This window comes from Rhea americana, unplaced genomic scaffold, assembly GCF_003343005.1.
Source record: "Rhea americana isolate MKP2758 unplaced genomic scaffold, rheAme1 scaffold_177, whole genome shotgun sequence".
NCBI classification, from domain to species: Eukaryota; Metazoa; Chordata; class Aves; order Rheiformes; family Rheidae; genus Rhea; species Rhea americana.
Window position 1 is genome coordinate 74933 of NW_028185894.1, and position 55893 is coordinate 130825.

The 55893-nt window shown below is 42.2% G+C and overlaps 3 protein-coding genes across 5 annotated transcripts in view; 1 reads left to right on the top strand and 2 right to left on the bottom strand.

Moving 5' to 3' along the window:
• Nucleotides 1–3309: 3309 nt before the first annotated feature.
• Nucleotides 3310–13584, top strand: LOC146597796 (uncharacterized). The gene is made up of 4 exons (XM_085301473.1): nt 3310–3485; nt 8418–8777; nt 11857–12115; nt 13521–13584. Exons 1-4 carry the CDS (start codon nt 3419–3421, stop codon nt 13582–13584), a joined length of 750 nt encoding a protein of 249 aa, XP_085157599.1. The 5' UTR covers nt 3310–3418.
• A 750-nt stretch (nt 13585–14334) lies between these two features.
• On the bottom strand, nt 14335–41933 carry LOC146597797 (phospholipase A2-like). Its single transcript, XM_085301474.1, has 6 exons — nt 41778–41933; nt 40185–40278; nt 26768–26890; nt 23627–23792; nt 17325–17431; nt 14335–14560 (listed from the first exon to the last, which is right to left on the bottom strand). Exons 1-6 carry the CDS (start codon nt 41931–41933, stop codon nt 14397–14399), a joined length of 810 nt encoding a protein of 269 aa, XP_085157600.1. The 3' UTR covers nt 14335–14396.
• A 6277-nt stretch (nt 41934–48210) lies between these two features.
• Nucleotides 48211–55893, bottom strand: part of CLDND1 (claudin domain containing 1) — an 11912-nt gene continuing 4229 nt past the window's right edge. For 2 of the 3 annotated variants that reach the window (XM_085301427.1, XM_085301428.1), the window contains exons 3-6: nt 51445–51746; nt 50120–50227; nt 49629–49766; nt 48211–49532 (exon numbers count right to left, since the gene is read on the bottom strand). In XM_085301427.1, the coding sequence (XP_085157553.1) occupies nt 49312–49532; nt 49629–49766; nt 50120–50227; nt 51445–51733 (756 nt within the window). In that variant the 5' untranslated portion in view covers nt 51734–51746 and the 3' untranslated portion in view covers nt 48211–49311. The remainder of the gene's footprint in view (nt 49533–49628; nt 49767–50119; nt 50228–51444; nt 51747–55893) is intronic. The other variant, XM_085301429.1, reaches the window with a different exon arrangement.

Consider the following 55893-nt stretch of genomic DNA (forward strand, 5'->3'; position numbering starts at 1 on the left):
AGGGGGCAGCGGCTCGCCGGCCCCCAGGGCAAGGCTGCAGGCGCTGGCGTGGGCAGAGGGGGCCGCGGCGGGCGCCACAGGCGGGGCAGGGCGCGTCGCGTCGCGGCGGCCTCGGCCCAGGAGACCGCTGTGAGCGAGGCTTTGCGAAAGGCCTGGGGGAAAGGCGGCGGAGTCGGTGGGGAAAAGCAGAAAGCGCCGGAGCTGAGGGAGACCTTGGGAAGCGCAGCGGGAAAAACCGCCTGGCTGCCGGGAAGCCAAGAGGGGGCCGTGCGACCCCTCTCCCTGCCCGCAGCGGGCTCGCGGGGGGAACCGTCCCCGAGAAGAGGCAGGGCTGCTTTCCTGGGAGCAGAGCGAGCGGTTCCCCAGAGCAGCRCCCACAACCCGAGGCGCTCTTTCATCTTCCAGTCTTCCTTCCCACAATCCTGTTTACATAAAGGAGAATCAATAAAAATAATTAAAACTCGGCTTCGGACGTGCTGTTCGCGGTGGTTCAGTGACGCAAGAGGAATCGATCCCGGGCTTTTTTTAACGAGTCTCTTAAGGAGCCAGTTCTTTTGAGTAAGAACTCCTCAGCAAACACGGGGGGAGAGGGSAGAGAAGATACAAGACTCCTTTTTAATGTCAGGATATTATGTAATCCGTCAAGCTGGCARTGAGGTTCGGGGTTGAGCGGAAAACACATTTTAAACGCTACTCCGGAGGACCACCTAGAGGACAAGCAGGGGAAAACCCGCCTGCAAGTGTAGACGCGTGAGGGGTGCCAAGCCYGAGCGACGTTTTCAAAATACTCCCTTGCTGAGGAAAGCTACTTTCCGAGGACCTCCTGAAGGTCAAACGCCCCATTTCCATCCGCGTGGTGCGCGTGCATTCCCGAGGCCTGTGCGACGGGGCCAGGAGCTCGGGCTTTCCTGCTCAGCCCCGGCCATGAATTGCGTGCATCTACGTGTCCCCAGTGTGCCTGGCATTTCCCAGAGGGTATGAAGTAACCAAGCCTGTGCCAGAGAGTGAACGAAMACGGAGGAATCATCACCGGCTCCAGAGCTGCCTCCAGAAAGGAGACAGCAGGGAGCGGGCTGAGGCCCACCCTGCTGCCCAGGGTGTCTTCAGATGCAAGCAAGGAAGGGAATAAAATAAACATATGGTGTGGGGAGAGAGTGAATTATTTTTAAAATGCCATTCCACTGGATTCTCTATTAACCCATGCATATATATGTGTGTGTGTGTATATATAATGCTATTTGTCTGCTGAGACAGCGAAGACAAGATTTCAGCCATCTGCATTTCAGGGAGCTTGTCTCAAGAAACCCAGGCTCTCATTTGTAAAGCTGCTGAGCAGCTCCAAATGGTTTCTGTCAAAGGTGTGAGCACCCCAGATTTTGAACWCTGGGCTTCAAGTTTGACACAACCAAATAGTGTGACCTTCAAATTAGTGGACCCAGCTGAAACTGTGCTGGCCTGCACCTTTGTGCCCTTGAGTMATATTATAGGAAATGAAAGAGCGCTGTGATATGAAAATAAAATTTCTGTCTTGCTCACTAGCTGGTTAGTAGGCAAAGGGCAGGGATATCGGGGCTGTGGAGGGAAGGTACAACAGGGAGGGAAGCCTTGGTGGTGTGGCAGGTGAGGCGAAGCAGAGGACATAGCAGCTCGCTGGGAGCATCACTTCTTTTAGCTTAGAAAATGTAGTGCCTGGAGCCAAATGTGGGGCAACAGAGAGCCAAGGAAGTGTGGTCCTTCCATGTTGACTTTGCTGATATGCAGTCATGGCCGGTGACTAAACCATCCTCATTTTGCTTGATCTGTCGAATGCCTTTGACTTTATTAATTATTCAGYCTTCAAAATCTTGATTGTTCTTGAGTCCTTTAACTTGTTTCTTTCATAGATCTCTTCAATATTTCCATCAGAAGAGCCTCATGATCCACCTTCAACTTTTTGCTGAAGTGCTAYGTTCCTCTCCTCTTTGTACCAATTTCCTTGTTCATACATACTTTGTTTCTGAATGATCCCTTCCTGGTAATCCCAGGTGTTCTCAACCTTTCAATCCATTTAAAACAGGGAAGAAATACTTGCTTTTTAGGTTCTTTAGCTGCCCTCCCCTCTTGCCTGCCCTACTTTCTCTGATACAGATGTCACCATATCAAAGCCAGAGCAATTGGCCAGAGATAGTCACTCAGAGAATGTGTTGTGCCTCTTGATGTCACCTGGTCAGCAGATTTTTGGAAGCCAGATGTGGAATTTCCTGAAGTGGTCCACACTGAGCATTATGGAGCATCCACACATGAAGATGCAAATCACCAACTGAAGAAACTGAATATTCAAGAAAGCCATACARCAATAGCGTTATGACAGTTTTCCTCATGGTGGGGTGGGGGTTTTTGGTCCTTTTTACTTCTAATTACAAGAAAAGTAATAATATGCATGCCTCTCCTAACAGAAATGTGCTGTGTTTGTGTTTCAATGGATGTGGAATGGTGTCTTTACTGGATACTAAAGTACATTTTGATTTACCTGAAGGGGCCTGTAAGAGAAGCAACATCATTAGATAAAGCCAGCAGGCTTCAAGAAAGGTTTACCATAATCTCTACTCCCATATCTGAGGGAAGAGATGTCAGCCAGCTAGCCGAAAAGGGCCATGCTTGGTGCAGCTAGCTGTAACGCTGCAGGCAGGACTGAATGTTAGAGCAGAGGGTTTTGGCTGCTGAGGAATGTTGTGTCTGTACCTTTGTGTGAACCCTTGCTTTCATCACTAGAGCATACAAGTTAGTTTTGCATGTAGGTCATCTATTTTAGCTGTTTTGCCCTTCACCCGGGTGGTATAGACAACCTTTACTTACGCTAAAGTTTAAGTAATCGATTTTTGGTTATTAAGGCTTTGTTCTTTGCTGAGAAAAAAAAATCTTTGGGGATGTTTTTAGCTACATACACAGGGTGAATATAGCCACAAAGAGTCTGAATTCCTATAGCTTCCTATATGGTCAGTAAGAATAACAGGAGCCCAGCTGCTCGGAAAATCAAGCCAATGCTCTCTGTCTTTTCTCTTTCTCTAGGGAGGAGTTAGCAGAAGAGCGGTCTTCTCCTGAATAGCTGAATGATCTGTACTCAGCCCAAAGTTCTGGTTTATATAAGGCCAAAGCAAGAAAGAACATATTATCTTCTCTCTGCTCTTAGAGTATTTTCAGCATCTTCTCTGAGAGAGATTAGAACAGCCCCTGGGAAGTCATTGTTGTAAGTTAAAATGTGGCTGTCATCCAGGCAGCAAGCAGAGCACTGTGAACTCAAAGCTGTGGTAACTTTAGTAAGTGTGACATTCACTGGGCACAATGTGAGCTCCTGTTGCAACAACACACACATACTTTTTTTGCCCATACTACTGAAGAGAGAGGGGGAAAGACAGTTGAGATCATATACTTGAGCACTATGAACCAGTACGTTGGAAAGCTCTGTAGGGCTGCAATGTCTTCACTCTTCTTCTTCTTACTGCTGGGTAAGTACCAAAAACCCTTCTTTAATTTTAAGAAATGTAGCTTATTTCTAGAGCTTAGATTGAAGGGTTCTTTTCTGTTTTTCAAAAAGCCATTTACCCYTGAGGGCTTCCTCAGGATGCAGGAAAACTATATCCAGTGCCGTACACTGCATTAAAACATTGTTTTGTTTRTAGATATGTTCCTGTATAGCTAACATAAATGTTTGTATGAATTGGATCCCTAGGGTGAAATTTGTATTTTCAGAAAGAGTACATTTTCAAGAAAGGCTGTGTGTGATCATTAGTAGAAGCTTCATTTCTATTTTGGTTTTCTGATGTATTCTCAACCAGTTATTCTCATAAGGTAGTTATTCATATACATTTGTGAAAGCTAATCTCATCTCAGGGCAAAAGTCATATARATAAAGATGAATTATGTGCAGCCATTGATCACTCAATCATAGACACTTGGGAACTGGATAGAGGTTGTAAATCACCCTCAGTGCACAAGTTGAGTGTGAAGTTGAGTGGCTGTAAAGCCATCCAAAAGATGGTCATTCCAGCATGAGAGGATTTTTTGTGGGATAGAAATTGAGTCCTATTTACCATCAACCTCTCTTCCATCTACCAAGCATGAACAAAGGAGAGGAGACACAACTAGAAAGATCAAACTTTGCACTGGCCCGTAGCTACCACCTTGGCTCTCCAATGCAATTGGCAGCTGGCAAAAGAAGCTTGCAGGCTCTGCTTGTCCARACCATACAGCAAGTTAGCACTTCCAGGACTGGGAGAGAGTACACATATATTTTATTCTTTCATTGTTGTCATCTCTACCTCCTCTAGCCTGCCTTGTGTATTTCTCAGTCACAGCCAATGATATGGCCTTATACAGGAAAGTATCAACCTGCAGATTATTTAAAGGATTGGCTGATGAGTTGGCAAATGCCCAGTTAGTACCATCAAACCTGGAGCACATTGTTACATTACAGGGAGTCCCAGAGAGCTTTCCCCCCCGTCATGGCTGAGAACTGGCCTGAAATACCAACTTTATATGACAATGACCAATTAGATCATCTACTTATTTTTCCAGGTCAAGATAAGATCATCMCTGCTGTGTTTCTCATTATTCTTTTTAGCCAAATTTTAAGTACTTTCACCAAAAAATCTCACCTTCCTTCCTACKGGGGAACTGAGCCCTAATACCCATATGACAAGGGACCTGCACATCACTCTACTAATGAAGCAATAGACATAAAAAGGGCTTTGAAGCAGAGTCAACAAGGTATTTGGCATGGTATACTCCCGGATGCCAATATGATAAGGGCATTGTGTGTTTAAATATCAGTGAAGTAGTATGTTCCAGTTTTGCAACCTTAAAAAAAAAAAAAAATCAAAAAAAGAAAAGTAGAGGCTGTGTTGTGAAACCACCAAACAGAACCGGCGCTAAAACTTTTTGATTTTTTAGTTAACTGTAAGTTACATGATATATAATGAATCAAAGATGTGAGATAACACAGATGACCAGTTATTCTATCGTAGGAGGTACAAATAAAACTCACGTTGAACGGAGACAACATCAGAGCACATTGTTTCTGCACTGYTATGTTCTCTATGCCAAAAAAAGTGACTGTGTAAAATGATACACATTCTCCACACTGTAGTGGAGAAGTAGTAAAGAAATGAGAATTAAATAGATTTTCTTTGGTYTTTCCCTGAAAACAAGCTAGCAATATACTCACTGCTCTGACTGAATATACCAGTGCTCTGGCTGAAGCAGCAGTATCCASTGAAGCTAATGCTTGATGAACAGGGATTTTAACAGAGTATTCATTACAAAACCTGCTCAAATACATGCTAACAAATCACCAAATATGTCATATCAGAATATTTGATGCACAGACTGTTGGTTGATCGAACTACCTTCAACTTTGTCAAATACATCAACTACTCTTTGTAATTTGTCAAAGTACCTTGTCAAATTACTTCAACTTTTATGACTCAGTAGTCATACATTATGTTATAATGTAATCTAACTGGAAAGGCAAAATCTCAACCTCAGTTTCCCCTGAGCAGCTCCAGTGAGCCCATCAGTAAGATTATGTGTGAACTCGGGAATATTACATCTGATGTCAGGACTACTCACTTTAGGGGATTGCCTCCAGTACAACACAGTAGTATTTGGGTCCCTAATTCTCAGGTATCCAATACCCACGGATCAGGGTTCCAGTTACAAGGCCAAAATACCGACACTGAGGCAGTAAGATGGTGCAATCTCTTTTCCCCTCATGTGTTTAGAATGAACTTGGGGTGTTCCTGTGCTCCCCTGAACCCAGGGAATATGATTGAACTTGGATTTTGCATGAGGTACATCAGATAGGAGACTKCCTGTGACTGTTTCTTCCCTTTTCAACCACTTAGAGATCTGATGGGGCAGAGCTTCCTGAGACTGCTCTTGGGCTGGTTSAAGAGCATCTGTTGCCTCTCAGTTTCACCATTCAGGAGCTCACATTCAGATGTCTGGGCTGAGAGAGGGTGCTGTGCAGTCCGGACAAGAAAACTCCAGAAATTTCTCATTGTGYAGTACTTCCCAGACCTTCTTTCTTGTGTTTTTAAACTGCTGGTCCAACACAGCTCCATCCCACAAGTATCTGTCAACTGCATGTTTCTGCTTTGTGCTCTCATGGGAGTACAGGGAGAAGTGTGGGGTAACCAGCTCACCTCCTTCTATTCTCGCCCACGTTCACACTGTGACCAACATCCCTGCCTGGCACTGGAAAGTCATTCCTGACAAAAGGGTGGTGCAAACAGTGACCATCTCCTGAAATAATTCTGTTCTGGAGATCTGTGAGGTTTCTGATGAAAAAAAGCTTTTTGTTGAGGATTGACAGGTTTGGGTTTGGTGGTGCTGCATGTGACTTCTGTGGACACTTCTTGTAAGCCATTTTGGGACAGCAGGCATGTTATATGCTATGCTGTTGCCCAGTTTTGTAGCCAGCTTCTGCTTCCTAAATTTTTGCACCCATGAGTTGTCCCTTGTCTGATATTTCAACTGTAAACTCTGTACACTTTTTATAAAGCATCTAGAACAGCCRAGGCCCTGCTGTCTGTCAGAAATTATCAGTGCTACTCCCATACAAGTCATAAATAATAGTAACTATGAATACAGCTGTGATTTCGTACAGACGCATGCCTAGAGGAGCCATTCAAGCAACCGTCAAATAGATCATCAAGAGTTTTGATTGTCCATTGCCTTGTCCATGCCATTCACCCATGAGCATACAGAGGCTATTGTGATTGTAAAGCAGTACCAGACCCAAACAATAGCATTTCACACCCTTTGAAAGGCCATAAAAGGCTCAATGGAAAATCAAGATCTCACTGTCGAACAGCCTGGAATCCTTGAGAAGGCACCAACTGGTGTGAAGGGAGGCTACTTTACTTAAAGAAAATGAAACAACAGAAGAAACTTTACCAAGAATTGGTTTTAAACTCTTTTTGGGTAATTGCTGTTGGTTTATTTTTAAGAGTTTGTTTTTCCCTCTTATTGTTCCAGCTGGGGATTTGAGAGAGCAAGTAATCTCATCTTCTGAGCCTGGGCTTGTTTCCAGAAATGAGATAAACTCATACCACCCTTAGCTTGAGGCTGTTTGATACTATGATTAGCCATTACATGGGAGAAGGCAGTTTTAAATCTCTGTATAAGCATGCTGTCTATATTTTTGTAACCAAGAGTAGCAGGATAATATGGTTTCTTCACAGAAAATAGATGTCATCCAGTGTACTGTTTGGAGGCCTATTAAAATGTAACAGTCGGGCAGTGTCTTCAGATGCATCTTCTGTATCCTACAGGATGTTAGTTGTCAAAATGGGGTTGGCTATTTCATATGCTGCAAGTTTTCAAAGTCTAAGCTATTGAAAAACAGTTTCAGAAAGTGGGCTGCCCAGGCAGAACAACTCAACTATCTTTCTGCAAGCCAAACAGAAAATCAAGTCACATCTTTGTACTTCTGAGCTTTATCTGTAAGGCAGATGTGTAATATATTTCAGCCAGTGCCTCTCACCCCTATCTCTCCTTGGCTCTGCTAGTCATGCCTTCTCCTCCCTTTTTCTCTCTCTGGTATCTCTCATACAGACATGTCAGCAGTGACTATGTTCAAATGTGTTGAAAGCCTAGTAACTCTCATCAATTTCGGCCTCTTTGAAAATCACATCCTCGCTTTAAATTGATTAAACATAATCTTTAGGAGTTCCTGTGTTATAAAATCTTTCTTTAGCCTTCACTGACAGAGAGCATTATAATTAGAGAAACTCACTTGCACCAATATTCTCAGTATCAACACAGAGCACTAAAGTGCCTTCTCCCAAGCCTGCTCATAGCATCTGCTGGGTGTTTAAACCTTGAAAAATATGATTTCTTTCCACAATTTCAAATTTTTCTACCATTGAACTGGAAGTCACATGCCAAAATTCCAAGGTCACGATATTTTTATTTGGATGCAGACRCTTGCATTAGGATGCACACATATTCACTGTACTTGTCAGAACAGAGCTGCTATAGTTTAGAGGTTCCTTCATTTTTTTGCTTTGGCTTGAAGACAGTTGAGATAGGAACATTAGGCCCAGAGGCTTGTTGGAGTGTGAAGAAAGAGGGCCAGGTCAGAGTTCATGGTGGAAATGTGGCTGAATATACTCTCCAAATTTCACCCAAATCCATTGGACAATGACGATAATCTGCCTCTASTAAGGCAATAGGTTCAGGGAATGGCCTATTAGTACACATGAACATAATCTAAGCAGAAATTAGGAAAAAAATCCATGTCATAGTAACAGTGACTACCAGCAAGTCCTAATTCCAAGAGTCATTCTTTGGTGTGGTTCTAGATCAGGAACAGCTGGACAGTTGTTCCGATCTATCAGGCTCAACCCTTTTCTTCTTTCTCTTTTCTGGTACAGATGTTGGTGTTAGTGGCAGAAGTGCAAGCACAGAGAGTGCAGCTGTAACCCAAACAACAGCACAGCCTCCATTAGCAACAAGACCGGAGCCATGGCACCTTTCCGTGGCTCAAACACCAGCCAAGGAAAAAGCAAAAGAGGGTGAAACTGTGGTCTTAAATTGCCACTTTAACAGCCCACAAAGCTCTTCTCTGTCTGAGTTGATGGTGAAGTGGTACAAAGAAGATGAAAAAGGGCAGATGGCCTTGCTAGAGAACAATGTGACCATCTTGCCAAACAACAACAGGATTTTCATGAGTGGAGACTTGTCCCAGGGCGATGCCTCTTTGGTGATCCTCAATGTGACAACCGGTGACCATGGTATTTATTTCTGCGCAGTTACGCTTCCAGATGGGAAGGTGGTAACAGGAAACGGTACAAAGCTCAGGATCAGGAGGGCTCTGGGTAATATTTAATGTTACTTTCTATTCTTTTCTCCTTCTTCCTCCTCCAAAGCTGGCATACACATTTGCAGAAAGAGGGAAGTTGCCCTGTTTGACCTCTAGTGGATATGGACTGGCAAAACTCTAAGGACAGTTTCACAGAGAGTAATTGCTCATTGCCACTTCTCATGCCTTTTATCTGGCTGGCTAATTTCAATTGGCTTGTCCCTATAATCGATCACACAGGTCTTATCGTAAGGAGGGACACTTATAACCAAAAAAAAGAAGGAATAATTTTATCATGAAAATCAAAGTCAGTGCCAAGAATGAAACAGTCAGACAAGTTTTCTTGTATTCTCAGCTCTGTTTGGCAGAAATCACACGAATGACATGTGTCATTCATATGATGCCCAGAAACAACTCCAAACTCCTCTTTTTGACATTATTTCTCTACAAACCAATAGTTTACATATTCATTCTTTAACTGTAGAGGACCTAAGTAATCCCACGACAAACATGAGGATCATATTTTATTGGTTTTGCTTAGCTTCATTCACATTAAGATGAAAGTATCATGAAATGTGCAACGCTGTTTTTTCTTAGCCTTCACATAGGCACCTGACCTGTTAAGTGATGAGGTAACTTGCGTTGCCTTTATCAGCTGGAAGTGTCAAACCAGCTCTCCTTTTCATTTAGGCTAAACATATTCCAATCCCAACAAATGAACACATCAGAGGGTTTGTTATCTTATCTAATTAACAATAAACAGTGCCTTCTGTGTTAAGAGTAAATCGTGCATATGCCATTTCCTCCTTATTTTCCCCCATATATCAAAGCTTCTAGCTCACTGAGCTAGGCCTTGGTCCTTTAGAGCCTGAGTTCCTCTCTCACTGATTTTTATAGGACTACTCAATTTAAGTGTAGCTCTGTAGAGGCAACAAAATCATGCCTCTGCAATGGCTTAGTCATGTATGTTATGAGACCTCCCATTGGCTTGGTCTCGTAGTCTCAGTAGCTCGTAGCACTTTTGCAAAGTCTGCTCCTTGGCCAGTGTAATTGTCTTTCTGCATTCCCAAGAAGGTGGAATACACAGCTTCTGCACTATGCTTGAATTAATGGACAAGAGAATGTGAGAAATATAGTTCATAAAGAATAATTATATATCACAAATCCAGGCTGTCCTAAAACATATCTAAATTAATAGGAGAAATTAGGTGACTCTGTTACTAGTCCATTACATGAAGCAAATGACATATTTTGAAGTAAAGCAAGTAAGTAACTGTTTTACAGCACCTACATTGCCTTCACTTTTTGGATGGAAGGAGCAGCCCCACAAATGGGTTTCAGCTACAGGATGCCTCCTTGTATGTGAGAGGGTGGAGCTGGTTGAGCTTTGCCCATTCTTGTTTGAAAAGCTGCAGCTTTACTCCTCCTTTGGTGCAGATACATACAATAAGATATTTCCTTGTGAAAAAGAAATTCTTTATTTTTGAAACTGTTCTATGTACTATCTCTCATTGAGCCAGGCAATATTTCTTTCTACTACCTATTCCACAACGTTATGGTTGTTCCTTCAAACAAACCTTTCCTGAACTTTGTGTTCCTTCTGTCTCTTTTCTACACAGTMGCAAATGTGGCAAGGCAGGTTCACTATGAAAGCCTTCAATGCAGTAAAACCTCTGGTAACTTGCCTCTACCACTTGTAGGTTCAGGAAGCAGAGAGTTGGTAGTCAGCAGAATGTGCCTTTCAGTGCTCCTTTTACTGAGGAGGAGCTACAGCTCTTTTACTGGTGAGCTGCTAGATGTCGTCAGTTCAACTAAGTAACACAAAGTAGCTACTCCTGTGAATGGGTGGCCAGATGATCAGAAATCTGAGACAAATAGTTGCTGTATGTACAAATTTTTTAGCCCTTGTGCAAAAGGTTTGACTTTCGGTTATGAACAATGACTGGTCATGGAGCTGCAAGTATTGGTGGGGCTGTGTTAAATACCTAAGTTAAACCATATGTTGTGAGACCTCCCATTGGCTTGGTCTCATAGTCTCAGTAGCTCATAGTACTTTCACAAAGTCTTCTCCCTGGCCAGTGTAATTGTCTGTAATTGTAGCAGGGAAAAAGAACAATTAGGTTAAAGCTGTGTTAAGACGACGTTCTGTATAGATCTTTCTCCTTTGCTCTTAGTCATTTTCTCTTAGTCATACCTGTGGAAGTTGAGGATAGGTGTCCTGGATTAAGGACGGATTAAACTAATTAAAATTCCCATAATCCTTCTCACAGGGTGTGCATCTCGGCTGCATCCAGCTGTGGAGAAAAGCCCATGCTCTGCTCTCCGGTTGTCATCCTAAGTCTGCTGAGGAATCTCTGAAGCACACATGGAGTCAGGATGGGCGCACATTTAGGGACTGGGGCTAAGCTTCATTCAACTGTGCTCATCCGACCCAAGGCTTTTCTTGACGCATCCTTTAGTCAGAAGGATGCTGACATGCTCTTTTCTGAAAGAAAAAAAGGGATCATCCCCTCTCTACCATGCAACAGTCTCAATGAGCAACAGATCAAAGAACTTCTGAGAGTTCTGCCCCAGTTCAGTGCTCTCTCCTTTGGAGATAGACAGGGAAACTGATAACTCTCTCAAAATGTGTCAAGTTTTTTTTTCCCCCATTTGAAAATAGAGCATGCACACACAAGCCCCATTACTTCAAGCAGCAGCATCTTTTGCCATTCCACAGCATCAAGCTGTTAGTGGAGTTTGCTGTAGAAAAGGGGCTGTCATATCCTTTCATCTCCATAAACTATAGCAGCTTCCTACATAAGAATGAAATAAATCAATAACTCTGTAATGCAATATACTCTCTCCCCTGTACAAGCCCATGATTTCATGTCAAACAAGACACCAGTATAATCAATATCATAACAAGTAGCTTCCTGTGCAGACGCTGCAGGAAACTATGTGCCATCTACATTGCATGTACTTCTCTGGAAGATGTCTTATGTTGCTCTCTCCCTTTCCTCCTTTCCCAGGCTTGTTTGGTATAGAAGAATCGATTGGAACAATCATTGCGGTTGTGGCTGCTGGTATCGGAGGCCTGGTGGTTCTAATTATTGTTTTAACCCCTCAGTTGAGGAGGTGTATCCTCTGCATGAAACAAGGCTCTCACCAAGGTAGGAGCACACAACTAAATCTAGAGTCACTTGCTAAAAAAGATAAACCCAATAACTTATTCCCCAAGATACCTTTTCAACTGAAGCAGAAATTAGCCATTTACTTACCTCTGGTCAGGTAAGGGATCTGGTTCAGGAGATAAGCAGTATGCATCAAACTTTAACAGGGATGGCTCTATAGTCCATCTTTTTTTTTTTTTTTTCCCCAGATAGCTCTTTGTTTATGTTACATGTAGTTTTGTGTGCAGACCTAAAGAGTCACCTATAAGTAAAATAATAGGATCTTCTTTAGCTGCTACCTTCAGCAAAGACTGATTCAATGAGACACACTTTCTTCTTTTAATGTCTTGGGTCATGTTGGGTTCTTTTAGATTTCTTGTGAAAGACCATTTTTCCTCACACCAACGAAATACTCATATCAGTATTCTTACAAACCTTGCATGCAAAAAAAGCTATGATGGCCTAAGCATATGTATGAGATGTGGTTTGTAAAGCCTAGAATATCTTTTATCAGATCAATTGATCTGGTCGGCTCATGTGAGCCCACACATGGGATATTTTCCCCACACATGAGCCAAAGAAATGACCTGAGGCTGATTGCCTGAAAGCTTGCTTGGTTTTTTCAACTCTGTCAGCTGGTCTAATAATAGTATACTGACACCAAAGGCCAGATTTTGAAATGAGCTTAGTTCCATTTTGTGCAGCCCAAGATGTGGTCTGCATTTCAGAAAGAGGTCAGCTGACTGCAAGATTTGTTAAATGGGGCTTTTTTGAAAGGCTCAATTCTATTTCAAAAAGGGGAGCCCTGCTATTTGGAGCTCTCCTTGTGACTCTCAAAATTTTACTCAACCTCCTGAAAAAAATCCCATCCTCGAAGTGACTAATTAGGAGCTGCACTTGGTATTCACTGGAGCGCTGCCGCCACCCAATGGCCGGCTTGGCTGGGGACATGGGCATGGCGAAGCAGCTCTGTTCCCGCTCGCCCTCGCTGAGCAAAGCACACATAAGTGCATGCTGATTTTTCCCACACAATACCGCTTTATACAAAACTTCTGAATGAACAGAGTTTGCTAACATCTTTAATTGCCAGAGAGCCTTGGAAGGGTTTATCGCTGTGTTGTACTAACTCTGTACCACTCTTTCTCTCCTTTCCTTCTTGCTCAGCATAGCTCAGTCTGCAGCATTACAGGAATTACTGGACGATGCAAAGACTAAACAGTTTATTACATGGAACAACCTGTCATGCTTTGTAAGCCAAAAGGGATCTCTAGATTTAATAAAAGCCTTCACCTCAGTACACATTATCTTTGGGATTTTTTTTTTTAAGTATGTTTCTTCTTCCTGCAGCTTGAACAACCACAGTAGCATATTCAACATCCTCCTATAGTAAGGACCAGAGCAGACTTCTGTAAAGGAATTTGCATTATCATTCACTAAAGCCTCACTTAGTTTGGTCATGTATCTCAGAATCCAGACTGTGATGAGATATCTTGGGTATTTCCCTTTACTTCTTATTTTAAAAGGTGGTATTCCAAGTTTGTCAGCTACCTTAAAAAGACACAGAAGTTTGGGTGTGTGACCTCTTGAGGCTGCCCCATTTCTAGCACCCACCCTAGGAAATCTCATGCTAATCACCCCAAATGCTTTGCTTTCATGGGTGCAGCTGTCATTCTTATCTGCTTGCACTTCTTGGTACAGAGGCTCTTGTCATGGTGACTTGCTCCAGCAGAGAAGGCCCGTTTGAACACTACCTCTGGGTGACAGAATGGGATTTTATTTTAATCTTTCAGATGAAAATACAATGTTTTAATATAAGCCTCAAATAATCTTTAAAAAAAGAAAAGATGACAGATTTCTGACATGAATAATGCTCTCCATGGCCCTAGTTTCCTGGCATGATAATAACTGATTCCCAGGCAGGCAGTGAAAGGGAACATGACAGTATTGGTACTGGATTGCAGTACCTCAGGGCCTGATGCATGTGGCAGGTGAAAAGTATATGTTCTTCTGCATCTAACAGTTTGTGTGTGCTTATTGGCAAGTCTCCTTACTCCTGCTGGCCTTACAACAGAAATAGCCCAGTGTAACTCTCTGCCCACCTTTAAACACTCCTCAGAAGCATTTTCAGTGTTCACTACTCCAGACCAAACCTTGTTTCACCATAGATCTACTGAGGGGTGTCACAGAAGTCCTTACCTTCTGCAAAGGCATCAATCAGAGCAGGACCTTATCCTTACTTCAGTAGATGAAGAACACATATATTTTACCCCATCTCTCCTCCCCATAAACACTGGGCTAATACAAATTCTCTCACACTACTGTTAGCTCTGGTAAAAGAGGAACAATTTTATTCCAATGTCTTGTAATTAAAAGGGTTAGGAGAAAAGATCCTAGAAAGACTATTCTGGTCCTCCATATCCAAAATGACAGGTGGGATGAGTCTGTCCACATAAAAAGTCTGGCCAGAAGATGAAGTGTGGATTGTAAGGGGCTGCTCCCCAGCACTTGGCTGCTTCTTGGTCACACAGACACACCATTTTTTCACATCGGTCTGTCAGGTTATCTGTAAAAGAAAATGTGAACAGAGAATGAGAGATTCTATATTGGACTCAAGGAAGAGATGGTTTTAAGAGTGAACAAGTAAAGCAATTATTAGAGAACACAGGCTCTGAGGAGAGGTAAAGGAGGCAAACTGTGTGAACAGGAAGAGAGAAGGACCAATATGTAATTTTGTGCATAGATCTGATCCTCCCTGTCATCTCTCTGTCCATGGGTCTAGTCTTAACTATGACCAAGAGCACAAGAAAGTAGCAGCTAATCATAAATCAGCAATGCTTATAAAATCTGCTCAGTATAGAGCACTGCCTGCTTCTAGAGCTGTGTGAGCAAGGGGTTCAGTGACCAAACCTAAAACAAGCAAACTATTTTAGCTTAGCTGGAGTCTTCCAGAAGTCAGCCAACTTCTGTTTTTACCCTACCTCTGCAAATCAGACCATTTTCAAACGAAGAATGCTGCTTTGAAAGGAAGAGTATCTCACAAGGACCGTTCTCAGGAGAGGATGTGACATCTGGAAATCTAAGGGCACAGAAGCACCAATGGGCATCCTTTAGTCATGCTCTACAAATTGCTCTTAGAAGAGTTAGACCTCTCTCTTTAAGGCAGAGGAGCCGAGGAACTTCTCAGTAGGTTCAGATACTTGAGTTTTATGAATGAATAAAACTACAGCAGTTGATTAAAATAACATATAAAGAACTATATATAGTTAGCTACTCTATAGTCATATATAGCTAACTATGTAACTACATGACTATGTAAGAAAAGGAACATCAAAACAACTAGCTTAGATGGCTACATTACAACTATCTGATTTTGGATTAATAAATCCCATCTCACCTATAGATGGCCTAAACACAGCCATTAGGCTGTACTTGTATATCTTGATATACCTTAATATATTTATATTTATTCAAATTTATTTCTATGCCTATCTGTATTTATATAGAAAAGATATATTTAAATCTTTAAAGGCACAGCACCTTGTTTATTTGAGGCTGCTACTACAAATTATCAAACATCTTTCAAACCCAGCACTAGGCATAATTTAAAATGTGACTTCATGCCATAGGCTTTGCTCCAAAACCAACTGCAGTGAGTAAGAATCTTTCCAGATTTCATTGGGCTTTGCTGGATCAGCCTTGTATCTGGTAAGTAAGAAGAATTTACATTTCTCAAACTTTTCTGAAAAGTAAACTAGTAAACTGTGTTCCAAGAGGCCAACCTGGATTCCACTGATGAGGAGCCAACACTAAGTCCATTTTTTTCTTAGCTGTCAGTCCTGCCTGATTTTCTCCTTGCCCTCTGCTCTTTAAGTTCTCCTTGTGCCATGCCAGCCACTGCCAATCTAACATGAATGCAATTGTAGAGTCTGGCTTGACAGTCTTTCCTGTTAGAGCAGAAAGATTTCTTTGACAAAGTTCCACAGCTTACAGCTTTTTCTGTATTCCTGATATTTATCGAATGGAATTGGTCTACATGTGGATGGCATATCTGGACTGAAAAATATGGTGTTGCCATTTTTTTTTCATTCCACAAACAAAACCACATAATAGTAACAAAAGATGGGGAGAAGAAGTCTCAAGTAAAATGAGTTTCTATTTCATTTCCCTGAAAACATCTGTGCTTATTCAGTGCCAGGTGATAGGCATTTTTTTTCTTCTTACATAGAATGGACAGTGCAAACAATTCTGCTTCTAATTTTTCTGGACATCATTCCTCTAGGCCCAGCAAACATTTTTTATAATTAAATTCTTCTTCATTTTTGTTTGAATGGGATCAGACATTGTACCTTCATGCCTCAGTAAAACCTGCTGTGTTCTGGCCTAGGGTAGATTTGCCTTCAGAGCATGTTTCTGTTGTTTCTCTGCATGAGGGATATGAGAAGAAATGAAGCCTGCTGAATACTTGCTGGAGAACAGTCAATAAATGCTCCTCAGGCATTGCCTGGACATCAGTTCAGCAACTAATGACATTTTGTTTAACTGATACTTGTTAGCCAGGTTGGAACAACTGCAGCTCAGTGCATTCTTACAGGACATATGCTGCACATGTCTTATGCACCCGATATGTCTGACATCTACAACTAGTATTGTTCCTTCATAGCAAAAAGAAAYCACTCCAGAGTATTCAGTTCTGCAAGCTTCAAAATTCCCAGTGGAACTCCAGAGGTTTAGGCAGGAGTCCCACATGAGGCAGAGCTGCAGGCAAGTACTCTATTTAACCTGTCTTATTAAAGATATGCATAATAGCATGATTCTTTTCTAGGAGTATATAACGGTAAGTAAAAGAGTGAACAGTCCATCTGGAGGGAGGGCTAAAATTATCACAGGAACATCACCCCTGTAGAAATTGTCACAGACTATTCCACAGTTGTAGGAAGGCATCAATGAGGAACAGGCACACTTAATGCACAGGCAGATTCTCCAGAGAGGCATTTGCATCTCTGAGAGGCTAAGACAGCTTGTGGGCTCCAAGGCCCTACCCATGCTATTTGGCTTGGGGAAGACACAGACTACCTGGGACTGACAGTGTTGGGGCTCCAGCCTTCCTCCCAGCTCCAGCTGGGGACCTTCAGTGCCAGCAAGTCTGGCGATCCAGGGAAGCAATGGAAAGAGAGCTCAGGGGAAAATGGAGGTTGCCTAAAGCAGTTTTAAAACCATCTCAGCATGCACAGATTTACCCCTGTGGCACACAAAGCTCTTATGTCAGCCTGTGAACCTGTGGAGGAGGGAATGAAATGAACTCAATGCAAGCAAAGTAATTTCCTTACCACACTGCACAACGTTCTGCTCACACACCCACTGGTAGCGTTGCACCTTGGGGTTGCAGCCTTCCTTCTCTGCCTTGTCGTAGCAGCAGTCATGCCTGTAACAGCACCTTTGAAAGACAAAAAGGTGGAATTTGGGCTCATGCATTCTGCACGCTTTTCTCAGGGGTGTTTCCACAAACTCTAGGAATGCCCTATTCACACACAGCTACTGGCATCTCTGTTTGCCCTGGCCTGTCAGTAACTTGTCTATTAACGAATTGAGTGTCCTGGCATCAGGACAAAAGCTCATAAAGTTTCAGAATTTATTAATACCATATTTGCTCATAAGAATATGTTTCTCCTCCCCAGGTTTTGCCCTCAGAAATGCAGCATGGCCATTACACAGGCCTAGCACAGAACACGGTAATCCTACTCACTGAAAGGGAGTAAAAGCTTTACTRCGAGGTGTGTGATCATGGCTCATTGGCTTAGCCTTAAACCCATCTCAAAATTTGAGGTCAGGATGGTTTTTGCCTTCCTCTGCAGTAAGAAGTAGGCTTAGCTCTTCTGCTTAGTCGGATATGTCAGAAGTAATTCAAGGCTCTTTGGCCCACCCAGGTTCTGGGGACTGGCTACAAACTCTTCAACCTCAAAAGTGGGATTTATATCAATTAACTTTAGATCCTTATATCTAAGCTATTGATTTAGATTCCCATTAAACATGTCTGGTGCACAGTTCATATCATCATAATGTAGAGGTCTAAAATAAGTAAAAAATAATGCATTCAAAAGTAGTAATTGCTTTCCATTGACAAAAGAGGGGGTTGCTGCAGGAGACTAGCTCAGCTCTTGATATCTGCATTACATACTGTTCAGTGAGATAATTCCTGCTATTGATTACTTTAGAATTTATAGGATAACTTGACCCCACATATTTTATTCTAGTAGTTTAGTGAATTAAAATACACTGAGAAAAAAATCAGCCTTTACAGAAGTTTTCTGTTGGATAACGAAGGTTGTTTCAACAAGAATAACAGCATCTTCCCTGCTAACAAAGAGAACAGGAATGACACTGTGCAATACCCTGTTGTTCTTGCTTGGTTTAATGTGAATTAACAGGCAATGAAGACAACAGGTTTGATTACTCCTGGAAATGATTTGAATTTCTTCCCCAAAATTTGAATTCCTTCAATTTCTTCCTCAAAGGCTGGAGCCAGGGGAGAATGATCTCTTGCTTTCCCAGAAACTGTTTCTGGAAGATCATAGGGACAATACAGAGGAATTATTCTACTAATTTTATGGAGTTTAGACAGGCTGACACTAGGGGGAAATGAAGAGCAGACAGCTTTTAGAGAACTTCTTGAATCCCCAAGAAGTTGTTGAATTGGCCATAAGGCAGCATAGATCTACTGCTTTCCCATAGATCAGCAAGTCAAGTTGAAACTCTTGATGGTTATCTTCAAGGCTGGGGCTAGTGTATCTGAAAAGCCAATGAAAGCATCTGGGATGCACTCTGAGATTCCCATTATATCCTTCTGGAAATGGAAAAATCCTGCAAGAAGGATGAAGATCCCTTGTGCAGGAAGTGGGGCTTCTCCAGGCAGCAGTTGAAAGCTATCATTCACTTAACTCAGGAACATCATTAAACTTATCACCTCAAGCTGCAGGAGCATTTTGCCCTTTTAGAAACTGGTTCATGGATACGAGGGCTGGTGTGCCATCTAAGGTTATAAAGCACAGAAAAAAAAAGATTTTCGAAGTGGAAAAAAAAATCCACCCACTGGTGTGAACTCTAATAAAATCACTGGAACTAGACCAGGTAAATCATGTGAAAGAGGCAGGAGAATCAGGCCAATCAGATCAAATTCAGCTTTCATTTATCCCCTGCAATTACAGACACATTAAATTAGTCCAGTATGCTTTCCCTACTGACTGAAATCCTAATTTAGTAGTTAAAGTGCAATATTATCCCTCAGATTAGTCTTTTTTTCTCATCTTGCAAAGATGAAACCAGTGTGATTACAACCATACTATTCACTGCATTCTGAAACCTAGAAATGTAATTTAACAGTAGCAGACTAACATCTGCTTCGGTGCCACCAACTCAAAGGGTTTTGGAATGGGAATAAGCCCCAGGGGATTTATGTATTTTCCTTCAAGGAAATACAGCAATTGCTAATGGCTGAGCTCACTCAGCCCACGGAACAGGCCCTCTTGGACTCATGATGGCAGTAACAGGCTGTAGGTTAGATCTTCACTGCACTGCAGCACCTCAGTCCTGCAGCTTGCCCTGGAGAAGTTCAAAGTGAAAGGCCAAAGGAGAGAAAATTTTGTAGCCTTGTGAAACGTCTGAAAGTCTTGGCTTCCTCTAATGTAGGCATCTCTATGCAATGTATCAATGATGTGACAGGGATCAACTGCAGCACTAAGCTACAACTGGCGGATGTGTCTTCTGATGGAGTTGCTGTAGCCCAGGGTGCCCTGGCTAATATCTGCTGCTGCAGCACAGCCCCAACCATCATCACGGTGGTACATCACAGAGCAGGCCAATCATCTGTGTCTAGCATGTGAGGCACAGTATAAGAGGCCAAGGTGGGTGTCAGAAATCAAGCTGAGCTGAGGGAAAGCGTCAGGTGCACAAATCACTGGATTTGAGGAGTGAATCAGTAGTCAAATGAATGAAGCTGGTGTCACTGAGGAAGCAGTGCGAGGAGGAGGAATGATACAAAAGTAGGCAGACAAAGGGAGGACTTAAAAGCCTATGGGCCAAGGGGACAGAGTCGCTCTTTGTGGAGAGATAGAGGGAAAGAACAGAAAAAAGAGGTAGACGAAGAAGTGAGAAGAGATCCTGGAGGAGACAAAAGATGGGCTGTGAATCAGGCAAAGACAACTAAGTGAGGACTAAAGAGGTGTACTAGCTAGCTGTGAGAACTAGCTGCTGCTTTGCTGGCTTTGCAAAATCAAGGGGATTGCATAAATTCTGGAGGACTGCAGGCTTTGCGAACAATTCTGCTGCCACTTACACCATTTCCTCTCAATGACACCCCCAGTTGCAGCAGAATGACACCTAGCTTACCCTAAGTAAAGCAAAAAGACTTTGATCCACATTTTGCAAATATCTCTTTTAGATGCTCTTAAAGAGTTGCCTTGGATTTAAGAGTGAGGAAATCTATTGTTGYCCTTTGCCGTCTTCAGACGGTCACGTCCCATCTAGAAATGCCCGTTCCTGCACCAAAGGCAGAATGCAGTGTTAAGCTTTTAATAACCTGGTAATGTTTAGTTAGACCAAGTCAAACAGTATCAGCCAACAGTCTGGCTGAGCACTGGTCAACCAGTGTGAAAAAACAAATACGATTGTGTCATCTAGTTAATAAACAACCTATTAATCACATCTGTGCTACAAGACAGCTCTTATGGCTACAGACAACTCTGGCTGGCCAGCAGAGGTCATCTACCCAGAACACTGCAACGAGCAAATGCCATTGAGGCAAGAATTTGTCACGTTCTGTTTGTCATGTTAACAGCACTTTCCCCACTGCATGTCCTTTTGTTTTGCTTTAGCTCAGCAAGTGAGGAAAATCTGACTCTTCCCTATGTGTTTACCATGACTTAGATGAGTCATATATGCCACTTTTCAGGGCATTCAGTATTTCCAGGGAGATGCTGAGCACCTTCACTTCTATTTTACAACACAGATGCTCTGTGCAGTCAGCCTGTTCCAGTACTGGGTCCTACTTGAGAATTTCTGTTTGAGCCTTCTACAGTTTTCCTTCACATTAATGAGGGTTCCCACATTTCCTTCTGCAAAATCCTACACGGAAACGTGGAGGCATTTCCTGTGCTGTACATCAAGTCCAGCATGGCATAGCCAGGTTGAATTAATTGGCCACACATGGCCAGAAGAGCTAGTTTGTTGGGGATTTGCAGATATCCAGCATCCTGTTCAGAAGAGCTGTTACTTCTCTGCCTGGGCTGCCAAATGGCTCAAAATCTTAGATATGTGGCCAGATCCCTTTTGTTCTGGCTGAACAACATTTCCAGAAGGAAGAAAAAGGAGTAGAGTCCAAGGAAATGAAGGCATTACAGCAATATTAACTGTGCTGCAGCAATCCAAGGGAACAGAAAAACAAAAGAGAAGCAAATCTATTGACCTTAGGTGGAAGAGATGTCATTACCTCTTGAAGTGAAGGGACTGTGAGAGTGGAACAAAAAGGAAAAGGAAATTACTGAAGATGCCACATCAAAGTCAGTATGTGGAATAAACCTTATAAAAGGATTACCCACTGGATGGCTTTTTTTTTTCACCCTTAAGAAAAGAAGTGTTTAAAAGCACTCTAGCCCTGTCTAGACATTGACTGAATTACTCACATGAAAATTACTCCTTTTGTAAGGGGCTCAGTAACAAATGTAGAAGTGTCAAGGTGGTGAGTCATTTTGAACAGTGTTTGTTACTCAAGGCCAGTATTTTTACCACTCTACTTMCTTCTTTTTTTGAATGGAAAATAGGGAAAGTAATGTGGCCATTGTAATTTGTGCGGGATACTCAACCACACTAATATCTTTGCGGTAGTTCTCAGTAACAGATATCAGAATATTCCTCTAGCAAACACAAACTGGATTTTTTTAGGGCTAGATGTAGTGGAGCATTGTTGATTCTTCCTAGTTAAGAAGCTAACTAAAAATCTTTTTTCTTTTTCTTTTTTTTTTCCATACCAAGCACTGCAGCTAAGAACAATAGTGAATGCACTTAAAGGATTAAGCTTCCTTTCCACAAACTGGTATTTTGAGACATTTCCAGTTGCAGAGTCCTTAATTTCTGCCATTAGGATAAAATCCATATCCCACTGAAATCAAACAGCAGCAAAAAYACCCACTGGTGAACAAGCGAACATTTTACTCCCTCTGTTTTTCAGCAGGGCTAAGCACTATCATCTCCCAGAGGCACCTAAACTTAGAGTTACTCAACGTCTCCAAAAAAATAGCTTCTAGGTGACTCAACTCAGGCCTTCAGTAAAAGAAGCACCCCAAATTAGTGAAGTCATGTTTTACTTTAAAGGTCTGATTGTAAGAGTTAGTAAATGGCTAACAAAAATTATAAACACATTTACAGATATAATTGTAGATGGCTATAAGCAGATCAGGAGATATTACTGAAAATGAAAAAAAAATCACTGGACCAGAAATCTATGACACTGTGTAGTCATTTACTCATTATTTGTAAGTTCTCTATTGACTATCTTACAGACAGAAGGCTCATATAAACCATGGACATTAAGAGAAGTGTTTGGCAGTGAAACTTCTCATTGCATCAATGAAGACAGCCCCACTAGCTTTAAGGGACATTTGCTCTTCTATAGCCACAGAGGAGCTGGCCTCTAACCTTAGTATCTTCTCTTCCCTTTTTCACTTTTTGTCCTGCCAATTTTGCAGTCAAAGTTTGATTTTGTAGAAATATGAAATGTCTCCAATAGCTGAATATTCTAGAAAAGTTCAGCCAGCTTCCTTACCCAGGTACTACACGCTGCCTTCACTCCTGACAAAAGCAGTACTTATATATCATTGACACCTTGCCTGTTGACTGTAGATAAACAGAGAGATTTGCGCGCTCTGTCTTTGAGGTTTAAAACCAGGCAAGATTGCAAGCAAAGGGCTCAGAGTGCACAAGAGTCCATAATGCTAAAATTCACACATATACTAATCACAAAGTACAAGAAAGAAACCTTGCAAAAAACACCCCGTAGATTCACTGCTTTTTGTCCTGGAAATAAAAAGCACTAATAGAAGAAAGGGGAAATAACACCACGCTCTACCCTGTTGTTCTTGCTTGGTTTAATGTGAACTAACAAGTAATAAGGACAATAGATTTGATTACTCCTGGCAATGATTTGGATTTCTTCCAGAGGATAAATAATAATATTTCCATCAATGCCTTTTTCAGGACCAGGGTGAAATGACCCTGCAAAAATCCTGGTCAGATCTCTCTGTTTAGGCAGGGCTAGTTCTCTAATGACTAAAGATGCTGCTATTTCATGAAGTCMTATCCTGGTTTTTCCTTTGCCCTCCACACCTCACAGTACCAGGTCCCAAAGAACTCTGCTCTCACCCAGAAGATGGCTAAATACTCTTTCAAAGCCCAAGAGATACAGGAGTCCTCACTCACGATTGCCCAGCGCTTATAGACTGTAAGACTTTATATAGACTTTATATAGACTAAGTTCCCTTTCCCCTGGGCAATGACAAGGCAATGGAGTCACAGGACCACAAAGAAGGAAGAACGGAGAGATCTGAGCTGCTTTGGGGCACACAGCTAAGATTTCTCTTACCAGTCTGTTTTATCTCTAGGCCAGCCTTGTCCTCCCAGGCCACAGTAGCATCCATAGCCAACATATGCTAAAGGAGACCGTCCCGTGCCACATGATATGGCTCCTGCCAATTCAATGATTCCTCTGGTGTGCAATGAATGGGATTTTCCCAGAGCACCATTCCAAACTGCAAAGACAGGACACAGCATGACACAAAGATTAAAGAACAGTTTAAAGAATGCCTCAGGCTGATTTTCTTGAACTCCTTTCCAGGGGAGATATTGCTATAAAGGGAGATACTGGTCTTGAGTGGTATTTTTGGTGCAGCCCTGACAATCTGATGAACCATTACAGTCACCTTGCAAAGGGGACTTTGCAGGTGACTTATCTGAGGGCTGAGCTAATGAGGAAGCAGATGCAGAAATACTCAAACAGGCTCCATATCAATTTGAATATAAGAATAGCTACAAGTCCCTAGGGAATCCTGGGGAAGAATCGAGTGCCTGAGTTTGCTAAGATATTGGAATCCTGAAATCCAGGTTTGGAATCCAGTATTCTGAAAAGTGATGGGAACATTTACATCTGCTTCCATTACTGGTCTCCATTAAAGTCGTAACATTAGCTTGGTTGCATTAATTTGAWAAAAGGATTGTGTTGGCCCAAGCGTGTAGATAGCCACTTAAACTGATTTGGAGGTCTTTGAGTTACAAGTCTTTCAAACAATATTGTGATTTCAAATGTTAATTTGCAACTTTTTTATAAACCAAAGACTCTAAGTTGCAGTAACTGTTACAGAAACTAAGAGCGCCCTGACCCTAAATATCAAACCACTTCGAAGCTCAGCTACAAACTTTGATGCTTAGCATGATAATGATAGCAACGGATAGTAGTATTTATTGCTCGGGTTTATTGTGAGGTACCAAGTGCACTTTCCATTGCTCTAACATGCATCACAAACAGTCCTCATTAAAGATGAGCTACTCATCAGCAGTATTAAAGCCCTCTGACTGACTGCCTAACTGATCCATTCTTTCCATCCACCTCCATCAATTCACATTCATCCCATCCTCCCATTTCAAAAGAAAAGTCTGGGTAAACAGATGGACTTCTCAGCACGCTTGGATCAAGAGGGTGATCATGTTTCAGAGCCAGGAACCCTTCAGTGAAGTTGTCTTGCCACCTGCCCCTTGCTAATTCAACATACTTGACCTCCTCAAAGTGTTGTGCAAACATGGACTAATTAATTCCTAAACCACCCAAGGGCTCAATACTATTATTAAAACAGTAGCGTTCCTTTCAAAACTTCTAATCCCTTTGCTTGGGCCTCTCCCCTCATCTTGCGCTCTGGCTTTCTCTCTGGGCCTGATTCAAAAACCTGCTGAAGAAATGAGGGTCTGTCTCCGTTAATGACAAGCCAGGAGTGTTTCGCCTCTGCTAAATGTGGAACCACAGCCCAAGTGCAAAGCAGAAACGAGCACTTTCCTGTATCATTTTCAGCCTGGCAATTGGCAGCAGCGAACTCTGAAGGGAGCAGAGCCTCGTACGTCTGTCTTGGTGTTTCACACAGCCTCCTTATATTTCTCAGGGCATTCCTTGGGGATTAAATGCACATTCCTGAAAAAGCAACAGCTTCCTCCTCTAAACAGTGCTTGAATGTTCTGAATTTTTGCTAAAAACACATGACACCTGTGTTACTAGAAAATAAAGAGAAGACCTATTTCCCTAGTGTAAATAGTGGCCACTTTAGAGTTAGAGGCAAGCTCAGCTTTCAGCAATCTGGGGAGGTCCACTGGAATTGGTGAACTGCTCTGGATTTCAGGTAAAAATATGCTTTTTCAACCTGTTTCAGTTTGCAGACCTCGAAAATGTTCCAATGGTAACAAAAACTTCTTTGTAGACATTTAAGCCTCCTGACAAGAAGTCTGCATTTCTTATGTATCTTTCACAGACCTCTCAGACAGAACGGCTGGACTTCAAGTGGTCTCTGTTAGCCACTGACTGAACACAGCTGAGGCTAATGTAAGATAACTGTACCCCACTCGGAAGGAAAAAGAGCGTTTCTCTTTTGGAGTTGCCTCTGAGGATCACAGAATGGTAATTATAATGCAGAGCTATTCCTGAAAAGGGAGAAAAACATTCAAGGGGAGCTGAGTCCACATAAAATTCTTAAGGCTCTGCGTCCTCTACGAGTTCAAAAGAATTCAGGTATTCAGGCAGTGCTTGATGTTTCCGTTTCATTCTTTGAAAGCTGCTGAGTTTTGAATTGACAGCATGTCCCTACTGTTGCAAGGTCAGCCCCAGCAAGTATGCTTGCTGGGTGCACAGCTAATAACTTGACCAAAAACTGAAATCACTTTTTTGTGGTGGGCAGCCAAGCCAACACAGCTATGAAATTGTTGAAATCAAGTCTGAGCCTCTACAGCAGCCTGAATGTAGCCACATTTCCCATTAAGAGTATTTCCAATCAGTATTTACACTACTAGCGGGGCAGCGTAGCAGAGAACGTACCTACTGAGAGGTGAGTGGAGAGGATCTGACAACTTAAACTTCCCATTCTTGTTAAAACAGGCTGCCTTTGCTTTAGATTAATGTAACATTTTTGGTTTTACTTCAAAATGTATTGCAGGGATAATCTCAAACTTGACAGTTCATCACTGTGTTGCCTCTATGTGTAGAGGCTTTATGGTAGCACACAGCTAAGTCTTTTTAAAAGTTTTTTTTTCTTTATTTGAACTTCATATGAATTAAAAATCGCTTGCTCCGAAGTCACTGGTATAAAAAGGAGGCACATCTGTAAAGGAAAATAAGCACCAACAACTTTGCAGCAGAAAACTATCCAAAATGAAAATGAGCTACGTTTATATAGCAACAGCTACGTAAGCAGCCATGGAAATGAAGCAGGCATACAGCTTGCTTAAACAGCCTTTCAGTATCAAGCTGAAAAAAAAACGAGCGATGCTTTTTCTTACTTGGCCAAACCGTACACCATACACGTGTCTGCTGTGAATTAAGCAAAGCTTACAGCATACTTGTCCCACCAAGACAGAGAAGAAGCTACTCTACTTTTTTTTTGGGGGGGGGGAGGGGGGAGAAGGAGAGGGACAGAGGTAAAGGTCCTCCCCGAGGCCCGGCACCCTGCAGTGGTACAGAAGTAGCACTCACCTGCCTGCAGCAGCAGCAGCGGCGACAGCAGCAGCAGCGGGCGTGACTCCATGGGAAGATCTCTCCCGTTCACACGCTCTCCTGCACGCTCTGCTTTGGCGGCCGGGTCCGCGCCGAGCCCCGCTGCCAAGTGAACCAAAGCGTGGCCGTCCGTAACAGTCTTCCCAGACTGTTGCTCCAGGGTTTATATACACGTGTGAGTGCGGGCACAGAAGTGAAACACCCTCCTCGGTGATCTCTCCGAGCCCGAGCCCAGGCCCAGTCCTTCCTCCCAAAGGGCTCCTGTCTGGGCGGAGGGCTGCCTCTATTTGCATATCGTTGCCTTTGGGAGGGGCGGCTGGAAGGGCATTAAGCTGGCAGGCCCGGGGACAGCCTTAGCCACCCGGGCACTAAGCCGGCCGGGCTCCTTCTCTAAGCTGTTTGCTTACAGACCCTGGTTAACCTCTGAGTGGCTTCGGAAAAGGGAAGCCTGCCCTGTGCCTTCTGTGGCTTSGGTTTTCTGCTGCGGTGGCAACCTGGCGAGGATTTTCTCTTTTTATAGATAATTCCTTTCAGGGTTTTATTTTTTATTTTTTTATTTTAAGACTGATTATTTTTCACTTTTAAAAAAGAAGAGACAAAACTATAAAAATCCAACAGAAAAAACACTGTTAGATGCAAGTAGCTAATTATAAACTGACCAACTGAGCTAATTCTGGGCCACTCCAGAGGGGAAAATATCCTCTCGGCCTATTGCTGCACCTGACCTAAACTAATTGATTTCTAAAAGACTTGTCCGTATGCAGCTCCTAGCCACGAGCGGTGAGGGAGAGTTCCCCGGAGCAAGCCCGCGCTCTGCTCACGCCAGGCAGCCGCTGTGGGCAGCCAGGTTGGAAAGGCAGCTTCCCTGCCGCACGCCCTCCGCCTCATCGGAGCAGCAGGCGAGACGACCGTGGCGGGGATGGCCGCTGTCGCTTTGCCTGCGACACCAACACCTACAGTGCTCCGTGGTTTTAAAACTCCTGCCGTGCTGGTGATGGGCCTTGCTTGGCAGAGCAGCATCTGTCTTGCTGGGGTCTAACTGTCTCTGCCTCCAGGGGAGGCTGAGGCAGCAGCACGTGGGTACACGGTCACGGCTGGTTGCTTTGCCGGGGAGGGAGAGGAGGGGAAGAAGGCTGTTTGTCCCTTCCTTTGCACAGTGTGGGCCTATCTCAGCAGCACTCCTTACTAGAATTCCCCACGGTAAAGCCGTGCCTCCCTGTTTAATGACATGTTCTTAAATATTTGCTTGCTAAATATTGCTATTCGAATCAAAGGTCAGCAACAAGTCGTTACAGGGCTGCCTTCTGCGAGAGGAGTCTAACTGCAGCAGCAGGCACTCTGTCACGTAAGATTTCAAGAAACAGTATATATTAGCACCTCGAATGATACAGGACAAGCTAGACCACAGGGCTGGTTAAAGCRTTTCCCTCACAGACGTATCGAGCTAGAACTACAACAGCCACATGGCTCTGGGGTTTTCCACTCCTGAGAGCTCAGAAGGATGAGTGCAGTTTTTATGATAACCGTATATCATAGCGTTATCAGGCTAACCATGGCCTGAGATMCCTTACCCAGCTTTGCTCCTGCGATGCGCCATGTGCTTGAAACAGGCAGGGAAGGCAGGCAAGGTTAGCACACCGCGYGAACGCCCAGACGCACGCACTCCTGCTGGCTGTTCAGTGCTGCAGCTTCTYGGCAGCTTCAGAGGGGCCGAAGAAAAGCCGTACAGCTATACCTCCTCCTCTGGAAATTCCCTTTGGTATTTATACATTTACTGAAATAATAATTCCAAATCCTATTCGAGCTGTTGCTGTTAATAATTACCCTAAGAACACAACTGGTGTGGAAAGCGGATGCTCGAGGGCAGGTGTGCTTTACACTATGGCTGTGCAGCACAGATTGTCAAAATGGGAAGTGTGAAGAYGGCAGGCTTTAAAGAGCAGTGTGGGGCCTGTCCGAACAAGATACTATTGTTAGAGCAAACGCCGTCCCTGACACATATTTGGCAGGTCCTGTTATCAAGGTGAAGGTRTGAGGAACCTTTGTGGATGTTTTACTGGATTCTTGAGGTCCCCAAGCCAGAGGGCAAGCTGGTAACTGCACAGTGCCTAAAGAACTGAGAGGAAGATAGCGTAAAAGTTATATTTAGTCCTACTAACTTGGGGCTCAAGTTTAAATCTCCTTGTCTACATGGTCTATCGCTTGGCTTGCACTCTAATTCCAGTCTGTAGTGCATTAGCCAACTCTCTAAGCAAGGAAATCAGAGCCTAGAGCAAGGAGTAAGCTAACATTCAGATGCAAAGATAGGAATTACACTCCATGGAGAAACTGAACCTCTGGGAGGAAAATGAGCTGCCACGTAGGGACAGTAACCTGCTGCTTAGCTTTGACAGCCTATCCATCACTTTGAAGAACCAGTCTTCAAAGCCAGTCACTGAGTGCGCAAAGTGTCTCCTCTACAGCTTTTCTTTATCTGAGCTATTCAGGTTTGAATACCTACATTTAATGTGTTTATTACAAAGCCTTTCTGAATTACAAGCCTGGCCAAAAAAGACACTATAAATTTTCATACCATAATTTAATTTTATTTTTCCTTTTCTCACAGCCCTCTCTTCCCCAAATAAGACTTTTTTTCCAGTTYAGCAATAAATATAATATAAAGAAATACAGACTCCTTTGATGGCCAAACATATGTGCAATGTTTGAAGAAGAGTTCTCTAGGGTGTTAGGGAAGGGTGACCAAATTCAATCTTAAATTGGAAAAGCAGAATTAATGTATTGCTTCATTGTTATTGTTTCATACTGCTGCCTTGTTGAGTTTGTTATTTATCTGTGCAATTACTAATTGCTGTTGCCTAGATTAATTAGCATATTTATTAAAGAGTATTAAGTGCTAATTGTGGCCTTACTATGTTATGGTAAATGCACTGGAATCCTGAGCGCATGTTATTACTGTTTAGGGAAATAAAATAAATTCCCTGATCTTGCTCCTTCACATGTATTTACATGTTATCTACTTGAACTTCTCACTACCAGCAAAAGGCACCACATATAGGTATGAGATATGGTCTCAATAAACTGAGCTATATAGTCAGATTAATGCTCTTCATAACTTCATAAGAAATAAACTATTTTGATCCTCAGGTCACTTGCTTGGGGCAAGCTATACCGTTTGAGGGCTAGTTCTTCAGATGAACTAGCTCTGTTGAAAACAGCATTCCCTTGGTTTGCACCACCAAAGCAGATGGCCCTCCCTTTCTCCCTGGGTGCAGAGATGATAATCCTTCATGGTTTTGGGCTTCTTGTTGAAAGGGGCTACTAGGGAAAACTCTTAGGTGGAGTGGTAGTAGAATTCACAAGCTTTTAATAATGCTTACTCAGTGATGTTCAAGAGGTCAGATATTCCTGTAATAGCTTGGCTGTCCTTCTTCTCACAGAGGTTGTTATTCTTCAAGTGAAATACCCAGCCATCTCTGTGAATGTCACCATCACCTGCAAGAAGAGGTCTCTGTTAAGCACTGGCAGATTCAACGACACTTTTACTGCCCAGGCCAAGGGCTTTTCCCAGGAGGGGCTGAGGAAGCTTGCTTGCAATAGTATGGATGTTGGTGACTCCTTAAAGGAACTGCTCCTCCAAAAGATTGTTTGGTTATAGAAGGATGAATAAAGAGACTCAAGAACACAGAATGACAGTTAGAGTTAGAAGCGAAAAGCAGTTCTAGAAGGAAATGAATTCCACATTACATGCTACAAGAAAAAGCAACAATCCATGTCAAAGACTACCACTATGATTTAGTGACATAACCAGTAATATAAGCAATAGAGTTACTACAGCAACATAATAAGTGAATAAACAGTCTTGTTTACCGTCTTGTTCTATGAAGGTCTGTCCATGCTGTAGTGCTGATACAGCCTAGTCACATTTTCATGGGGATAGATAAATATTATCTCCAGTTTATAATTCAGATGTAAGAGAAAAATTTTAAATGGGGCTACTGATTTGGGGGTATCCAATGTGTATCTGCCTCAAGTTTCACTGCTGCTGAGCCACTAAGTCACAGCTTGCTGGTGGCATTTCTGAACAGTGAAGCTGGATAGTCCCAACCTGCTGCATCCTCTCAAAGTCAGTGGCTGCTTTTGTCTACAGTTACACAAACACACACACACACACACTCGCATATACCTCAGGTGACGAAGAAGTATGGACATCACTCTTAGGCTTTCTTTGTCTTTGTCCAAGCTTTCTCCCAGGATGGTGTTAACTTTATATTCTTGAACAGTGCTGTCACCTGCGGTGACTGTGGGGAACCTTCTCCTCACAAGTCATTCCCACAAGAAATGTGCCCTTTCTGCACACTTGCTTGCAGTCCTCCCATGCAGGACCTTTCTCATGGTCTCTCTTACCAGCTGCAGAAATAAGCAGGAAGAGCTAACATGAGCATGCATGTCCTGTGCTTGGGGTAAAGGAAACCATAGTTCCTGCAGGTAGATAGTGGTGGATGCTGAGGGAGCAGTAGCTACCTCTTTATTAGCATTGCTAGATGCAATGTAAACATCATGGGGGAACAACTATATCCAGCAGTCTCCCTTTCCCTCATCATGGCTGCCTCCAGCCCTTCTGAATCTTTACCCTTCAAACTCTGTTCATAGCATGAGACCCAGAGCTGCATCCCTTCACATATCCCTTCCCTGGGATATAGGGACATGGTGCCTGGCCCAGCTGCTGACCCAGCCACCATGTGGGCAGAACACACAAGGGTTGCAGGACAGGCTCAAAATTGAGAAAGACCCTTATGTCCTCCAGCAACTGTTGGGCTTCAGTGGACATCATGTAACTAGCGTGTTTGCCAGGGCAATGGGGCCACAATCATGAAAGGTTTCCAAGACTGAAATGTCCCTTAGCCACAAGTAGCCAGGACTTCTTCCATCAAAAATGCATTATTTCCCAGCAATGCGGTGCATCCTAACATGACAACCTGGGGGCATTACAGTCAGTACAAAGGAAGGAGAAGACCATCTCTTAGGAGCCACCCTGATCACTGCCTGGAGCAATGCAAGGGTAGCTGAAAACAAGCATACTTTATTAACCGGGTACAACTGGATACATCTCATTAAAGAGCTCCCATGATATTCCCACTTAAAAGAGAGGAAATGTTACTAGAAAGGCAATACCTCTAAAATCAGAACAGGCTGAATAAAGGCTCCTTATTTAAATATCAGCACCACCTCAGGCTGCTTATTTTATGAGATCCACCAAGACGCAAGTGTATTTGATTTGACTGGGGAAGGCTTAGAGAATGCAGACACTGGATGATTGTACACATTGAAATCCAAGATGAGTTCCTGAAAATCAGCTGAGTTCCCAGGAAAGGAATGGGTAAAAGAAATGCTTTTGTCCATCTAACAGGAACCCATGTCAGAGACAAAGCCAGAAGACTCATGATACCAATTGACACCCATGACATCAAGACTCATGATACTTGTTTAAACTCTGAAACTCAGCAGTAGATTTGCTTTGGTGTGTCAGTGTTTTGCAGACTGTTGTTTAAACTCATGAACAGTCCTCAGCAGTGCAAAATTACATTTTTCTATTCTAGTTGTAAAAGAATGTAAACAGGGGTGTGTTCACAGCTCTTCCTCAGAAATGAAACTGGGAGATGGAGAGGGGGATGGTCTGGATGGGGAAGACAACTCAGACTGGAAGCACATAAAGTTCCATCTTTGCATTTCAATCTATGCTACTCCAGATTGCCATACTCTCTCAGCTCTGCCAGTGCACTTCAGACCTGACCCCAAGGCTCTGTTTCTCCAGTGCTGGTTGCCTCTAGTCCTGCTGTGCGCTGAGTCCTTTCCACCAACTGCTGACTGTTTTAGCTTCTCCTTCTCCCACAGCTCAAACTTCAGTTTCCTTTTTCCCATTGCTAGCAGTTTTCCTGCTTCCACATATGCCATCCTGCTCYTTCTCCTACTTTTTGTTCAACCTACCGCTTTCACCTACATCATCGTGAATAGCTTAAAGACTAACACTAGGATAATTTCAAGCCTCAGATGCTAACAGACACATAGAGTGCCTGTCTGTTTATTGAAAGTTTCCATTCATAGCACTAGCCAGTCCTTTCTAGAGCACTTGGGAGCCTTGAATCTTCCACTCTTAAGAAGGAAGGCAATTAGTGTGTATGAAGGAAAGGAGAGGTATGTTATACTACTTCCCCTCCATTACCCAGCTTGCTTTATAAGGTTGTATCCAGTGTACACGCTTTGATCTTTCATGATTTTTAAGTCTTTTGCGTACTCCAACAGGAAATGTGAAATTAAGCATTCCCTGAAGGTGCTACTATGATGATTCATGATCTGCTTTCCCRGTAGTTTGGAAAGCTGGCCATGTCTCAAAATTAGTTGTATAAATTTGCTAGGAGGGACATCAGAGAGCCAGGATTTATCTGCTCTCCTGTCTTGACATCAACTGGTGCTGGATATGGCATTCTTGGCACTTTTATCCATCTGACTTGACTGGATATGGCACTTTTAAGCATTCTTGGATCTCTGCTTTTAGTCGGACCAGGGTAGTGTTAATCCCCCCCTAACATTATGCTGTAAAGTACCCTGTTGAGAAACTCTTCTTTACTACTTCTCCAATCACAATCTGAATTAGCAAACCCAAGTGCAAATACTGTGCTCTGCTTACACAATCAATATCCTTGCATTGGCCTTTCAAACCTCTCCCTTCTTATACATGCACACATCCCTGCACCAACACCCATTGCTACCACTGCTACCTTCTTTTGTTTCATGACTCATCATCTCTTCACTGCAGTGGAAATTATTGTCTTCTGTGTTTCCTACCTTGGTATATACAAAGATTTGGAAAAAAAAAGTAAAGGAGAAAATATAAGGACAGTCAAAAGAGCTCCACATTTCAGGAGGAAAACAAGAGGTAGCTCTGTGATTTGTTCAGCTGGGGAGGCACTGTTCTGAGCTGGTCACAGTGGTCACCCAATGCACTGTGCTGCTTCTCTGCTGACCAGAGCTCAGTTGAGGGCAATGCTGGGTATTACATTTCACGTTCAAGCCATGTGCTTATAGTGGGTGACTGAGCATATTTGCCGCCCCAGTGCCTGTCTCTTTCTCCTTTACATGACAAGGATTTATCTGATCAAAGCCTTTAGCTTTGATCCCAAAGACAGGTTAGATGAGGGCTAGATGCCCTGTGGTATGAATGTGGTACAGTCTAGTGCATTGTGCGACCAAGAGCAATCATGCCACAGGGAGGTGGTGCTAATAGGGAAAGCTCCAAGCCTCATAGACWTTAGCTCAACTCCCAGTAAAATTGCCTCTTTTATGCTGAGCAAAAGTTAGCTTTGACAAGGTGTCTTGGTTATGATTTCTAAGGTCTTTAGCTTGCTTGTATAGGAAGCTTTTAAACTTTGCCTGTCCCTCTTGCCTATTTATTGTACCAGTCCTTGTATTTACTTAAGACTCCACTGGAAGATACATTGTGTACTTGTAATTGTAACCACTTTAATTTTAGCTTAAGTGCATTTACCCACAATTATGCCACTAAGCTGTTCCTAGTCTGCTCCACTCTCTATCTGGAAGTTTTGTATTTTCATTGTCTCTTGTTGCTCCTCATCCCCATACACATATCCTGCTGGACATAAAGTCCCTCCTATCTCTTATAATCTTATTTGTGTGGTAAGCAACATCTGTCTGTGCCTAGAGACATTCCTCTGTGTTTCAACAGCTCTGATGAATTCTGCAATAAGCTCCTGAACTCCCTGACATAAGAAGTATTGAAGATTGGAGTATCTTTGTATGTGATGTTATATTGGGCACTCAATTCATACTGATATTTTGGGATGCGTGAGAAGAAGATGCGTGCTTCTCTTTTTTCCTCTCAGAAGAAGTAAGAGCATTGGTAAAACTTACACCACTTCACCTCCTATTCCTAGTTTATTTCTGGCTTCTGTCTGGAAATCAGCTCACGTGCATTAATTGCTGTTTACTTCTATTTATAATAAACTGAGGATCATTCTGTTATCAAATTCTCATGGTGGGCAGGAAGCTAGTTACTCACTTCACTGGTTTTATAGAGGGATACATCTAAGCGGTRGCATTGCAATTGCAGTGCCATGAATTTAAAAGCTTTTAGGCGTTCTCAGAAGTGCCTTTCTTTAAAGAGGTCTCCAAGAGTACATGCTTACTTTCTACTCAAATGGCTTCCTACTTTTTGGCATGCTGGTCCCAAATAGTTTGGGAACATTCCTCCAAGACATTCTTTTCTTCTGTTAGCAGTTGCTAATCTTCAGCTGTATGCTAAAAGCTGAGTCATTTGTAAAGGAGATAATCCAAGCCCCATTTCATTAATAACATACTATATGGCTCCTTTCCTATTGAAAGATTTCAGCACAAATAGGTAGCCACTGGATCCTCTGTATAGGTAATTGCTGCATCCTATAGAGGTAATCATGTCTCTATCTGTTAAACAGAAGTCCCACTTCACAAACCTCTTGGAGTTCTTTGACAGACTCAATGAACYCGTGGAAAGGGATAATCTAGTTGATACTGTCTACCTGGATTTCTAAAAGGCCTTTGACAAGACCCTTACCAAAGGCTGAAAGAAGTTAAGCAGCCAAAGATTAAGAAAAAAAGTATCCTTGCAAGAATAAACTATTAGTTAACAGATAGGAAGCACGGGATGCTTCCATATAGTGGTAGCAAATGGTTAGTGATGTGCAGGGATCACCAGTGATGTTCCATAGGCAACTGTGCTGGGACCTGTGCTGTTCGACACAGTTCTAAAAGACCTGGAGAGTGGTGAGCAATGCAGTAAAGAAATCTGCTGATAATACAAAGTTAAGGGATAACTGATAACCATGCAGGTCCAGTCAGGAGCAGTAGGAGACAGGACCAGAGTCAAGCATACCTATGAAACAGCTCAGACCAGGACTGAAGGCCCAGAGTTGAGCTCACATGGGGCTCCCAGACCAACAGGCACAGGGTGAGTGGAAGGCCCAGGTGAGTCTAGTGAGGGCAATCCAAATAAATGTTAGAAATTATTAGGAAAAGAAGATAGACTAAAAGAGAGAACAGAAAACAGATTGGGCTGCACTTGGAGTACTACATGGAGACAGCTCCAAAAGGGATGCAGCAAAAATAGGAAAGACCCAGAGACGGACAGGAAGGATGACCACTGTATGGAGCGGTTTCTGTCTAAGTAACAATAGAATAGGCTAGGGCCATGCAGCCTGGAAATAGACAGTTTAGAGGGGACATGAAAGAGGTTTACAAAATCATGAATGTCATAGTGAGTACAGATAAGGATCAACTGTTTATCTTTTCTTCTGGAACAACAGCTATGGGCCAGCAAGAGATGTTAGTAGGCATTACTAGCTCTCAGTACTCCTAGCTAACAGATGTATTACTCTTTTTCCTGGGTGTTTGCTTACACTACTGCTGCAGACAGGTTACCAGACTGGATGAACTTCTAATTTGTTCCAGAGAGCTTATGGACAGCATCTCTGCAAAGTCACTTCCTGAATTCATCCGCATCTCGGAGGCTGGAAGTAATTTTGTGAGATTACCACATAAGGAGAGATTCAGACATGTAGGCTTTTTGAGGTCACTTTTCCAGGCTTGAGTCATAGACCCTGGAGTTAAGCAGGTCTCCCTTGTATGATGGTACAGTTAATCCTCCTTTCAGCTCATTTCTGGAACATTTTAAATTTGCTTTGTTAGCTCCTTCTAGGAGACAGAAGAAGTGTCCAACTTGTTATCCCTACAATTGTGCATTAGAATGTCATCTATTATGAAAATAATCACTAACAAATACTGTCCAGTCACCGTAAGTTAGGACCCTAGAGGCATCTTCAACCCTTCTCGCTGGTTACTAGTGCTCTTAACATGGGAAGGGAGTACTCTGTCCCAATTGCTTATACTCATTCTTGTCACCAGATTGTAAGTCTAATGGCTCTCACCAATCAAATGGTACTTCTTCAGCTGCCTGCATCTGACAGGCTACTCCTTAGGGAGTTTTGTTTAAATTGCTTGGGCCTAGGCAAACAAGCATCTTGGGAGATTTTTCTAGAGCCATGAGAACTGATTACCTGGATTTACATACTTTTGGATAAGGATTCTATATATCTGCTTAATCTCGCTATCACCTCTTTAAAAATATATATTTTTTGTCCATCAGTAAGTACTCTACAAAGCTTTGCTGGTACAAGTAAAACATGCAGTCTACTCTTTGCAGTAACCTACCCAGAAGATATCACAATTCTTTCAAAAACACGATCACATTTTTTTGCATCTTTGCTACAGGAAAGCCCAAATCCTCTTGCTTCTTCTTCCACTAGCACTTTTTCTGTTTGTAGATCTACTGAGTGCATCACTTGTCATTGGTTTAGCAAGTTTCTATTTGTCCCTTGTTGTATTGTCAATAAATACCACCTCAGTCAAAACATTTTCAACAATGTCTRTATTTCCTGATAAGCCTTTAACTTTTACTTGGTATTGTAGCTTGCCTTTCTGCAAAAGTGACAGGCCATTGCCTACTTTAAATCTGGCTTTGCTGCACCGCAAGTTTGCAATCCTCTCCTGGATAATCTGAGCAAAGCTTCACACATTCAACCAATGGCAAATAGCATGTTTGGTGCTTTGTTTCCCATTTGTGTCGGGGGTATTTTTCTCTGAKACAGCTACAGTATTTATTTTGCACTGCACTGTATTCATGCCTGGTACCAGGCATGCCTGGTACACACAAAATCCCGCTTTCTGAGTCAGCACTTATTTTCTTAGAAAAAAGATCTTTTTTACATTTTCTTTTCTACCTGCCTTTTCTAGCTATAATTTCTGTACTTCACCTATTTCTAATTTACATTTCTTACTAGGCAAGTATGGGATTGGGAAGGGGGAGTCAACTCTGAGTTTTTGCCTTTTGCCATGCTTTAGTAATGTGCATTTATTTTCCTTGTATACTCATAGTTTCCCTGTGCTGCATGCTGAAGTATCTCTGTATCACCATGCAGAGATTTAAGAAGTTTGATACAAACAGGATAATGGCAGGACACACTGTGAAAAAGGAAGTATTGAAATGTCCAACTGCCTGACTCTTTACCTTCACCAAAATCTTTACAAGTCTTTGTGGAATGAAGCCTCAAGCAAGATAATTTGTCAACTTCAATGCACTGCGACAACATACTGTGCAATGCAATCTGAGAGATTAAATGTGTCGCTGCAGTTATCTCTGGGCAGACTTTTTTCTTACTTAGAAATATAGGCTAAGATTTTCTTTACCTCAAAAACAAACACTAAACTCAAGACAAAACAAACCTCATAAGCTGAAAACCACAACACAGTTTCAAAACAAATTCTCCGTACAACTAGCTCTAGGTAGGCAAGAAAGCCCCAAGTTTCTCCTTACTTTTCTACAAGACTTGAGGCACGATTTTGTAAGAAAATGTACATTTAATGCTAAAATCTTAAATTTACATTTAAAGTTGTTAAGTGTGTGGACCCAGTCATACCAAAATTGAACTCAAGGCATTTCCTTGTAACTTTTGAATATAAGAGCTATTTACATCATTTCCTGACCTTCACATACCCCAAAAGCATGTGAAGTGTCCATTATCATAGTAGCAAGATACTACAATCTCACTTGAAAATTAATTACTTCTTTTTGGATGCTTCTCTCCTCTCTCTGGGCTTAACTGCTCATGATTTGAATGTACTTAACTTCATTAGTCTTCATTAGTCTTTCTTGTTCGCTGTATTTTGTTACAGTGAGACAATTTGTATGTGTTCAATGTCATGAGCTGGAACAAATTCAAAGAACTCATCTGACAGAAGGCAGGAGCAGATTAGAAAGAACTTTACTTAAAAAATAAAAACACATAAAATAAAGAGCAGCTGAAGAATGAAATAACATTGATAAAATGTAATGAATTCAGATATGACAACCTATTGCTAGGAGCATGACTAGAAACAAATACTTGTTATTTGAAAGATGGTTAATTCTGTCTTAGAAATCAGTTACAAGGAAGATATCTTGCTTAATTAACCTGATTTCCAGAAACTTAAGTTTCAAAGAAGTCCTKGGGGAATCAGCTGACAAGTATTACTGCATGCACAAGCTCAAGAACAACATTATCTCAGAACAGATATTATTATATCACTAATATGAAACTATCTTTTTTTTAAAAAAAAATGCAAGGCTGTCAGACTTATTTCTGAACCTTGCTTTTTGAAAGTCCTGTCTTATCTCTCAGGTCTGATGCTCTTCTTTGATCTTTTTCACTTTAGCCTGTCTCAGCATATCAAATGTCAAGAAGTCTCACCACGTATCAGACTTCTGCTTTTATTCACCTATTTATGACAGTTTCTAATATGAATTAATCCATCAGTGAATAAAAGGGAGTAATTCTGAATCACAAACTATAGGTAGGTGTCTACTTATTTTGACTCTACAAAAATTTTATAAATAGGACAGGAATATAATGTGAGAAGTTTTATGAAGAGGGGATCAGTAAGTGATTGACATTATACCTCTCATTTCTTTTACAGTAGGGGCAGCAATAGTAAAACTGAGGGCAAGATGAAAACAAATTGTAATCCAGCCAAAGGACAGTTCTGTTTAGTAAGCACTCAGATGGCAATGTTTCCTTCAGTGAAGATGTTAACAATATTCCAGTCTTACATGAGAGATATTTGTAAGCATGGAGTTTCAGCAACTACAGTTTGATGCGGCCAATAAGTTCAAAAGTTATTGAGGGGATGGAAGGACAATCATATGGACATACAGAAGGAAGGACACGTCAGAAATATGCAGACATCATGATTTCCTAAGGCTTGTCTCAGAAATTACATTGTATGAGATACAATAAAGCAAAAATACAAGGAAGTCTGCATATATGACTTTTTGGAACTTACCTTAAGCCAGCACAAATAGTAAAACAAATAGTAGGAGCTTTATTGAATTTTACAACACTTATTTGAGGGTCCATTCTTAATTATCTTTTTGGCACTTGCATTTCATAAGTTCTAAGACAGAATTAGTCAAAGAAGTCCATGAGAAACTAACTCTTAATGACACTGACCAGGTGAACCCTTAGGTAAGTGGATTTTTTCCTGGAAATGGCTTGGATAAGGAATGTAACAGAAGGGTTGGGCAAGAAGGGATGAATTCATCTAGCTCAGGAACAAGTGTGTCTATACCAAGATTTTCCCATTCATTAGCTTACTTCTCCTTCACTACAAAAAAAGCTGTATACACTTCAAAATTTCACTGCARACTTCCTGCCCTGTCACCCACAGATGCGGAGAACAGCTGGCCATTGTCTTTATCATGTTCTTTTTGTAAAATATTCTTATTCCTCCCAATCCAAATATTCCCTCTTCCTACATAATGGTTTCAGGTCCTCCTTATCTTGTTGGTCATGATGTTCACTCCTCTCAGAATCTCCCCAGCTGTCTACAACTTTCTCATTATTCTCCACCTGCAACAAGGACACACAACACCAGCCAAGACTGAACAGGGACAAGTGAAGAACAATTACATCTTGTATCTTTTATGCATCTCCTATGTTAGTACATCCCAAAATAGTAAACTGACAGAGAACATTACCTTTGCTTTCATTATCGGTGACTCTATTGGCTCCACTTACTTCTCATAGCTGCAAGTAACACTCAGTATTTTCTGTTGAGCTAGGGGAGCAAGGAATCAGTAATATTTTTGCTGAAGCTTTTTTTCCAGTCAGAAGACAAAGCAGACATAATTCTAGAAAATCTAGAAGTTAATCTAAAAAGTACTCGAAATAAAGGATAACCTGAGCTTAATATAACATACAGCTCCTGAGAAATGAGGGAAAAAAATCCACAAACTGTCATCACCTATTGACCTGAGACTTTGCATTCTTGTGCATGATCTCATCATAGAGGGTTTTTGGTTAAGTCTCATTTCCCTGCCTGCCTGTTGAACACTGACAATGCCCAAATACTTGCTTCTCCTGTGGTGAAGATGGCATAGARAGCATAATAAAAATAGAGAGCTGGAAGGAATGAGAGCTTCCCTAGCACAGAATATAGTACCTAAACCTTCTGCTGCAAATTACATTGGTTATTTCTCATTCTGTAACCACTGGATGCAGAGAATTTAATTAGAAGCTGAGCATCTGACAGAGCAAAGTCAGCAGTATCCAGGCAATGTGAAAAGGGCTCCAGTACTTCAAAGGCATCGACGGCTATAGCTACAGGGCCTGACAAACTTTCCTGATCCTAGTGTTTTCAATTTGTTGGCTTTAGGCCTCCAGAAGCACCTAACTGAGTGTCTAACAAGGATATGGATGGACTTTGGGCCTCTGAGTATGGTCCAGCATGCTCCTGAAGAGAGTAACTTTTTTACTTTTGTGGTAAGAAAGGCTATGAAAGAGAGGGAGAACAAAGGACAATCAATGCAGAAGTTGGGAAGAGGAAGCAAGGACACAGAAAAGGAGAATAAAAATTCTGTTGCCTGGAAGATGACACTGTCAGCTCACAAAAGTGGCTGGAGATAAAACACACATCCACCAGAACAAGTTCGACTTCCTCTTCTCATAACACTACTTATTTCTTTCTGCTCCTCACAGAGAACAGCTCTGATTGCTATAGCCTCCCTCCTCTTCACCTTCCTGCCGGTATGACGCACCACTAGAGGGGCATCCAGGATTCTTTCAGATTCTGAGGTTAGTTGTACTGAATTTAAGTTGTACTGTAGTGAGTTGTCAAGTGTGAGAATTTATTAGAGCTAAGAGGTTATAACAAAGCTAACCATATAGCAAAGCTAGAAATAATACAGAATATATATATACACATATATATAAGAATTCTACAGTTCAGTGATGGATGCACAGTGTAATGATTGCTCTTGCCCTTTCCTCTAGGGCCACCCTTCTAGTATAGTTTTCCCTGGTTTCTCTAACAGCAGGTGCATGGTACAGCAACCATTCTCAACCCTTACGGGCCACCCTTCTGCTCCAATTTTCCCTGGTTTCTCCTCACCACAGATGGCATCAGGGGCGTCCCTGCTGATGGGTGGGTGCTCGAGTCCACAGGCCAGCTGACTGTGGATCTGAGTCCTCACAAGCACATGTGGCTTATCCCTTTCTATATCCATTCACAACACCGCTCAGCAGGTAACAACGTGCCCATTAACAGGTCCTGCTGTGGGGAATGGCTCCACAGCACCAAGATGTCTATGGTGCGAGTCTATGGTGTGGCTTCTCCTTTGTCTGGACTTGTCAATCATGGGGTCATTAGAGGGTGTGCCCCCAAGTTACCACAACCTCACAGTGAGGTGGCACTGGCCGTGGTGCACCTGGGATTTGTTTACTCTTGGCGAGCACCGCAGAGCAAACCCCTCTTCTATGGGCTACACTAACTGGAGTCCCACACTTGCCTGTGTGGTGCCCTTTAGCCAGTAAGGTGAAATCACTATGTTTTATACATGCTGTCTTCTTACGCTGTTGATGCAATTCTCCAAATGCTGCTCCTGGACATAGTTCTGCATTTGCTGAAGGAGAATGGTTAAGAGCTGTACCAGAACCTGCCATCTGCTTGCAGGGACTGCTTATTTTCCCTGCTTCAGCCTACACCCTACTCACCAGTTCCTATCTCATCTCCTAGCTCAGCATTGTGCAGTTAGGGGTGACTTCTCCAGGGCATCCTGCTCCTGACACCTGTATGATGTCCTTATTATTTGCAGATAGCTTAACCAGTTTCCAGAATCTGGAAACCTTTAGAGAATTCAGGTAGTTCTAGTATTAGACAGATGCTGCGGTTTTCTGTTGTTGCTGCTGCTGTTGTTTTGCTGTTGTGGAAGTAAACATCAAAATACAAATCAAAACTAACTAGTTAAAAGGGTCATCAGAGCATAAAGCAAAAAGGATTTGCTCGCAAGAGAAACTACTGCAACAATCCCAGAAAGCACTCAGAAAACTTCACTTCTGGTGAAAATGAACCCCACCCTTTTCTCAAACACAGCAATTCACTTAAGTCATTTCTCCTACTCCATTAAAATTACAGGGATCCTAACATCACCCACAGAAGCAGTTTGTTTAAATCAGGGAATCAAAAGGGTTAAGGGAGTAGGGTACAGGGCAGAACTCAGCCCCAGGAAGGTGGAAGGAAGGATTTCAAGAGCCTGTGGAACCAGTTCTCCAGCATCCAGTAGCAACACTGCCCACAGGCAGAAACACTATGGCAGAGCTGGCTAATCACAGAGCATTATCATCTGTTCTCCTTTGCACATCCAGCAGATCTGATGGTCTCAACTCCTCAGCTCTCTGAAACACACTATGTCAGTTTGGTGATCAACTGGTAGAGTCAATCAATGACTAAATCAATGCCAGTATAAACATATCAGCTGATGCCTCTGAAGCCCTTCCTGTGAGTGTTTGTCACGGGCAAATCCTATAGCAACGAGGGAGGTTTCTCAGTGAATTCACGTAGAAACCACTTTAGTTTAAAAAGATACCACCATGGTCACTTAGCCAACAGTGCTAGTGACCAGATCTTGCAGAGAAATCTCCCAAAGAACCAAATCAGCTAAAGGTACAAGCTGCGCTTGGCCTCACAGGAAGGAAAAAAGTATGTTGAATGCAGTATCAATTCAGCAGCTGAGCCCAAAAATTTACAGCACATCGTACTGGACACTGCTGGGAAAGCCTTTAATCACAGCCAGCTTACACAGTACAAACAACACCTTATATTGGCTGGACAGTTACACCTAACATGATTCTTCACCACTGTGCTTACAGGTAGGGGAACATGACGGGGAACTCTCCCACCTCTGAAAGGCATCTGCCCCTGGTTCCTCCAGGCATACAGCTGAGCACAGCATGGTCCCTCCACAAAGAGACCATGTGCAGCTTCCTTACATACTTTTTTATTTTTCCCCTGGCCTTTGTAAGAAGAGGGACACTGTCATTTAACCCTTCAATAGAAGGACAATACCAGTAGAACACAACATGAAAATGTTTCCCATCTTGGGTTCATGTTAATGTTCTGCTGTTGCATGGCAAAATATATTCACGTGTATTCAGCTGTGGAAGCTAAATGGAAAGAGAACTAATAGTAAAGTTCCAGATGCATGCAGACTGCACTACGGGACAGAAGGAATCCTTGCTAAGTCAGYCCTCTGGAAATGCTCTCTCATTAGAGACTTTTTGGAAAGGCTATTAAGCATGTTTAAATCAATCTTATTTAATGGATATTCCAAATATTGAAAATATATATACACATATATACCTGATGTTGAGAACTAGTCCAAATTCCATATGGCAAAGGGTAGGTCCGTTAGAAAGTTAAATATGTAAAGGTTTCCTCTTCCCATGTACAATGATACAAAACACAACATGAGGTGGTTATCTTTTCTTTTTGCAAAGATCAAGCTAAAAGAGATCACATTCTACAACCATTTAATATAACAGACACTTAGAAAGAGACAAAGATCGAGAAAGCTGGAAAAAAAAGTAATAAGGCTACTAAAAACCTCACCAACCTTTTTTTTCAAGGCAGGTTTTGATTAAGCAATAATTAACTTTGTTTAAAGAAAAGGTTCTAGTTTTCTTGAAAATTCTCAGTCTTCACCTTAGAAAACTGATGCTACTCAGATGCTTGGATCCTTTCAAAAATCAGTTAGCAACCACTTTACCTTGCTTTGTCTGTGCACAGAAACCAGGGAGCACAGAGAGATGGCTGACAATAATTGCTTTAATCTGACCCATAAATAAAACACTGTCTCTATGCTTAATTTCTGGTCAATTTTTAAAAGTTGCAATTTTACATGGTTGGGAGGGGGAGAGAGAAATAGAAGACACTATTTCCGTCAGATTACTTTTCAGTAGCCATTAGTTTCTATACAGGTTTGGCATGTATCAGGCAGAGAGGTGCTTGTTAACTGTAATTTTGCATATGGCTTTATTTTGTCACATCCAAATACATATATGGACTTCTAGCTACTAAGTATTTATTCAGGCCAAAAGTATTCCTCAACTGTAATGCATTTAACTAACTGGAACAAAAGTTTCACTTGACACTCTACAGGTGTGAAAGTTGTAGTTTAAAAATGCAGGGCAGGAATAACGTTCTCTCATACGAACACAAAAATTTCTGATCCTTTCATACTACGTAAAGAGGTCTGTAACACAAAACTGACTATCCCAGAGGAATAATCCCAGAGGTTATTCTCTATCTGTTGAGACAGACAATCAAGTCAAGCAGGAAAGCATGTACACAGATAGAGGCGGACAATCAGCCTGAGATAAAACGATGACAAGGTGTTGACATTTCAGGTTTTCTCTTTAAATAGCAGGTGCTGGCTGAGTGCACACAATGACAATGTTAATGAACAGGAAATAGCTTTTCAGAACTCATCACCTTGAATCACTGAATTGACATAATGCAGTAAGGGACGCTACAAGGTGATACATAACTTAGTGCCAACCATAGCTGACAAAGAACAGGGGAGAAAAGTAAAAAAAAAAAAATATTTCTCAAAATCCCACAGTTAAGAACTCTTTTGGTGAGGGGAGAAGGGACAACCATTATCACTGTAGCAAAACAACTTTCAACAGACCTCTCATGAGGAAAGAGCCACCAGCCCAACACACAATGCAAAGGGAAATTAGACTATCCAGCACGTGGCATCAAATTAGAAGGGCCTCTTGGGTCCTCTACCATAAGGCTCTGACATCATTAATACCCGCAACACATTCCTTTCATAAGAGAACTGTCTTTTTCAAACAACTCTTTTGTGTCCGCTCTCTACAGCATTTTTATTATTATTTAAAATGTGAATGGAATTGACTACTACTCCTACTTTCAGCAATCTCTCTTCTAATACCAGCAGCCACTGTCTTCACAGCACAATACTAAAAAACACCTTTCCAGTCTCACTAACCAGTCCCCTCCTTTGAGCTATTTCAGTGAGGGGAAGGGAGAACATCACTTCAGAGAAAAATAAATAAATAAGAGGCTACTGTCTAGACTAATCACTTCACTGTTCTGCGCAGCTTTCTGCTACTGCTGTTTTCCTTGTAGCTTTTCAGTGTTGACAGGAAAACAAACCTCAGTCTTAGGAAAAAACAAGCTCCCCCCATCATTTTCTAAATCCTTAGTAGTAAGATCAGGAGGCATGTTTGAAGGATAAATGCAAACTGCTCACCACATTGTTAGAGATGGGTGCTGTTCCCCTCTCCCCCCCATACATATACAGACTTTTTAGTATCTCTTTTGATCTGACTATACATGTCCGCCTTATCYCTCGAACACTTAACCAGTATCAGTAAACATCTCCCATGGTCAGACCACAAGATGCTGAGGGACACAAGTCTGTCTTTGAGCTCACCACCACTTTTTTCCAGAGTTGGAGCACTCTTTGCTCTTTTGAGCGAGGATGCCTGCACTCATGTATAAGTGTGTTATCATGAATAGGGGCTTCCAACTTCTCTGAATGCAGCCAAGTTCCAAGTAAGATGAGAGAATCTGCCAGTGTGTTACATCACAGGATTAAGGACCTGTACTGCAAAAGCTGGGTCAAGATCCATCTCATAGTATGCTTAATCATCTCTCTTGTACAGAATTTCTCCATTGTCAGCACCTACTCTGTTTTTCAGTCTTCTTCCAACACCATTTAAAGGACCTGACCCAGCAGTCCAAGAACTCTTCCCACTCACTTACCTTGAGCGTGGTGCACAGTTACAAAGACACCAACACACAGATCCATCATCCTAGACTGAAGAGAGCTAGCCTTYTCTCTGTAGAAATCTGCTTTTCCCTCTTACTAAATCCATTCCAATAAAGGAATCTTTTCACAGGAGAGAAAAAAAAAACTCTAAAAAAATGACTCTTATTTTAAGTAAACGCTTCAAATCAATTATGAGTTAAAGCCTGTTTTCTTCATTTCAGAGAACCCACAAGCATTTACCTGAGAGAGAGAAAATTTGGGACTCCTGGTTTTGCTAATACTTAAAATGACCAAGAAAGGATCAATAACACTAGGACTGACAACACCTCTAACATCTCCCCTTCTATCCATGACAATCCTTCTTTTGTAAGCAAGAATGTTAACATTCAAGAATTCAGAGTTACACTTCAGAAAAATAGGTTTCTGATAGGAGATAAAGGGGGGGAGCAACCAAGTCCAAGCAAGCATGATTCCCACTGCTCCAGTTACAATAACAGAACATGATTATTCTGCCAGCTGCTTAAAAAAAGATTGCACCCCAAAACCCAAAAAGACAAATTAGCACTGTTCTAGATAAAATAACCAATAGGATTTCTTCTCTCTTAAAGCGCAGAAGAGCACCTCTCATCCCTTTTGACTGAAGCTTAGACTTGCATGTCCTAGCATTTCCGACAAATGAGAGACTAGCTGAGCAGTTGGGCCTTATCTAAATAAGTCAAAGATAAGATAACTAATGAGCTTGAAAAAGCACTACATCAGGACATATCAGCAGCAAGGATTTCTGATTATTCTCAGATACTGCACAAAAGAAGCATATCTCCTCTCTCTTAGACTTAGAATTCTCTCAGGTATTTTAGAGAAGGAAGCAAGCCTTTTTTAGGGAAAAAGGTGAGAAATCTACTAAACACCAGGGCAAAGAGGGTTATCTTGAATGAACGGGGCATACTGCAGCTTTTTTGGTGAGCTTGGTTTCTTCGCATCATGGATGTGTCTAGCTTGTTTCATTCTGTAAAGATCCCAATGTTGATAATAAAAGGAGAAGTAGGTTGATTCCTTTCAAAGATAAAGATAAACCAGTACTAACAGAGATTCCTAATATTCAGTGAAATACTGACTAGGGGTGTTTGCTGACCTAGCAAATGCAGCCTGGATAGAAACACTTATTCAAAGAAAAAAGTAAATGAGATAAAATGCTTATTTCTGTGTCATTCTCATCAATAGCATTTCACAGAATTCCTGCCACCACAGTCATTCACTTTGACAGGATTCATTTCTTCTAAAATATATTTCTTATATTAAAAAGGTAGCAAAGAAATGCAGGAATTTACCATCTCAGAATTACAGTTTAGTTTTGTAACACTGTTTTCTTAATAAGACATGCCACCCAGACTGGGCAGATCTGCAGTGATATAGAAGAGACACATGTAGAGGTTGTGAGCTAATTAGGAATTATCGGGTATTGTCCTCCCACCCCCAACAATGATGAGGGGAAAATGTTAAGTTAGCAGGAGCTGAATGGTTTAATACGAAATCTGACCAAACATCTTGTTTCTGATGAGATTTTCCTGAAGACAGAAAAAGATATTTTGTACAGACACAGTTTCTTTTCCCACGTGAAATTTCTATAAACACTGACTTTCCTTTCTCCCAGTAAAATTCATTTCAGACCATTCTCTATTCCTCCCAAAATCACGCAACATTGATAAAATGTTTGAGCTTTTGCTCTGTTTTTATTTCATTTAAACAATAGGTCTAGGGCAAGGAGGGAAGAGAGCAGCACCTTAAAAAAAAAAAAAAAAAAACAACCCTATTGTATGCTACACAGGATAAACAGGTAAGCTTTAAAAAAGTTAATTTATATACATATTCACACACACTAAACCAAATTAAAAATGAAAAGTTGTGAGGGGCTGTTTCCAACAGAAGAAGGGAGAAGAAAACTGTATTTCACAGCAAGTAAAAGCACCACAAGTTTAGATCATAGTGCACACTCACTTCCGTTGTAGATACCAAACTAGCTTGGGTTCTGGAAACAGCGTAGCTATAGCAGCACAAAGCTCCACATAGGCCAACTGATCCTTCTCCTTGGCAAAAGCAAGCATAGAATCTGTCCAGGATATGTGCCGTGCAGATGCTCCCACAGCCAGCTGTTCCGCTTATTTCAGTCTGGCAGATGCCACAAAAAGTGGCAGAGTGAGACTAAGAGACTCAAAGCTAAGCTACAGCAGTGATGTAGCTACAGTATTTCCATCACAGAGGTTTCTATGTTCACCCACCTCTCTCGAGTCTTCTTTGTAGGTACTGCAGGTGGGGTCACATAGCAGACAATGCCTGATTACTTACTATTTGTGCACTGCAGTGCCTATTCTTGCCTGCCTACATCTTTTCTTCTCCTGTTCATCTTCCATGCCACAGTGCCTCTTCTACTTCCTCCTGGCTAACAGGATAACAAAATTAGGAAGCGGCATGAACACCTAAAAAGGGGACTATTCAATAACGAAATCAAGTTCAAAACAAAAACAAAAAAAAGAGAGAGAGAGGAAAAAAAACCAGATTGTCTTCAAAATGAAAAAAAAAAAAAAAAAAAAAAAAAAAAAAAACACCTATTCAAATCTGCAGACCTCCAGCACAGTTTGCTTGTTTAGCCCAGAAGTCTTTGTCTTCAGGGCCTGCAGGCTACACAGTCTCAACTGGCAAGAAGCATGCAGTAACAAGGCAAAATTCTGACTAAAAGAAGAACAAAAGTAATAAGGGCTGGGGAGAGAAAGGGTTATAACATGAAAATCTAACACTTAGGTAGCAGCACTTATGCTACACGGTATGCTTTCAAGAGAGTAAATTCTTTCCTGTTGGTGCGAGCTGCCCAAATGAAAAGAGCAGCTGCCATAAATTGCAAAGGTGCTGAAACACAGGCTAGGCAGAAGGACCAGCCAAATTCACCCCTCACATCATCAGGCAGGGGCAGCTTCTTGTGGAGCAGCTCAATCCCAGCTACATAGCAGCCAACTAGGCCCAGCGTACAGAGCCCTGGGGAAGGAAGCAATAAAGTACAGTGAGCTCACACATGGCTGACACTGGGCTTCCTGAGGAGGGAGGGCAAGTGGTGGGCGGTAGGGGACCTACCTGCAAGGAAATGGAGGACTCCAGTGGCAATGGCAGGGTAAAGGCTTCGACAGGCACAAGCACAGAGCCCAATCAGAGCCCCAAAGCACATGAGGCCAAGGCTGACAAATGGCAGGAGAAACTGCAACCTCCAGAGATCTGCACATAAAAGAAACACAGAGTCACAGGTTTGTTCAAGGTATGCTAGAAAATGATCTTCTCCCATTTCCGTATATTCCCTCCTACACACACTTCCATTGGTTTAGCCAGAAAGGACTGAAGTTTCCGCTAAACTAGAACTTCATCTATTAACTCCCAAATTCCCACTACAGTCATAGGCAAAACCTTCCCCACAGCACCTACTTTTCTTTTTATATTTTAACCTACTGCCAGCACTACTGTAAAAAAAGTGCACAGAAAAATACAGATGCTTCTCTCATTAGTCACTACAATTGTTTGTTTTTTTGTTTTTTGTTTTTTTTTAATCCCTGCTGGAAGTGAAAGACACTTACAAGTCCGATTCAGATCCGTGCCACTATTGTGGTTTCCAGGCTCTATGTATTTTTCCATGAACTGATCGGAGAGGGAAAAACTGATGCAATTTGTTGTCATATCAGTGTCTGCAACAAGAAAACCCCCCAATGATTACTATCAGATTGTCTCCCCCTCTCTCTATTCAAGTCCTCTGCTCTCAACCTTTTCAGTTAAAAAGCTCCTTTGACTTAAATTTTGGAGAAGAAAAGCTCCCAAAACAAATTTGCAGGATGCTTTATCAGAAAGTAAATATATTGTACATTTACTACAATGAGGCACAGCATTCAAACATGCAGTCTCTTCAAGTTCACATGGACAATCCAGAGATCTGTTCCATACTTGACAGACTAGAGAAAAAAAATACAGCATATGATACTTGTCTATGTTGTTACATATCCTTGCAGTCAAGACTTCCATAATAGAGCTGTGCTTATCTCCACGTATAGAATGTAACACCTTATTAAGCACATTTTTTTAAAAAAGAGAGAGAATAGGATCATTTACAAAAAGAGAAATATCTGCTGTTTTATATTGAATTCTCCCCCATTCACTGAGAACACTATTGAGCAGTTATCTTAAGTTTCTTCCCAAAATCGTGTTTTCATAAAAAAAAATGATTTCACATAAAGCTTTTTCTTCAGAAAAAAATGTTCAAAAGTAATGTTTTTCAAAAGAGGGGTCAAAACAAAGGGCTTTACACACACATGCATAGTACTAATGTAGTCAAAACTTATTTTGAAGTGATTAAAACAAGTGTTCATCACACTTCCTTTTAGCCCCCACTGCCAGTCAATGTGAAAAAAGAATACAGAGCATTTCACTTTACATCTGCGCTCTTGCAAAGAAATCCAGCACTGTGATACAATGACTACAAACTGCGGTGATGCCACAATGGGACAGCTCTGACATGTGAGCAAAATGAATGACTAGCTAAAAGGCACGAATATCCCTTTGACAAAACAGTGTATTTCTTCCATTATTAGATGCCTCGACCTCTCTTAAAAAGACAGTGACTGGCAGAGCAAGTAACTATACTCCCATTGGGAAAGCAGACAGGAGATAAAAACAAGTCACAGATTAAATTTAAATCAAGTAGAATGTGTCAAATCCAGATTTTGTGGCACTAACAGCCACAGAGTATTTTGCCCTTTGCTTCTTTAAAAGTTTAGATTGTCTTTATTCAAAAACCACAGAAGGTAGAAATAGGTCTTCAGGAAGAACAAAGTAGCATGGACGTGTTTGTGAGATATTTAGCATGTGCCATCCTGGCAAGCAGCAAAAGTGCTAATTTCTCTGGAGATACCTGGTGGGCTGTACCAGTGAGAGTTTTTGGGTACAGTGATACACCTCCGCCACAATCCAACTGTGCCATTGCACCGGAAGAGTGCATCTGTATAGGTCTTCTCATCTGCCTCTTCACTGACAAATTCTTCCCAGATGCTTTTGCCAGTTTCACTAACATTCTCAGCTGGGGACAAGGTGTGGTATTCGTACCAAAAATCAGTGCCGATGGAAGCTGCCATATAGATGGTGGAGATTAGGCTGAGAACACAGGCAATTACTAATGCTGTAGCAAAACGGTTATCCATCATTGTGCCCTGGCTGCTGTAAAGAAAGAGAGAATGAGAAAAAGGATGGAGTGAACAACTTTGTCCTTCGTGTCAGAGGAGTTATCCCAGTAGCGTGAAACCCGACCCCATTCCTCTAACCCTATTCCCCCTCCAGATATGCATCTCTTCCAACAAGCTAAAAGCAAAGAAACATTGAGTAAGTCTATAACACTAATTAGCATCAACTGGATCTGCAAGTTCAAGGCAAGGAAGTTGTCCTTCTCCCACCCACAGTCACCAGAGCTAGCTGCTCTTTCTCTAAGACACAGCAACTGACAAAGCAACAGTGATTCTGACCCCAAAGCAGATGGCACAGCTCACAGGCATTTGTGATCCTGATGGCAGAGAACTGCAGAGAATCCATCTAGGGTACCCTGTCAGAAGACTTATCTTTCCTTATGAGATTACTGAGGGTAGAAGTTATTTTTAACCTGCCATCCCATATGGCTTTCACAGCTTGTGTTTACAGTACAGATAAGAACCACAGAAGAGTCAAAAAAGTTYATCCTAATTGTTCTCAGAGACAGCCACACTGAAATGCTGGAATGCCTTCTGGAAAGCAGAGAAATGTATCTAGCCACTAGAGATAAGGAGCACAAAGGAAGCACCAAAGACAGATTTGGAGACTGTGACAAATGCTGCAGTAATACCACAATGCATACAGCAGTGATTCTAGAGAATAAGAACTATGCAGTGGGAGTGCCAAGATCCCATGGGTATGAGATGACAAGAGTTTCTAAATTGAAAGGTGTTCATGGACTGGCATGAGGACCTTGCTCTGGCTCCCTATAATATGTGTTACTAATGCACACCTTTGTAGGGCTGTATTCATGAACAGTGCAAAYTCGGGGTCAAAAGAGGCAAGTGAAAATAGAGATGCCAAGTATGCCTACAGTTATGACAATACTGTCACTCTAATGTCTAATTGATTGATAATACATGTAATGTTTTGCAGACAGTGAAATACAGTAGAACTCAGTGTAATTACGCTGGAGGACTTTCAAGTGCCTATTGTGCTCATGCGTTTTCTGTGCTTGATTGAATTTATGGATTGTGTTGAATCAGACTTTATGTATTTGCCAAACAAAATATCAATTTAAGTTAACCCAGCCAGAGCTATTCTGGTGACAGGAGGCTGTAACTAATCAGCACTTGTCAACTGGTTGTTTCACCTGGCTACTCTCACATTTTCATCAAAATATTTTGGTCTAGCTTCTTTGCAACTGAATGGACTGCAACTGGAAAGAGCAAATGCCTAAAACCACAACATTTGCAAAGAAAAATGCATGAGTGCTCAAGTCAGACCTAATCAAAAAGAAAACCCGCATTATCAAACAAGGTGCAAATTAAAGTGGGGAATTTCAAAGGCATCAATATTTGCTGCTAACAATGACTTTTGCATTTCATTTCCTTCCTATTTGTTCCTCTGTTTGACTTAAACTGTCTAACAGGGATGGAGATAAGAGATGAGTCTTATCATCCTTTATGCCTCATTTTCATATTCAAGTTGGGATGTAGAATGAGACAATATTCTGTGTAAAATCTTCTTTCAAAACGTGGAAGGACAGAGCTAATCTGTGGTGGAATGACAAACCACCTCCTTAAAGTACTGTGAAGTTTGAACACCACAGCTCTAGTCAAAGCATAATCCAAGAACTGTGAACTTCTATAAGCTGGGACAATAAATTAAGAGAAAACAGCGTATCTGGGCATACTTAATTATGTTTAGAAGATATAGAACAAAGTAAGTCCAGACTTAGTAAAAAGCAAATACCAGGCAATGTTTAATCCTTGGATCCGTATTTATATCCTCCCTTAACACCCTAACATCCAGCCCAAGGTACACAGGGCAACGAATGAGCAGAATAGGGAAAGAGCAAGTTGCTGAATGAAAGCTGAAGCCTCATTTTTTCCTAATTGAGTTCATTGAGGGACCCCTCCCCCTTTACAAACTTTTCACAAAGCTAACAGGGTAAGCAGCATCTACAGGGCCAAAGCTGTGTTGCCCTGCTCCTGCCCAGCTGAGCCCCTGGTGAACAGGTCCCCTGGGAATTCTCTCTCAGGATAGGCAGCAGAACAGGCAGGTGAGCAGGTTGGTCTGGATTTGCCAGTATATTGCAGTCATATTCACTGCAGTAAGAAACTTCCGCAACTGACTCTTCTTTTTAGAAAGAGCTCTCTCTGGAAGGAGGAATCACAAGAAGCTACAAGCTCTATCCTCAGAGCAGTAGCTTGTGCCAGTAGAATGCAACTAGGACATCAATGGGCCCTTTSTTTGCAGCCATTGCCTTTTGATACCTATGATTACAATGACAAAGTCGTAACACCTTAGTACTTAATATACGGAAAAAAAAAACAACTGGCTCAAAAAATTGTATTTTCAGGTACAATATCCATGCTGCCAGGTCCAAAACACTGGTGCTGAKAATATTCTTTCCACGCTGTCATTAAAATGCAACCACGCACTTCTGGCCAGCCTGCTATCCATGGGAAAACTCCGTGGATTTGGCAGAGTCAACATCAGCTGGCAACTGAGAGCAATTCACCGGCAAAATGAAAGGTTAAATATCAAACATAAAATAAAGCAGTGATCAGTATTCAGTACCTACAAGGCAAAAAAAGACATGGCCATCCAATGATGGTCAAGGGTCTGGGAGCCCAGGTGGTCTTCTCATCAGTCCTGCCGTTTAGGGGGAGGCATGGGAGGAGGAACAGGAAGATTTCACAAATCAACAACTGGCTACGCCACTGGTGTTGGCAACAGGATTTTGGATTCCATGACCATGGAATATGGTTTGAAGATCAACAACTGGTGGGGAGAGATGGGATTCACGTCACCAAGCGGGGCACATTTGCTTTTGCAAACAGGTTGGCCAGCCTAGTAAAGAGGGCTTTAAACTAGGTAGGAGGGGAGGTGTCATAGAGACAGGGCAGACAGCAAAACACAAGTTGGGCTGGGGGGCCTCCAACGGGTGCATGCAGCTGGGAATGTGCATTTGGGACATGGCTACAGGCGACCCCCGTACACCCTTCCTGGGAAACCTGCAGGCTTGACCACCTCTTTAACATGTATGTATACCAATGCACACAGCATGGGGAACAAACAGGRGGAGCTGGAGATCTGTGTGTGATTGCAGGGCCATGATCTCATTGCAATCATGGAGACATGGTGGGATAGCTCACATGACTGGAATGCTGCCAYGGATGGCTCTGTGCTTTTAGGAAAGACAGGCCAGGAAGGCAAGGTGGTGGAGTTGCTCTTCATGTGAGAGAGCAACTGGAATGCATCGAACTCTGCCTAGGGGTGGAGGAGGAAGAGGCAGTTGAGAGCTTATGGGTGAAGATCAAAGGGCAGGCCAACACAGGGGACACTGTTGTGGGTGTCTACTACAGGCCACCTGACCAGGAAGAGAAAGTTGATGAGGCCTTCTACAGACAGCTGGAAGTAGCCTCATGATCACAAGCCCTGGTTCTCATGGGGGACTTCAACCACCCTGACATCTGCTGGAAGGACAACACAGCAAGGCACAAGCAGTCCAGGACGCTCCTGCAATGCATTGATGATAACTTCTTGTCACAAATGGTGGAGGAGCCTATGAGGAAGGGTGTCCTGCTGGATCTTGTCCTTACCAACAAAGAGGGACTGGTTAGAGATGTGAAGGTTGGGGGCAGCCTTGGCTGCAGTGACCACAAGATGGTGGAGTTCAGGATCCTGCAGGAAAAAAAGTAACGCAACAAGCAGGTTTGCAACCCTGGACTTCAGGAGAGAGGACTTCGGGCTCTTCAAGGACCTAATTGGTGGAATCTCATGGGTTAAGGCTCTAGAAGGAAGGGGGGTCCAGGAGAGCTGGCTAGTATTCAAATATCACTTCCTCGAAGCTCAAGAGCGGTGCATCCCTAGAAGTAAGAAGTCCAGCAAAGGGGGCAGGGGACCTGCATGGGTGAGCAAGGACTTCCTGGTCAAATTCAGACAGAAGAAGAAATTCCACTGAACGTGGAAGAGGGGACAGGCAACTTGGGAGAATTATAGGAATGCAGCCAGGGTACGTAGAGATGTTGCGAGGAAAGCTAAGGCCCAGTTAGAATTGAGTCTGGCAAGGGATGTCAAGGAAACAGGAAGGGCTTCTTTAAATACATCAGCA

Coding starts and splice junctions, on each gene's coding strand:
- LOC146597796 (XM_085301473.1), top strand. CDS start 3,419: ATGAACCAGTACGTTGGAAAGCTCTGTAGGGCTGCAATGTCTTCACTC. Junction 3,486..8,417: donor CTTCTTCTTCTTACTGCTGG/GTAAGTACCAAA, acceptor TTTCTGGTACAG/ATGTTGGTGTTAGTGGCAGA. Junction 12,116..13,520: donor ATTTACTTACCTCTGGTCAG/GTAAGGGATCTG, acceptor TTATTTTAAAAG/GTGGTATTCCAAGTTTGTCA.
- LOC146597797 (XM_085301474.1), bottom strand. CDS start 41,933: ATGGATATAGAAAGGGATAAGCCACATGTGCTTGTGAGGACTCAGATC. Junction 26,891..40,184: donor GGAGGACCTGAAACCATTAT/GTAGGAAGAGGG, acceptor TTCACTTGGCAG/CGGGGCTCGGCGCGGACCCG. Junction 17,432..23,626: donor CCTAGAGATAAAACAGACTG/GTAAGAGAAATC, acceptor TGTCTTTCAAAG/GTGCTGTTACAGGCATGACT.